Genomic DNA, 68266 nt, shown 5'->3' with positions numbered 1-68266 from the left:
TTAGGCCGCCCACCTGCCGCCGGGGGGGGGGGGGAGCTAGGGTGCCCTGTGGCCGGGTTCGTTAGGGTTCGGCCGCCCACCTGCCGCCACGGGGGAGTCTAGGGTGCCCTGTGGCCGGCCTCGTTAGGGTTATGCCACCCACCTGCCACCACGGGGGTGGGGCTAGAGTGCCCTGTGTGCGGCCTCGTTAGGGTTAGGCCGCCCACGTGCCGCCTCGTTAGGGTTAGGCCGCCCACGTGCCGCCCCGGGGGGGGGGGGGGGGCTAGGGTGCCCTGCGGCCGGCGTCGTTAGGGTTAGGCCGCCCACCTGCCGCCACGGGGGTGAGCTAGGGTGCCCGGTGGACGGCCTCGTTAGGGTTAGGCCGCCCACCTGCCGCCACGGGGGGGGCTTAGGGTACCCTGTGGCCTGTCTCGTTAGGGTTAGGCCGCCCACCTTCCGCCACGAGGGAGTGCTAGGGTGCCCTGTGGCTGGCCTCGTTAGGGTTCGGCCGCCAACCTGTCGCCACGGGGGGGCAGAGGGGGGAGGGGGCTAGGGTGCCCTGCGGCCGGCCTCGTTAAGGCTAGGCTGCCCACAAGCCGCCACGGGGGTGTTAGGGTGCGCTGTGGCCGGCCTCGTTAGGGTTAGGCCGCCCACCTGCCACCACGGGAGGGGGGGGGGGGGGCTAGGGTGCCCTGTGGCCGGCCTCGTTAGGGATCGGCCGCCCACCGCCCGCCACGGGGGGGGGCTAGGGTGCGCTGTGGCCGGCCTCGTTAGGGTTAGGCCGCGCACCTGCCGCTACGGGGGGGGGCTAGGATGCTCTGTGGCCTGCCTCGTTAGGGTTAGGCCGCCAACCTGCCGCCACGGGGGGGGGCTAGGGTTCCCTGCGGCAGGCCTCGTTAGGGCTAGGCCGCCCACCTGCCGCCACGGGGCGGGGTCTAGTGTGCCCTGTGGCCGGCCTCATTATGGTTAGGCCGCCCAACTTCCGCCACGGGGGGGGGGCTAGGGTGGCCTGTGGCCGGCCTTGTTAGGGTTAGGCCGCCCACCTGCCGCCTCGTTAGGGTTCGGCCGCCCACCTGCCTCAACGAGGGGGCCTAGGGTGCCTTGTGGCCGGCCTCGTTAGGGTTAGGCCGCCCACCTGCCGCCACGGGGGGGGGGGTAGGGTGCCCTGTGGCCAGCCTCGTTAGGATTCGGCCGCACACCAGCCGCCACGGGGGGGGGGGGGGGTGGCGAGGGTGCCCTGTGTCCGGACTCGTTAGTGTTAGGCCGTCCACCAGCCGCCACGGGGGGGGGCTAGGGTGCCCTGTGTCCTGCCTCGTTAGGGTTCGGCCGCCCAACTGCCGCCACGGGGGGGGGCTAGGGTGGCCTGTGGCCGGCCTTGTTAGGGTTAAGCCGCCCACCTGCCGCCTAATTAGGGTTCGGTCGCCCACCTGCCGCCGGGGGGGGGGGGCCAGGGTATCCTGTGGCCGGCCTTGTTAGGATTCGGCCGCCTACCTGCCTCAACGAGGGGGCCTAGGGTGCCTTGTGGCCGGCCTCGTTAGGGTTAGGCCGCCCACCTGCCGCCGGGGGGGTGGGCTAGAGTGCACTGTGGCCGGCCTCGTTAGGGTTAGACCGCCCACCTGCCGCCACGGGGGGGGGCTAGGGTGCCCTGTGGCCGGCCTCGTTAGGGTTAGGCCGCCCACCTGCCGCCACGGGGGGGGCCTAGGGTGCCCTGTGGCCGGTCTAGTTAGGGTTAGGCCGCCCACCTGCCGCCACGGGGGGGGGCTAGGGTGCCCTATGGCTGGCCTCGTTAGGGTTAGGCCACCCACCTGCCGCCTCGTTAGGGTTAGGCCGCCCACGTGCCGCCACGGAGGGGCGGTGGGGCTAGGGTGCCCTGTGGCCGGCCTCGTTAGGGTTAGGCCGCCCACCTGCCGCCTCGTTAGGGTTAGGCTGCCCACCTGCCGCCCCGGGGGGGGGGGGGGGGCGTGGGTGCCCTGTGGCCGGCCTCCTTAGGGTTAGGCCGCCCACCTGCCGCCACGGGGGGGGGGCTAGGGTGCCCTGTGCCCGACCTCGTTAGTGTTAGGCAGTCCACCAGCCGCCGGGGGGGGGGGGGGGTTGGGTTCCCTGTGGCCGGCCTCGCCAGGGTTAGGCCGCCCACCTGCCGACACGGGGGGGGGCTAGGGTGCCCTGTGGCCGGCCTCGTTAGGGTTCGGCCGCCCAACTGCCGCCACGGGGGGGGGGGCTAGGGTGGCCTGTGGCCGGCCTTGTTAGGGTTAGGCCGCCCACCTGCCGCCTCATTAGGGTTCGGTCGCCCACATGCCACCGGGGGGGGGGGGCCAGGGTATCCTGTGGCCGGCCTTGTTAGGATTCGGCTGCCCACCTGCCTCAACGAGGGGGCCTAGGGTGCCTTGTGGCCGGCCTCGTTACGGTTAGGCCGCCCACCTGCTGCCGGGGGGGGGGGGGGAGCTAGGGTGCCCTGTGGCCGGCCTCATTATTGTTAGGCCGCCCACCTGCCGCCACGGGGGTGGGCTAGGGTGCCCTGTGGCCGGCCTCGTTAGGGTTAGACCGCCCACCTGCCGCCACGGGGGTGGGCTAGGGTGCCCTGTGGCCGGCCTCGTTAGGGTTAGGCCGCCCACCTGCCGCCACTGGGGGGGCCTAGGGTGCCCTGTGGCCGGTCTCGTTAGGGTTAGGCCGCCCACCTGCCGCCACGGGAGTGGGCTAGGGTGCCCTGTGGCCGGCCTCGTTAGGGTTAGGCCGCCCACCTGCCGCCTCGTTAGGGTTAGGCTGCCCACCTGCCGCCACGGGGGGGGGGGGGGTGGCGAGGGTGCCCTGTGGCGGGCCTCCTTAGGGTTAGGCCGCCCACCTGCCGCCACGGGGGGGGCCTAGGGTGCCCTATGGCCGGCCTCGTTAGGGTTAGGCCGCCCACCTGCCGCCACGTGGGGCGGCTAGGGTGTCCTGTGGCCAGCCTCGTTAGGATTCAGCCGCCCACCTGCCGCCACGGGGGGGGGCTAGGGTGCCCTGTGCCCGACCTCGTTAGGGTTAGGCCGCCCACCTGCCGCCACGGGGGGGGGCTAGGGTGCCCTGCGGCCGGCCTCGTTAAGGCTAGGCTGCCCACCTGCCGCCACGGGGGGTGTTAGGGTGCGCTGTGGCCGGCCTCGTTATGGTTAGGCCGCCCACCTGCCGCCACGGGGGGGGGGGGGGGGGCAGGGTTGGGGCTAGGGTGCCCTGTGGCCGGCCTCGTTAGGGTTAGGCCGCCCACCTTCCTCCACGGGGGTGGGCTAGGGTGCCCTGTGGCCGGTCTCGTTAGGGTTCGATCGCCCATCTGCCGCCACGGGGGGGGGCTAGGGTGTCCTGTGGCCTGCCTCGTTAGGATTCGGCCGCCCACCTTCCGCCACGGGGGGTGGCTAGGGTTTCCTGTACCCGACCTCGTTAGGGTTAGGCCGCCCACCTGCCGCCCCGGGGGGGTGGGTGGCTAGGGTGCCCTGTGGCCGGCCTCGTTAGTGTTAGGCCGCCCACCTGCCGCCTCGTCAGGGTTAGGCCGCCCACCTGCTGCCATGGGGGGGGGGGGGGCTAGTGTGCCCTGTGGCCGGCCTCGTTAGGGTTCGGCCGCCCATCTGTTGCCACGGGGGGGGGCTAGGGTGCCCTGTGGCAGGCCTCGTTAGGGTTAGGCCGACCACCTGCCGCCACGGGTGGGGGGGGGGGGGGGGGGGGCTAGGCTGCCCTGCGGCCGCCCCGTTAGTGTTACGCCGCCCACCTGCCGCCACGGGGGGGGGGGGGGGCTTGGGTGCCCTGTGGCCGGCCTCGTTAGGGTTAGGCCGCCCACCTGCCGCCACGGGGGGGGGCTAGGATGCCCTGTGGCCGGCTTCGTTAGGGTTCGGCCGCCCACCTGCCGCCACGGGGGGGGGGGGGGGGGGGGGGGGGGGCTAGGGAGCCCTGGGGCCGTCCTCATTAGGGCTAGGCCGCCCACCTGCAGCCACAGGGGGGGGGCTAGGGTGCGCTGTGGCCAGCCTTATTAGGGTTAGGCCGCCCACCTGCTGCCACATGGTGGGGCTAGGTTGTCCTGTGGCCTCCCTCGTTAGGATTCGGCCGCCCACCTTCCGCCACGGGGGGTGGCTAGGGTTTCCTGTACCCGACCTCGTTAGGGTTAGGCCGCCCACCTGCCGCCACGGGGGGGTGGGTGGCTAGGGTGCCCTGTGGCCGGCCTCGTTAGGGTTAGGCCGCCCACCTGCCGCCTCGTTACGGTTAGGCCGCCCACCTGCTGCCACGGGGGGGGGGGGGCTAGGGTGCTCTGTGCCCGGCCTCTTTAGGGTTCGGCCGCCCATCTGCCGCCACGGGGGGGGCTAGGGTGTCCTGTGGCCGGCCTCGTTAGGGTTCGGCCGCCCACCTGCCGCCACGGGGGGGGCTAGGGTGCCCTGTGGCCGGCCTCGTTAGGTTTATGCCACCCACCTGCCGCCACGGGGGGGGGCTAGGGTGCCCTGTGGCCGGCCTCGTTAGGGTTAGGCCGCCCACCTGCCGCCTCGTTAGTTTTAGGCCGCCCACCTGCCGCCACGGGGGGGGGGGGGGGGGCTAGGGTGCCCTGTGGCCGGCCTCGTTAGGGTTAGGCCGACCACCTGCCGCCACGGGGGGTGGGGGGGCGGGGGGGGGGCTAAGGTACCCTGTGACCGCCCCGTTAGTGTTAGGCCGCCCACCTGCCGCCACGGGGGGGGAGGGGCTTGGGTGCCCTGTGGCCCGCCTCGTTAGGGGTAGGCCGCCCACCTGCCGCCACGGGGGGGGGCTAGGATGCCGTGTGTCCGGCCTCGTTAGGGTTAGGCCGCCCACCTGCCGCCACGGGGGGGGGAGGGGGGGGGTGGGCGCTATGGTGCCCTGCGGCCGTCCTCGTTAGGGCTAGGCCGCCCACCTGCAGCCGCGGGGGGGGGCTATGGTGCGCTGTGGCCAGCCTCGTTAGGGTTAGGCCGCCCACCTGCCGCCACGGGGTGGGGCTAGGGTGCCCTGTGGCCGGCCTCGTTAGTGTTAGGCCGCCCACCTGCCGCCACGGTGGGGGGGGGGGGGGCTAGGGAGAGCTGTGACCGGCCTCGTTAGGGTTATGCCGCCCACCTGCCGCCACGGGGGGGGGGGGGGTCTAGGGTGCCCTGTGTCCGGCCTCATTAGGCTTAGGCCGCCAACCTGCCGCCACGGGTGGAGGGGGGCCGGGGGGGCGGCTAGGGTGCCCTGTGGCCAGTCTCGTTAGGGTTATGCCGCCCACCTGCCGCCACGGGGGTGGGCTAGGGTGTCATGTGGCCGGCCTCGTTAGGGTTAGGCCACCCACCTGCCGCCACGGGGGGGGGGGGGGGGGGGCTAGGGTGCTCTGTGGCCGGCCTCGTTAGTGTTAGCCCGCCCACCTGGCGCCGGGGGGGGGGGGGGTCTAGGGTTCCCTGTGGCCGGCCTCGCTAGGCATAGGCCGCCCACCTGCCGCCACGGGGGGGGGCTAGGGTACCCTGTGGCCAGCCTCGTTAGGGTTCGGCCGCCCACCTGCCGCCACGGGGGGGGGGGGGGGGAGGCTAGGGTGCCCTGTGGCCGGCCTCGTTAGGGTTCGGCCGCCCACCTGCGGCCACGGGGGGGCGGAAAGGGGGGGGTGGGGCTAGGGTGCCCTGCGGCCGGCCTCGTTAAGGCTAGGCTGCCCACCTGCCGCCACGGGGGGGGGGTAGGGTGCGCTGTGGCCGGCCTCGTTAGGGTTAGGCCGCCCACCTGCCGCCGGGGGGCGGGGGGCTAGGGTGCCCTGTGGCCGGCCTCGTTAGGGTTAGGCCGCCCACCTGCCACCACGGGGGGGGGGGGGTGGCTAGGGTGCCCTGTGGCCGGCCTCCTTAGGGTTAGGCCGCCCACCTGCCGCCACGGGGGGGGGGGGGGCGGGGGGGGGGCTAGGGTGCCCTGTGGCCGCCTCATTAGGGTTAGGCCGCCCACCTGCCGCCACGGGGAGGGGCTAGGCGGCCCTGTGGCTGGCCTCGTTAGGGTTAGTCCTCCCACCTGCCGCCGGGGGGGGGGGGAGCTAGGGTGCCCTGTGGCCGGCTTCGTTAGGGTTAGGCCGCCCTCCTGCCGCCGGGGGGGGGGGGGTGTCTAGGGTGCCCTGTGGCCGGCACCGTTAGGGTTAGGCCGCCCTCCTGCCGCCGGGGGGGGGGGGGGGGGTAGGGTGCCCTGTGGCTGGCCTCTTTAGGGTTAGGCCGCCCACCTCCCGCCTCATTAGGGTTCGGTCGCCCACCTGCCGCCGGGGGGGGGGGCCAGGGTATCCTGTGGCCGGCCTTGTTAGGATTCGGCCGCCCACCTGCCTCCACGAGGGGGCCTAGGGTGCCCTGTGGCCGGTCTCGTTAGGGTTCGGCCGCCCACCTGCCGCCACGGGGAGGGGTAGGGTGCCCTGTGGCCGGCCTCGTTAGGTTTAGGCCGCCCACCTGCCGCCACGGGGGGGGGGTAGGGTGCCCTGTGGCCGGCCTCTTTAGGGTTAGGCCGCCCACCTGCCGCCGGGGGGGGGGGGGAGCTAGGGTGCCCTGTGGCCGGCCTCGTTAGGGTTAGGCCGCCCACCTGCCGCCACGGGGGTAGGCTAGGCTGCCCTGTGGCCGGCCTCGTTAGGGTTAGGCCGCGCACCTGCCGCCTCCTTAGGGTTAGGCCGCCCACCTGCCACCACGGAGGGGGGGGGGGGGCGGGGGGGGGGCTAGGGTGCCCTGTGGCCGGCCTCGTTAGGGTTAGGCCGCCCCCCTGCCGCCGGGGGGGGGGGGTGCTAGGGTGCCCTGTGGCCGGCGTCGTTAGGGTTAGGCTGCCCACCTGCCGCCACGGGGCGGGCCTAAGGTGCCCTGTTTACGGTCTCGTTAGGGTTAGGCCGCCCACCTGCTGCCACGGGGGGGGGCTAGGGTGCCCTGTGGCCGGCCTCGTTAAAGTTAGACCGCCCACCTGCCGCCACGGGGGGGGGCTAGTGTGCCCTGTGGAAGGCCTCGTTAGGGTTAGGCTGCCCACCTGCCGCCACGGGGGGGGCCTAGGGTGCCCTGTGGCCGGTCTCGTTAGGGTTAGGTCGCCCACCTGCCGCCACGGGGGGGGGCTAGGGTGCCCTATGGCCGGCCTCGTTAGGGTTAGGCCGCCCACCTGCCGCCTCGTTATGCTTAGGCCGCCCACGTGCCGCCACGGGGGGGGGGGTGGGGCTAGGGTGCCCTGTGGCCGGCCTCGTTAGGGTTAGGCCGCCCACCTGCCGCCACGGGGGTGGGCGAGGGTGCCCTGCGGACGGCCTCGTTCGGGCTAGGCCGCCCACCTGCCGCCGGGGGGGGGGGGGCTAGGGTGCCCTATGGCCGGCCTCGTTAGGGTTAGGCCGCCCACCTGCCGCCACGGGGGTGGGCTAGGGTGCCCTGTGGACGGCCTCGTTAGGGTTAGGCCGCCCACCTGCCGCCACGGGGGGGGGGGGGGGGAGGCTAGAATGCCCTGTGGCCGGCCTCGTTAGGGTTCGGCCGCCCACCTGCCGCCACGGGGGGGGGGGGCGGGGGGGGGGGGGGGCTAGGGTGCCCTGCGGCCGTCCTCGTTAGGGCTAGGCCGCCCACCTGCAGCCACGGGGGGGGCTAGGGTGCGCTGTGGCCAGCCTCGTTAGGGTTAGGCCGCCCACCTGCCGCCACGGGGTGGGGCTAGGGTGCCCTATGGCCGGCCTCGTTAGTCTTAGGCCGCCCACCTGCCGCCAAGGGGGGGGGGGGGTGTAGAGAGAGCTGTGGCCGGCCTCGTTAGAGTTAGGCCGCCCACCTGCCGCCACGGGGGGGGGGGCTAGCGTGCCCTGTGGCTGGCCTCATTAGGGTTAGGCCGCCAACCTGCCGCCACAGGTGGGGGGGGGGGGGGGGCGGCTAGGGTGCCCTGTGGCCGGCCTCGTTAGGGTTCGGCCACCCACCTGCCGCTGGGGGGGGGGCTAGGGTGCCCTGTGGCCGGCCTCGTTAGCGTTAGGCCGCCCACCTGCCGCCACGGGGGTGGGCTAGGGTGCCACGTGGCCGGCCTCGTTAGGGTTAGGCCGCCCACCTGCCGCCCCGGGGGAGGGGGGGGGGGCTAGGGTGCCCTGTGGCCGGCCTCGTTAGTGTTAGGCCGCCCACCTGAAGCCGCGGGGGGGGGGGGGAAGGCTAGGGTGCCCTGTGGCCGGCCTCGTTAGGGTTCGGCCGCCCACCTGCGGCCACGGGGGGGCGGAAAGGGGGGGGGTGGGGCTAGGGTGCCCAGCGGCCGGCGTCGTTAAGGCTAGGCTGCCCACCTGCCGCCACGGGGGGGGGCTAGGGTGCGCTGTGGCAGGCCTCGTTAGGGTTAGGCCGCCCACCTTCCGCCGGGGGGGGGGGGGGCTAGGGTGCCCTGTGGCCGGCCTCGTTAGGGTTAGGCCGCCCACCTGCCGCCACGGGGGGGGGGGGGGGGGGCGTGGGGGGGGCTAGGGTGCCCTGTGGCCGGCCTCGTTATGGTTAGGCCGCCCACCTGCCTCCAGGGGGGGGGCTAGGGTGCCCTGTGGCTGTCCTCGTTAGGGTTCAATCGCCCACCTGCCGCCACGGGGGGGGGCTAGGGTGTCCTGTGGCCGGCCTCGTTAGGATTCGGCCGCCCACCTGCCGCCACGGGGGGGGGCTAGGGTGCCCTGTGCCAGACCTCGTTAGTGTTAGGCCGCCCACCTGCCGCCACGGGGGGGGGGGGTGGCTAGGGTGCCCTGTGGCCGGCCTCCTTAGGGTTAGGCCGCCCACCTGCCTCCACGGGGGGGGGGGGGGCGGGGGGGGGGGCTAGGGTGGCCTGTGGCCGGCCCCATTAGGGTTAGTCCGCCCATCTGCCGTTGGGGGGGGGGGGGGGGAGCTAGGTGCCCTGTGGCCGTCCTCGTTAGGGTTAGGCCGCCCTCCTGCCGCCGGGGGGAGGGGGGGTTAGGGTGCCCTGTGGCCGGCCTCGTTAGGGTTAGGCCGCCCACGTGCCGCCTCATTAGGGTTAGGCCGCCCACCTGCTGCCACGGGGTGGGGGGGGGGCTAGGGTGCCCTGTGACCGGCCTCGTTAGGGTTAGGCTGCCCACCTGCCGCCACAGGGGGGGGGGGGGGGGGGGGCTAGGGTGCCCTGTGGCCGGCCTCGTTAGGTTTAGGCCGCCCAACTGCCGCCACGGGGGGGGGCTACGGTGCCCTGTGGCCGGCCCTGTTAGGGTTAGGCCGCCCACCTGCCGCCGGGGGGGGGGGGGGAGCTAGGGTGCCCTGTGGCCGGCCTCGTTAGCTTTAGGCCGCCCACGTGCCGCCATGGGGGGGGGCTAGGGTGCCCTGTGGCCGGCCTCGTTAGGGTTAGGCCGCCCACCTGCCTCACGGGGGGGGGGGGGGGGCTAGGGAGAGCTGTGGCCGGCCTCGGTAGGGTTAGGCCGCCCACCTGCCGCCACAGGGGGGGGCTAGGTTACCCTGTGGCTGGCCTCGTTAGGGTTAGGCTGCCCACCTGCCGCCACGGGGAGGGGGGGGGGGGCTAGGATGCCCTGTGGCCGGCCTCGTTAGCGTTAGGCCGCCCACCTGCCACCACGGGGGGGGGCTAGGGTGCCCTGTAGCCGGCCTCGTTAGGGTTAGGCCGCCCACCTGCCGCCACAGGGGTGGGGGGGGGGGCTAGGGTGCCCTGTGGCCGGCCTTGTTAGGGTGAGGCCGCCCACCTGCCGCCACGGGGGGGGGGCTTGCGTGCGCTGTGGCCGTCCTTGTGAGGGTTAGGTCGCCCACCTCCCGCCACGGGGGGGGGCTAGGTTGCCCTGTGGCCGGCCTCGTTAGGTTTAGGCCGCTCACCAGCCGCCACGGGGGGGGGGGGGGGCTAGGGTGCCCTGTGGCCGGCCTCGTTAGGGTTAGGCCGCCCACCTGCCGCCACGGGGGGGGGGTGGGTAAAGTGCCCTGTGGCCGGCTTCGTTAGAGTTAGGCCGCCCACCTGCCACCACGGGGGGGGGCTAGGGTGCCCTGTAGCCGGCCTCGTTAGGGTTAGGCCGCCCACCTGCCGCCACGGGGGGGGCGGGGGGGGCTAGGGTGCCCTGTGGCCGGCCTCTTTTGCGTTAGGCCGCCCACCTACCGCCACGGAGGGGGGCTAGGGTGCCCTCTGGCCGGCCTCTTTAGTGTTAGGCCGCCCACCTGCCGCCACGGGGGGGGGGGGGGGGGTCTAGGGTGCCCTGTGGTCGCCCTCGTTAGGGTTAGGCCGCCCACCTGCCGCCACGGGGGGGGGGCTAGGGTGCGCTGTGGCCGTACTTGTTAGGGTTAGGTCGCCCACCTCCCGCCACGGGGGGGGGGGAGGGGGTCTAGGGTGCCCTGAGGGCGGCCTCGTTAGGGTTAGGACGCCCACCTGCCGCCATGGGGGGAGGGGGGCTATGGTGCCCTGTGGCTGGCCTCGTTAGGGTTAGGCCGCCCTCCTGCCGCCACGGGGGGGGGGCTAGGTTGCCCTGTGGATGGCCTCGTTAGGGTTAGGCCTCCCACCTGCCGCCTCGTTAGGGTTAGGCCGCCCACCTGCCGCCACGGGGGGGGGGGGGGGGGGGGCTAGGGTGCCCTGTGGCCGCCCTCGTTAGGGTTAGGCTGCCCACCTGCCGCCACGGGGAGGGGGGGGGGGGCTAGGGTGCCCTGTGGCCGGCCTCGTTAGGGTTAGGCCGCCCACCTGCCGCCACGGGGGGGGGGCTAGGGTGCGCTGTGGACGGCCTTGTTAGGGTTAGTCCGCCCACCTCCCGCCACGGGGGGGGGCTAGGGTGCCCTGTGGCCGCCCTCGTTAGGGTTAGGTCGCCCACCTGCCTCACGGGGGGGGGGGGGGCTAGGGAGAGCTGCGGCCGGCCTCGTTAGGGTTAGGTCGGCCCACCTGCCGCCACGGGGGGGGGCTAGGTTACACTGTGGCCGGCCTCGCTAGGGTTAGGCGGCCCACCTGCCGCCCCGGGGGGGGGGGGGGGCGCTCGGGGGCCCTGTGGCCGGCCTTGTTAGGGTTAGGCCGCCCACCGGCCGCCACGGGGGGGGGGGCTAGGGTGCGCTGTGGCCGTCCTTGTTAGGGTTAGGTCGCCCACCTCCCGCCACGGGGGTGGGCTAGGTTGCCCTGTGGCCGGCCTCGTTAGGTTTAGGCCGCCCACCAGCCGCCACGGGGGGAGGGGGGGCTAGGGTGCCCTGTTGCCGGCCTCGTTAGGGTTAGGCCTCCCACCTGCCGCCTCGTTAGGGTTAGGCCGCCCACCTGCCGCCACGGGGGGGGGGGGGGGGGGCTAGGGTGCCCTGTGGCCTCCCTCGTTAGGGTTAGGCCACCCACCTGCCGCCACGGGGGGGGGCTAGGGTGCCCTGTGGCCGGCCTCGTTAGGGTTCGGCCGCCCACCTGCCGCCACGGTGGGGGGTCTAGGGTGCCCTGTGGCCGGCCTCGTTAGGGTTAGGCCGCCCACCTGCCGTCACGGGGGGGGGCTAGGATGCCCTCTGGCCGGCCTCCTTAGGGTTAGGCCGCCCACCTGCCGCCACGGGGGGGGGCTAGGGTGCCCTGTAGCCGGCCTCGTTAGGGTTAGGCCGCCCACCTGCCGCTACGGGGGGGGGGGGGGGGCTAGGGTGCCCTGTGGCCGGCCTCGTTAGCGATAGGCCGCCCACCAGCCACACGGGGGGGGGGGGGGCTAGGGAGAGCTGTGGCCGGCCTCGTTAGGGTTAGGCTGCCCACCTGCTGCCACAGGGGGGGGGGGGGTGCTAGGGTGCCCTGTGGCCGGCCTTGTTAGGGTTAGGCTGCCCACCTGCCGCCACGGGGGGGGGGGCTAGGGTGCGCTGTGGCCGTCCTTGTTAGGGTTAGGTCGCCCACCTCCCGCCACGGGGGGGGGCTAGGTTGCCCTGTGGCCGGCCTCGTTAGGTTTAGGCCGCCCACCTGCCGCCACGGGGGGGGGGGGGGGCTAGGGTGCCCTGTGGCCGGCCTCGTTATTGTTAGGCCGCCCACCTGCCTCACGGGGGGGGGGGGGGGCTAGGGAGGTCTGCGGCCGGCCTCGGTAGGGTTAGGTCGGCCCCCCTGCCGCCACGGGGGGGGGCTAGGTTACACTGTGGCCGGCCTCGCTAGGGTTAGGCTGCCCACCTGCCGCCACGGGGGGGGGGGGGGGGGGGCTAGGGTGCCCTGTGGCCGGCCTTGTTAGGGTTAGGCCGCCCACCTCCCGCCACGGGGGGGGGCTACGTTGCCCTGTGGCCGGCCTTGTTAGGTTTAGGCCGCCCACCAGCCGCCACGGGGGGGGGGGGGGTCTAGGGTGCCCTGTGGCCGGCCTCGTTAGGGTTAGGCCGCCCACCTGCCGCCACGGGGGGGGGGGGGGTAAAGTGCCCTGTGGCCGGCTTCGTTAGAGTTAGGCCGCCCACCTGCCGCCACGGGGGGGGGCTAGGGTGCCCTGTAGCCGGCCTCGTTAGGGTTAGGCCGCCCACCTGCCGCCACGAGGGGGGGGGGGGGGGCTAGGGTGCCCTGTAGCCGGCCTCGTTAGCGTTAGGCCGCCCACCTACCGCCACGGGGGGGGCTAGGGTGCCCTCTGGCCGGCCTTGTTAGGCTTAGGCCGCCCACCTGCCGCCACGGGGGGGGGGGGGGGGGGGGCTGGGGTGCCCTGTGGTCGGCCTCGTTAGGGTTAGGCCGCCCCCCTGCCGCCCGGGGGGGGGGGGGGCTATGGTGCCCTGTGGCCGGCCTCGTTAGGGTTAGGCCGCCCTCCTGCCACCACGGGGGGGAGGGGCTAGGTTGCCCTGTTGATGGCCTCGTTAGGGTTAGGCCTCCCACCTGCCGCCTCGTTAGGGTTAGGCCGCCGACCTGCCGCCACGGGGGGGGGGGGGGGGGGCGAGGGTGCCCTGTGGCCGCCCTCGTTAGGGTTAGGCGGCCCACCTGCCGCCACGGGGAGGGGAGGGGGGCTAGGGTGCCCTGTGGCCGGCCTCGTTAGGGTTAGGCCGCCCACCTCCCGCCACGGGGGGGGGGCTAAGTTGCCCTGTGGCCGGCCTCGTTAGGTTTAGGCCGCCCACCAGCCGCCACGGGGGGAGGGGGGGCTAGGGTGCCCTGTGGCCGGCCTCGTTAGGGTTAGGCCGCCCTCCTGCCGCGACGGGGGGGGGCTAGGTTGCCCTGTGGATGGCCTCGTTAGGGTTAGGCCTCCCACCTGCCGCCTCGTTAGGGTTAGGCCGCCCACCTGCCGCCACGGGGGGGGGGGGGGGGGGGGCGAGGGTGCCCTGTGGCCGCCCTCGTTAGGGTTAGGCTGCCCACCTGCCGCCACGGGGAGGGGGGGGGGGCTAGGGTGCCCTGTGGCCGGCCTCGTTAGGGTTAGGCCGCCCACCTGCCGCCACGGGGGGGGGGCTAGGGTGCGCTGTGGACGGCCTTGTTAGGGTTAGGCCGCCCACCTCCCGCCACGGGGGGGGGCTAGGGTGCCCTGTGGCCGGCCTCGTTAGGGTTAGGCCGCCCACCTGCCGCCACGAGGGGGGGGGGGGGGGCTAGGGTGCCCTGTAGCCGGCCTCGTTAGCGTTAGGCCGCCCACCTACCGCCACGGGGGGGGCTAGGGTGCCCTCTGGCCGGCCTTGTTAGGCTTAGGCCGCCCACCTGCCGCCACGGGGAGGGGGGGGGGGGGTCTAGGGTGCCCTGTGGTCGGCCTCGTTAGGGTTAGGCCGCCCACCTGCCGTCACGGGGGGGGGGGGGCTATGGTGCCCTGTGGCTGGCCTCGTTAGGGTTAGGCCGCCCTCCTGCCACCACGGGGGGGAGGGGCTAGGTTGCCCTGTTGATGGCCTCGTTAGGGTTATGCCTCCCACCTGCCGCCTCGTTAGGGTTAGGCCGCCGACCTGCCGCCACGGGGGGGGGGGGGGGGGCGAGGGTGCCCTGGGGCCGCCCTCGTTAGGGTTAGGCTGCCCACCTGCCGCCACGGGGAGGGGAGGGGGGCTAGGGTGCCCTGTGGCCGGCCTCGTTAGGGTTAGGCCGCCCACCTGCCGCCACGGGGGGGGGCTAAGGTGCCCTGTGGCCGGCCTCGTTAGGTTTAGGCCGCCGACCTGCCGCCACGGGGGGAGGGGGGGCTAGGGTGCCCTGTGGCCGGCCTCGTTAGGGTTAGGCCGCCCTCCTGCCGCGACGGGGGGGGGCTAGGTTGCCCTGTGGATGGCCTCGTTAGGGTTAGGCCTCCCACCTGCCGCCTCGTGAGGGTTAGGCCGCCCACCTGCCGCCACGGGGGGGGGGGGGGGGGGGCGAGGGTGCCCTGTGGCCGCCCTCGTTAGGGTTAGGCTGCCCACCTGCCGCCACGGGGAGGGGGGGGGGGCTAGGGTGCCCTGTGGCCGGCCTCGTTAGGGTTAGGCCGCCCACCTGCCGCCACGGGGGGGGGGCTAGGGTGCGCTGTGGACGGCCTTGTTAGGGTTAGGCCGCCCACCTCCCGCCACGGGGGGGGGCTAGGGTGCCCTGTGGCCGGCCTCGTTAGGGTTAGGCCGCACACCTGCCGCCACGGGGGGGGGGGGGGGCTAGGGTGCCCTGTGGCCGGCCTCGTTAGCGTTAGGCCGCCCACCTGCCTCACGGGGGGGGGGGGGGCTAGGGAGAGCTGTGGCCGGCCTCGGTAGGGTTAGGTCGGCCCACCTGCCACCACGGGGGGGGTCTAGGTTACACTGTGGCCGGCCTCGCTAGGGTTAGGCTGCCCACCTGCCGCCACGGGGGGGGGGGGGGGGGGCCTAAGGTGCCCTGTGGCCGGCCTTGTTAGGGTTAGGCCGCCCACCTGCCGCCACGGGGGGGGGGCTAGGGTGCGCTGTGGCCGTCCTCGTTAGGGTTCGGCCGCCCACCTTCCGCCACGGGGGGGGCTAGGGTGCCCTGTGGCCGGCCTCGTTAGGTTTATGCCACCCACCTGCCGCCACGGGGGGGGGCTAGGGTGCCCTGTGGCCGGCCTCGTTAGGGTTAGGCCGCCCACCTGCCGCCTCGTTAGTTTTAGGCCGCCCACCTGCCGCCACGGGGGGGGGGGGGGGGGCTAGGGTGCCCTGTGGCCGGCCTCGTTAGGGTTAGGCCGACCACCTGCCGCCACGGGGGGTGGGGGGGCGGGGGGGGGGCTAAGGTACCCTGTGACCGCCCCGTTAGTGTTAGGCCGCCCACCTGCCGCCACGGGGGGGGAGGGGCTTGGGTGCCCTGTGGCCCGCCTCGTTAGGGTTAGGCCGCCCACCTGCCGCCACGGGGGGGGGCTAGGATGCCGTGTGTCCGGCCTCGTTAGGGTTAGGCCGCCCACCTGCCGCCACGGGGGGGGGGGGGGGGGGGGTGGGGGCTATGGTGCCCTGCGGCCGTCCTCGTTAGGGCTAGGCCGCCCACCTGCAGCCGCGGGGGGGGGCTATGGTGCGCTGTGGCCAGCCTCGTTAGGGTTAGGCCGCCCACCTGCCGCCACGGGGTGGGGCTAGGGTGCCCCGTGGCCGGCCTCGTTAGTGTTAGGCCGCCCACCTGCCGCCACGGTGGGGGGGGGGGGGCTAGGGAGAGCTGTGACCGGCCTCGTTAGGGTTATGCCGCCCACCTGCCGCCACGGGGGGGGGGGGGGTCTAGGGTGCCCTGTGTCCGGCCTCATTAGGCTTAGGCCGCCAACCTGCCGCCACGGGTGGAGGGGGGCCGGGGGGGGCGGCTAGGGTGCCCTGTGGCCAGTCTCGTTAGGGTTATGCCGCCCACCTGCCGCCACGGGGGTGGGCTAGGGTGTCATGTGGCCGGCCTCGTTAGGGTTAGGCCACCCACCTGCCGCCACGGGGGGGGGGGGGGGGGCTAGGGTGCTCTGTGGCCGGCCTCGTTAGTGTTAGCCCGCCCACCTGGCGCCGGGGGGGGGGGGGGGGTCTAGGGTTCCCTGTGGCCGGCCTCGCTAGGGATAGGCCGCCCATCTGCCGCCACGGGGGGGGGGGGGGGGGAGGCTAGGGTGCCCTGTGGCCGGCCTCGTTAGGGTTCGGCCGCCCACCTGCGGCCACGGGGGGGCGGAAAGGGGGGGGTGGGGCTAGGGTGCCCTGCGGCCGGCCTCGTTAAGGCTAGGCTGCCCACCTGCCGCCACGGGGGGGGGCTAGGGTGCCCGGTGGCCGGCCTCGTTAGGGTTAGGCCGCCCACCTGCCGCCGGGGGGGGGGGGGCTAGGGTGCCCTGTGGCCGGCCTCGTTAGGGTTAGGCCGCCCACCTGCCGCCACGGCGGGGGGTGGGTGGCTAGGGTGCCCTGTGGCCGGCCTCCTTAGGGTTAGGCCGCCCACCTGCCGCCACGGGGGGGGGGGGGGGGGGGGGGGGGGCTAGGGTGCCCTGTGGCCGCCTCATTAGGGTTAGGCCGCCCACCTGCCGCCACGGGGAGGGGCTAGGCGGCCCTGTGGCTGGCCTCGTTAGGGTTAGGCCACCCACCTGCAGCCACTGGGGGGGGGGGGGGGCGGGGGGAAGTCTAGGGTGCCCTGTGGCTGGCCCCGTTAGGGTTAGTCCGCCCACCTGCCGCCGGGGGGGGGGGAGCTAGGGTGCCCTGTGGCCGGCTTCGTTAGAGTTAGGCCGCCCTCCTGCCGCCGGGGGGGGGGGTGTCTAGGGTGCCCTGTGGCCGGCACCGTTAGGGTTAGGCCGCCCTCCTGCCGCCGGGGGGGGGGGGGGGGGGTAGGGTGCCCTGTGGCTGGCCTCTTTAGGGTTAGGCCGCTCACCTCCCGCCTAATTAGGGTTCGGTCGCCCACCTGCCGCCGGGGGGGGGGGCCAGGGTATCCTGTGGCCGGCCTTGTTAGGATTCGGCCGCCCACCTGCCTCCACGAGGGGGCCTAGGGTGCCCTGTGGCCGGTCTCGTTAGGGTTCGGCCGCCCACCTGCCGCCACGGGGGGGGGTAGGGTGCCCTGTGGCCGGCCTCGTTAGGTTTAGGCCGCCCACCTGCCGCCACATGGGGGGGGTAGGGTGCCCTGTGGCCCGCCTCGTTAGGGTTAGGCCGCCCACCTGCCGCCACGGGGGTAGGCTAGGCTGCCCTGTGGCCGGCCTCGTTAGGGTTAGGCCGCGCACCTGCCGCCTCCTTAGGGTTAGGCCGCCCACCTGCCACCACGGAGGGGGGGGGGGGGCGGGGGGGGGGGCTAGGGTGCCCTGTGGCCGGCCTCGTTAGGGTTAGGCCGCCCACCTGCCGCCGGGGGGGGGGGGTGCTAGGGTGCCCTGTGGCCGGCGTCGTTAGGGTTAGGCTGCCCACCTGCCGCCACGGGGCGGGCCTAAGGTGCCCTGTTGCCGGTCTCGTTAGGGTTAGGCCGCCCACCTGCTGCCACGGGGGGGGGCTAGGGTGCCCTGTGGCCGGCCTCGTTAGGGTTAGGCCGCCCAGCTGCCGCCGTGGGGGGTGGGGAGCTAGGGTGCCCTGTGGCCGGCCTCATTAGGGATAGGCCGCCCACCTGCCGCCACAGGGGTTGGCTAGGGTGCCCTGTGGCCGGCCTCGTTAAAGTTAGACCGCCCACCTGCCGCCACGGGGGGGGGCTAGTGTGCCCTGTGGAAGGCCTCGTTAGGGTTAGGCTGCCCACCTGCCGCCACGGGGGGGGCCTAGGGTGCCCTGTGGCCGGTCTCGTTAGGGGTAGGTCGCCCACCTGCCGCCACGGGGGGGGGCTAGGGTGCCCTATGGCCGGCCTCGTTAGGGTTAGGCCGCCCACCTGCCGCCTCGTTAGGGTTAGGCCGCCCACGTGCCGCCACGGGGGGGGGGGTGGGGCTAGGGTGCCCTGTGGCCGGCCTCGTTAGGGTTAGGCCGCCCACCTGCCGCCACGGGGGGGGGCTAGGGTGCCCTGCGGCCGGCCTCGTTCGGGCTAGGCCGCCCACCTGCCGCCGGGGGGGGGGGGGGCTAGGGTGCCCTGTGGCCGGCCTCGTTAGGGTTAGGCCGCCCACCTGCCGCCACGGGGGTGGGCTAGGGTGCCCTGTGGACGGCCTCGTTAGGGTTAGGCCTCCCACCTGCCGCCACGGGGGGGGGGGGGGGAGGCTAGGATGCCCTGTGGCCGGCCTCGTTAGGGTTCGGCCGCCCACCTGCCGCCACGGGGGGGGGGGGGGGGGGGGGGGTGGGGGCTAGGGTGCCCTGCGGCCGTCCTCGTTAGGGCTAGGCCGCCCACCTGCAGCCACGGGGGGGGCTAGGGTGCGCTGTGGCCAGCCTCGTTAGGGTTAGGCCGCCCACCTGCCGCCACGGGGCGGGCCTAAGGTGCCCTGTGGACGGTCTCGTTAGGGTTAGGCCGCCCACCTGCCGCCACGGGGGGGGGGGGGTGTAGAGAGAGCTGTGGCCGGCCTCGTTAGAGTTAGGCCGCCCACCTGCCGCCACGGGGGGGGGGGGCTAGCGTGCCCTGTGGCTGGCCTCATTAGGGTTAGGCCGCCAACCTGCCGCCACAGGTGGGGGGGGGGGGGGGGCGGCTAGGGTGCCCTGTGGCCGGCCTCGTTAGGGTTCGGCCACCCACCTGCCGCTGGGGGGGGGGCTAGGGTGCCCTGTGGCCGGCCTCGTTAGCGTTAGGCCGCCCACCTGCCGCCACGGGGGTGGGCTAGGGTGCCACGTGGCCGGCCTCGTTAGGGTTAGGCCGCCCACCTGCCGCCCCGGGGGGGGGCGGGGGGGCTAGGGTGCCCTGTGGCCGGCCTCGTTAGTGTTAGGCCGCCCACCTGAAGCCGCGGGGGGGGGGGGGAAGGCTAGGGTGCCCTGTGGCCGGCCTCGTTAGGGTTCGGCCGCACACCTGCGGCCACGGGGGGGCGGAAAGGGGGGGGTGGGGCTAGGGTGCCCAGCGGCCGGCGTCGTTAAGGCTCGGCTGCCCACCTGCCGCCACGGGGGGGGGCTAGGGTGCGCTGTGGCAGGCCTCGTTAGGGTTAGGCCGCCCACCTTCCGCCGGGGGGGGGGGGGGCTAGGGTGCCCTGTGGCCGGCCTCGTTAGGGTTAGGCCGCCCACCTGCCGCCACGGGGGGGGGGGGGGGGGGCGTGGGGGGGGCTAGGGTGCCCTGCGGCCGGCCTCGTTAGGGTTAGGCCGCCCACCTGCCCCCATTGCGGGCGGCTAGGGTGCCCTGTGGCCGGCCTCGTTAGGGTTCGATCGCCCACCTGCCGCCACGGGGGGGGGCTAGGGTGTCCTGTGGCCGGCCTCGTTAGGATTCGGCCGCCCACCTGCCGCCACGGGGGGGGGCTAGGGTGCCCTGTGCCCGACCTCGTTAGGGTTAGGCCGCCCACCTGCCGCCACGGGGGGGGGGGGGTGGCTAGGGTGCCCTGTGGCCGGCCTCCTTAGGGTTAGGCCGCCCACCTGCCTCCACGGGGGAGGGGGGGGCGGGGGGGGGGGCTAGGGTGGCCTGTGGCCGGCCCCATTAGGGTTAGTCCGCCCATCTGCCGCCGGGGGGGGGGGGGGGGAGCTAGGTGCCCTGTGGCCGTCCTCGTTAGGGTTAGGCCGCCCTCCTGCCGCCGGGGGGTGGGGGGGTTAGGGTGCCCTGTGGCCGGCCTCGTTAGGGTTAGGCCGCCCACGTGCCGCCTCATTAGGGTTAGGCCGCCCACCTGCTGCCACGGGGTGGGGGGGGGGCTAGGGTGCCCTGTGACCGGCCTCGTTAGGGTTAGGCTGCCCACCTGCCGCCACAGGGGGGGGGGGGGGGGGGGGCTAGGGTGCCCTGTGGCCGGCCTCGTTAGGGTTAGGCCGCCCACCTGCCGCCACGGGGGGGGGCTACGGTGCCCTGTGGCCGGCCCTGTTAGGGTTAGGCCGCCCACCTGACGCCGGGGGGGGGGGGGGAGCTAGGGTGCCCTGTGGCCGGCCTCGTTAGCTTTAGGCCGCCCACGTGCCGCCATGGGGGGGGGCTAGGGTGCCCTGTGGCCGGCCTCGTTAGGGTTAGGCCGCCCACCTGCCTCACGGGGGGGGGGGGGGGCTAGGGAGAGCTGTGGCCGGCCTCGGTAGGGTTAGGCCGCCCACCTGCCGCCACGGGGGGGGGCTAGGTTACCCTGTGGCTGGCCTCGTTAGGGTTAGGCTGCCCACCTGCCGCCACGGGGAGGGGGGGGGGGGCTAGGATGCCCTGTGGCCGGCCTCGTTAGCGTTAGGCCGCCCACCTGCCACCACGGGGGGGGGCTAGGGTGCCCTGTGGCCGGCCTCGTTAGGGTTAGGCCGCCCACCTGCCGCCACAGGGGTGGGGGGGGGGCTAGGGTGCCCTGTGGCCGGCCTCGTTAGGGTTAGGCCGCCCACCTGCCGCCACGGGGGGGGGGCTAGCGTGCGCTGTGGCCGTCCTTGTGAGGGTTAGGTCGCCCACCTCCCGCCACGGGGGGGGGCTAGGTTGCCCTGTGGCCGGCCTCGTTAGGTTTAGGCCGCTCACCAGCCGCCACGGGGGGGGGGGGGGGCTAGGGTGCCCTGTGGCCGGCCTCGTTAGGGTTAGGCCGCCCACCTGCCGCCACGGGGGGGGGGTGGGTAAAGTGCCCTGTGGCCGGCTTCGTTAGAGTTAGGCCGCCCACCTGCCACCACGGGGGGGGGCTAGGGTGCCCTGTAGCCGGCCTCGTTAGGGTTCGGCCGCCCACCTGCCGCCACGGGGGGGGCGGGGGGGGCTAGGGTGCCCTGTGGCCGGCCTCTTTTGCGTTAGGCCGCCCACCTACCGCCACGGAGGGGGGCTAGGGTGCCCTCTGGCCGGCCTCTTTAGTGTTAGGCCGCCCACCTGCCGCCACGGGGGGGGGGGGGGGGGGTCTAGGGTGCCCTGTGGTCGACCTCGTTAGGGTTAGGCCGCCCACCTGCCGCCACGGGGGGGGGGCTAGGGTGCGCTGTGGCCGTCCTTGTTAGGGTTAGGTCGCCCACCTCCCGCCACGGGGGGGGGGGGAGGGGGTCTAGGGTGCCCTGAGGTCGGCCTCGTTAGGGTTAGGACGCCCACCTGCCGCCATGGGGGGAGGGGGGCTATGGTGCCCTGTGGCCGGCCTCGTTAGGGTTAGGCCGCCCTCCTGCCGCCACGGGGGGGGGCTAGGTTGCCCTGTGGAGGGCCTCGTTAGGGTTAGGCCTCCCACCTGCCGCCTCGTTAGGGTTAGGCCGCCCACCTCCCGCCACGGGGGGGGGCTAGGGTGCCCTGTGGCCGCCCTCGTTAGGGTTAGGCCGCCCACCTGCCGCCACGGGGAGGGGGGGGGGGCTAGGGTGCCCTGTGGCCGGCCTCGTTAGGGTTAGGCCGCCCACCTGCCGCCACGGGGGGGGGGCTAGGGTGCGCTGTGGACGGCCTTGTTAGGGTTAGTCCGCCCACCTCCCGCCACGGGGGGGGGCTAGGGTGCCCTGTGGCCGCCCTCGTTAGGGTTAGGCCGCCCACCTGCCTCACGGGGGGGGGGGGGGGCTAGGGAGAGCTGCGGCCGGCCTCGTTAGGGTTAGGTCGGCCCACCTGCCGCCACGGGGGGGGGCTAGGTTACACTGTGGCCGGCCTCGCTAGGGTTAGGCTGCCCACCTGCCGCCCCGGGGGGGGGGGGGGGGCGCTAGGGTGCCCTGTGGCCGGCCTTGTTAGGGTTAGGCCGCCCACCTGCCGCCACGGGGGGGGGGCTAGGGTGCGCTGTGGCCGTCCTTGTTAGGGTTAGGTCGCCCACCTCCCGCCACGGGGGTGGGCTAGGTTGCCCTGTGGCCGGCCTCGTTAGGTTTAGGCCGCCCACCAGCCGCCACGGGGGGCGGGGGGGCTAGGGTGCCCTGTTGCCGGCCTCGTTAGGGTTAGGCCTCCCACCTGCCGCCTCGTTAGGGTTAGGCCGCCCACCTGCCGCCACAGGGGGGGGGGGGGGGGGCTAGGGTGCCCTGTGGCCTCCCTCGTTAGGGTTAGGCCACCCACCTGCCGCCACGGGGGGGGGCTAGGGTGCCCTGTGGCCGGTCTCGTTAGGGTTCGGCCGCCCACCTGCCGCCACGGTGGGGGGTCTAGGGTGCGCTGTGGCCGGCCTCGTTAGGGTTAGTCCGCCCACCTGCCGTCACGGGGGGGGGCTAGGATGCCCTCTGGCCGGCCTCGTTAGGGTTAGGCCGCCCACCTGCCGCCACGGGGGGGGGCTAGGGTGCCCTGTGGCCGGCCTCGTTAGTGTTAGGCCGCCCACCTGCCGCCGGGGGGGGGGGGGGGCTAGGGTGCCCTGTGGCCGGCCTCGTTAGCGTTAGGCCGCCCACCTGCCACACGGGGGGGGGGGGGGCTAGGGAGAGCTGTGGCCGGCCTCGGTAGGGTTAGGCCGCCCACCTGCTGCCACAGGGGGGGGGGGGGGTGCTAGGGTGCCCGGTGGCCGGCCTTGTTAGGGTTAGGCTGCCCACCTGCCGCCACGGGGGGGGGGCTAGGGTGCGCTGTGGCCGTCCTTGTTAGGGTTAGGTCGCCCACCTCCCGCCACGGGGGGGGGCTAGGTTGCCCTGTGGCCGGCCTCGTTAGGGTTAGGCCGCCCACCTGCCGCCACGGGGGGGGGGGGGGGGCTAGGGTGCCCTGTGGCCGGCCCTCGTTATTGTTAGGCCGCCCACCTGCCTCACGGGGGGGGGGGGGGCTAGGGAGGTCTGCGGCCGGCCTCGGTAGGGTTAGGTCGGCCCACCTGCCGCCACGGGGGGGGGCTAGGTTACACTGTGGCCGGCCTCGCTAGGGTTAGGCTGCCCACCTGCCGCCACGGGGGGGGGGGGGGGGGGGCTAGGGTGCCCTGTGGCCGGCCTTGTTAGGGTTAGGCCGCCCACCTCCCGCCACGGGGGGGGGCTACGTTGCCCTGTGGCCGGCCTTGTTAGGTTTAGGCCGCCCACCAGCCGCCACGGGGGGGGGGGGTCTAGGGTGCCCTGTGGCCGGCCTCGTTAGGGTTAGGCCGCCCACCTGCCGCCACGGGGGGGGGGGGGGTAAAGTGCCCTGGGGCCGGCTTCGTTAGAGTTAGGCCGCCCACCTGCCGCCACGGGGGGGGGCTAGGGTGCCCTGTAGCCGGCCTCGTTAGGGTTAGGTCGCCCACCTCCCGCCACGGGGGGGGGGGCTAGGGTGCCCTGTAGCCGGCCTCGTTAGCGTTAGGCCGCCCACCTACCGCCACGGGGGGGGCTAGGGTGCCCTCTGGCCGGGCTTGTTAGGCTTAGGCCGCCCACCTGCCGCCACGGGGGGGGGGGGGGGGGGGTCTAGGGTGCCCTGTGGTCGGCCTCGTTAGGGTTAGGCCGCCCACCTGCCGCCATGGGGGGGGGGGGGCTATGGTGCCCTGTGGCTGGCCTCGTTAGGGTTAGGCCGCCCTCCTGCCACCACGGGGGGGAGGGGCTAGGTTGCCCTGTTGATGGCCTCGTTAGGGTTAGGCCTCCCACCTGCCGCCTCGTTAGGGTTAGGCCGCCGACCTGCCGCCACGGGGGGGGGGGGGGGGGGGGCGAGGGTGCCCTGTGGCCGCCCTCGTTAGGGTTAGGCTGCCCACCTGCCGCCACGGGGAGGGGAGGGGGGCTAGGGTGCCCTGTGGCCGGCCTCGTTAGGGTTAGGCCGCCCACCTCCCGCCACGGGGGGGGGCTAAGTTGCCCTGTGGCCGGCCTCGTTAGGTTTAGGCCGCCCACCAGCCGCCACGGGGGGTGGGGGGGCTAGGGTGCCCTGTGGCCGGCCTCGTTAGGGTTAGGCCGCCTTCCTGCCGCGACGGGGGGGGGCTAGGTTGCCCTGTGGATGGCCTCGTTAGGGTTAGGCCTCCCACCTGCCGCCTCGTTAGGGTTAGGCCGCCCACCTGCCGCCACGGGGGGGGGGGGGGGGGGGGGCGAGGGTGCCCTGTGGCCGGCCTCGTTAGGGTTAGGCCGCCCACCTGCCGCCACGGGGGGGTCTAGGGTGCCCTGTGGCCGGCCTCGTTAGGGTTAGGCCGCCCACCTGCCGCCACGGGGGGGGGGCTAGGGTGCCCTGTGGCCGGCCTCGTTAGGGTTAGGCCGCCCACCTGCCGCCACGGGGGGGGGCTAGGGTGCCCTGTGGCCGGCCTCGTTAGGGTTCGGCCGCCCACCTGCCGCCACGGGGGGCGGGGGGTGGCGAGAGTGCCCTGTGGCCGGCCTCGTTAGCGTTAGGCCGCCCACCTGCCTCACGGGGGGGGGGGGGTCTAGGGAGAGCTGTGGCCGGCCTCGGTAGGGTTAGGTCGGCCCACCTGCCACCACGGGGGGGGTCTAGGTTACACTGTGGCCGGCCTCGCTAGGGTTAGGCTGCCCACCTGCCGCCACGGGGGGGGGGGGGGGGGCCTAAGGTGCCCTGTGGCCGGCCTTGTTAGGGTTAGGCCGCCCACCTGCCGCCACGGGGGGGGGGGCTAGGGTGCGCTGTGGCCGTCCTCGTTAGGGTTCGGCCGCCCACCTTCCGCCACGGGGGGGGCTAGGGTGCCCTGTGGCCGGCCTCGTTAGGGTTAGGCCGCCCACCTGCCGCCACGGGGGGGGGGCTAGGGTGCCCTGTGGCCGGCCTCGTTAGGGTTAGGCCGCCCACCTGCCGCCTCGTTAGTTTTAGGCCGCCCACCTGCCGCCACGGGGTGGGGGGGGGGGGGCTAGGGTGCCCTGTGGCCGGCCTCGTTAGGGTTAGGCCGACCACCTGCCGCCACGGGGGGGGGGGGGGCGGGGGGGGGGCTAAGGTACCCTGTGACCGCCCCGTTAGTGTTAGGCCGCCCACCTGCCGCCACGGGGGGGGCGGGGCTTGGGTGCCCTGTGGCCCGCCTCGTTAGGGTTAGGCCGCCCACCTGCCGCCACGGGGGGGGGGCTAGGATGCCGTGTGTCCGGCCTCGTTAGGGTTAGGCCGCCCACCTGCCGCCACGGGGGGGGGGGGGGGGGGGGGGGGGGCTATGGTGCCCTGCGGCCGTCCTCGTTAGGGCTAGGCCGCCCACCTGCCGCCGCGGGGGGGGGCTATGGTGCGCTGTGGCCAGCCTCGTTAGGGTTAGGCCGCCCACCTGCCGCCACGGGGTGGGGCTAGGGTGCCCTGTGGCCGGCCTCGTTAGTGTTAGGCCGCCCACCTGCCGCCACGGTGGGGGGGGGGGGGCTAGGGAGAGCTGTGACCGGCCTCGTTAGGGTTAGGCCGCCCACCTGCCGCCACGGGGGGGGGGGGGTCTAGGGTGCCCTGTGTCCGGCCTCATTAGGCTTAGGCCGCCAACCTGCCGCCACGGGTGGAGGGGGGCCGGGGGGGCGGCTAGGGTGCCCTGTGGCCAGTCTCGTTAGGGTTATGCCGCCCACCTGCCGCCACGGGGGTGGGCTAGGGTGTCATGTGGCCGGCCTCGTTAGGGTTAGGCCACCCACCTGCCGCCACGGGGGGGGGGGGGGGGCTAGGGTGCTCTGTGGCCGGCCTCGATAGTGTTAGCCCGCCCACCTGGCGCCGGGGGGGGGGGGGGGGTCTAGGGTTCCCTGTGGCCGGCCTCGCTAGGGATAGGCCGCCCACCTGCCGCCACGGGGGGGGGCTAGGGTACCCTGTGGCCAGCCTCGTTAGGGTTCGGCCGCCCATCTGCCGCCACGGGGGGGGGGGGGGGGGAGGCTAGGGTGCCCTGTGGCCGGCCTCGTTAGGGTTCGGCCGCCCACCTGACGCCACGGGGGGGCGGAAAGGGGGGGGGGGGGCTAGGGTGCCCTGCGGCCGGTCTCGTTAAGGCTCGGCTGCCCACCTGCCGCCACGGGGGGGGGCTAGGGTGCGCTGTGGCCGGCCTCGTTAGGGTTAGGCCGCCCACCTGCCGCCGGGGGGCGGGGGGCTCGGGGGCCCTGTGGCCGGCCTCGTTAGGGTTCGGCCGCCCACCGGCCGCCACGGGGGGGGGGGGTGGCTAGGGTGCCCTGTGGCCGGCCTCCTTAGGGTTAGGCCGCCCACCTGCCGCCACGGGGGGGGGGGGGGCGGGGGGGGGGGCTAGGGTGCCCTGTGGCCGCCTCATTAGGGTTAGGCCGCCCACCTGCCGCCACGGGGAGGGGCTAGGCGGCCCTGTGGCTGGCCTCGTTAGGGTTAGGCCACCCACCTGCAGCCACTGGGGGGGGGGGGGGGGGGGGGGAAGGCTAGGGTGCCCTGTGGCTGGCCCCGTTAGGGTTAGTCCGCCCACCTGCCGCCGGGGGGGGGGGAGCTAGGGTGCCCTGTGGCCGGCTTCGTTAGAGTTAGGCCGCCCTCCTGCCGCCGGGGGGGGGGGTGTCTAGGGTGCCCTGTGGCCGGCACCGTTAGGGTTAGGCCGCCCTCCTGCCGCCGGGGGGGGGGGGGGGGTAGGGTGCCCTGTGGCTGGCCTCTTTAGGGTTAGGCCGCCCACCTCCCGCCTAATTAGGGTTCGGTCGCCCACCTGCCGCCGGGGGGGGGGGCCAGGGTATCCTGTGGCCGGCCTTGTTAGGATTCGGCCGCCCACCTGCCTCCACGAGGGGGCCTAGGGTGCCCTGTGGCCGGTCTCGTTAGGGTTCGGCCGCCCACCTGCCGCCACGGGGGGGGGTAGGGTGCCCTGTGGCCGGCCTCGTTAGGTTTAGGCCGCCCACCTGCCGCCACATGGGGGGGGTAGGGTGCCCTGTGGCCCGCCTCGTTAGGGTTAGGCCGCCCACCTGCCGCCACGGGGGTAGGCTAGGCTGCCCTGTGGCCGGCCTCGTTAGGGTTAGGCCGCGCACCTGCCGCCTCCTTAGGGTTAGGCCGCCCACCTGCCACCACGGAGGGGGGGGGGGGGCGGGGGGGGGGCTAGGGTGCCCTGTGGCCGGCCTCGTTAGGGTTAGGCCGCCCACCTGCCGCCGGGGGGGGGGGGGTGCTAGGGTGCCCTGTGGCCGGCGTCGTTAGGGTTAGGCTGCCCACCTGCCGCCACGGGGCGGGCCTAAGGTGCCCTGTTTACGGTCTCGTTAGGGTTAGGCCGCCCACCTGCTGCCACGGGGGGGGGCTAGGGTGCCCTGTGGCCGGCCTCGTTAGGGTTAGGCCGCCCAGCTGCCGCCGTGGGGGGTGGGGAGCTAGGGTGCCCTGTGGCCGGCCTCATTAGGGATAGGCCGCCCACCTGCCGCCACAGGGGTTGGCTAGGGTGCCCTGTGGCCGGCCTCGTTAAAGTTAGACCGCCCACCTGCCGCCACGGGGGGGGGCTAGTGTGCCCTGTGGAAGGCCTCGTTAGGGTTAGGCCGCCCACCTGCCGCCACGGGGGGGGCCTAGGGTGCCCTGTGGCCGGTCTCGTTAGGGTTAGGTCGCCCACCTGCCGCCACGGGGGGGGGCTAGGGTGCCCTATGGCCGGCCTCGTTAGGGTTAGGCCGCCCACCTGCCGCCTCGTTATGCTTAGGCCGCCCACGTGCCGCCACGGGGGGGGGGGGGGGGCTAGGGTGCCCTGTGGCCGGCCTCGTTAGGGTTAGGCCGCCCACCTGCCGCCACGGGGGTGGGCTAGGGTGCCCTGCGGCCGGCCTCGTTAGGGTTGGGCCGCCCACCTGCCGCCGGGGGGGGGGGGGGGCTAGGGTGCCCTATGGCCGGCCTCGTTAGGGTTAGGCCGCCCACCTGCCGCCACGGGGGTGGGCTAGGGTGCCCTGTGGACGGCCTCGTTAGGGTTAGGCCTCCCACCTGCCGCCACGGGGGGGGGGGGGGGAGGCTAGAATGCCCTGTGGCCGGCCTCGTTAGGGTTCGGCCGCCCACCTGCCGCCACGGGGGGGGGGGAGGGGGGGGGTGGGGGCTAGGGTGCCCTGCGGCCGTCCTCGTTAGGGCTAGGCCGCCCACCTGCAGCCACGGGGGGGGGCTAGGGTGCGCTGTGGCCAGCCTCGTTAGGGTTAGGCCGCCCACCTGCCGCCACGGGGTGGGGCTAGGGTGCCCTATGGCCGGCCTCGTTAGTCTTAGGCCGCCCACCTGCCGCCAAGGGGGGGGGGGGGTGTAGAGAGAGCTGTGGCCGGCCTCGTTAGAGTTAGGCCGCCCACCTGCCGCCACGGGGGGGGGGGGCTGCGTGCCCTGTGGCTGGCCTCGTTAGGGTTAGACCGCCCACGTGCCGCCACGGGGGGGGGGGGGCTAGGGTGCCCTGTGTCCGGCCTCATTAGGGTTAGGCCGCCAACCTGCCGCCACAGGTGGGGGGGGGGGGGGGCGGCTAGGGTGCCCTTTGGCCGGCCTCGTTAGGGTTCGGCCACCCACCTGCCGCCGGGGGGGGGGCTAGGGTGCCCTGTGGCCGGCCTCGTTAGTGTTAGGCCGCCCACCTGCCGCCACGGGGGTGGGCTAGGGTGTCACGTGGCCGGCCTCGTTAGGGTTAGGCCGCCCACCTGCCGCCCCGGGGGGGGGGGGGGGGGCTAGGGTGCCCTGTGGCCGGCCTCGTTAGTGTTAGGCCGCCCACCTGAAGCCGCGGGGGGGGGGGGAAGGCTAGGGTGCCCTGTGGCCGGCCTCGTTAGGGTTCGGCCGCCCACCTGCGGCCACGGGGGGGCGGAAAGGGGGGGGTGGGGCTAGGGTGCCCAGCGGCCGGCGTCGTTAAGGCTAGGCTGCCCACCTGCCGCCACGGGGGGGGGCTAGGGTGCGCTGTGGCAGGCCTCGTTAGGGTTAGGCCGCCCACCTTCCGCCGGGGGGGGGGGGGGCTAGGGTGCCCTGTGGCCGGCCTCGTTAGGGTTAGGCCGCCCACCTGCCGCCACGGGGGGGGGGGGGGGGCGGGGGGGGGGCTAGGGTGCCCTGTGGCCGGCCTCGTTATGGTTAGGCCGCCCACCTGCCTCCAGGGGGGGGGGCTAGGGTGTCCTGTGGCTGTCCTCGTTAGGGTTCGATCGCCCACCTGCCGCCACGGGGGGGGGCTAGGGTGTCCTGTGGCCGTCCTTGTTAGGGTTAGGTCGCCCACCTCCCGCCACGGGGGGGGGGGGGGGGGGTCTAGGGTGCCCTGAGGTCGGCCTCGTTAGGGTTAGGACGCCCACCTGCCGCCATGGGGGGAGGGGGGCTATGGTGCCCTGTGGCTGGCCTCGTTAGGGTTAGGCCGCCCTCCTGCCGCCACGGGGGGGGGCTAGGTTGCCCTGTGGATGGCCTCGTTAGGGTTAGGCCTCCCACCTGCCGCCTCGTTAGGGTTAGGCCGCCCACCTGCCGCCACGGGGGGGGGGCTAGGGTGCGCTGTGGACGGCCTTGTTAGGGTTAGTCCGCCCACCTCCCGCCACGGGGGGGGGCTAGGGTGCCCTGTGGCCGGCCTCGTTAGGGTTAGTCCGCCCACCTCCCGCCACGGGGGGGGGCTAGGGTGCCCTGTGGCCGGCCTCGTTAGGGTTAGGTCGGCCCACCTGCCGCCACGGGGGGGGGCTAGGTTACACTGTGGCCGGCCTCGCTAGGGTTAGGCTGCCCACCTGCCGCCCCGGGGGGGGGGGGGGGCGCTAGGGTGCCCTGTGGCCGGCCTTGTTAGGGTTAGGCCGCCCACCTGCCGCCACGGGGGGGGGGCTAGGGTGCGCTGTGGCCGTCCTTGTTAGGGTTAGGTCGCCCACCTCCCGCCCCGGGGGTGGGCTAGGTTGCCCTGTGGCCGGCCTCGTTAGGTTTAGGCCGCCCACCAGCCGCCACGGGGGGAGGGGGGGCTAGGGTGCCCTGTTGCCGGCCTCGTTAGGGTTAGGCCTCCCACCTGCCGCCTCGTTAGGGTTAGGCCGCCCACCTTCCGCCACGGGGGGGGGGGGGGGGGGGCTAGGGTGCCCTGTGGCCTCCCTCGTTAGGGTTAGGCCACCCACCTGCCGCCACGGGGGGGGGCTAGGGTGCCCTGTGGCCGGTCTCGTTAGGGTTCGGCCGCCCACCTGCCGCCACGGTGGGGGGTCTAGGGTGCGCTGTGGCCGGCCTCGTTAGGGTTAGTCCGCCCACCTGCCGTCACGGGGGGGGGCTAGGATGCCCTGTGGCCGGCCTCGTTAGGGTTAGGCCGCCCACCTGCCGCCACGGGGGGGGGCTAGGGTGCCCTGTAGCCGGCCTCGTTAGGGTTAGGCCGCCCACCTGCCGCTACGGGGGGGGGGGGGGCTAGGGTGCCCTGTGGCCGGCCTCGTTAGCGTTAGGCCGCCCACCTGCCACACGGGGGGGGGGGGGCTAGGGAGAGCTGTGGCCGGCCTCGTTAGGGTTAGGCTGCCCACCTGCTGCCACAGGGGGGGGGGGGGTGCTAGGGTGCCCTGTGGCCGGCCTTGTTAGGGTTAGGCCGCCCACCTGCCGCCACGGGGGGGGGGCTAGGGTGCGCTGTGGCCGTCCTTGTTAGGGTTAGGTCGCCCACCTCCCGCCACGGGGGGGGGCTAGGTTGCCCTGTGGCCGGCCTCGTTAGGTTTAGGCCGCCCACCTGCCGCCACGGGGGGGGGGCTAGGGTGCCCTGTGGCCGGCCTCGTTAGCGTTAGGCCGCCCACCTGCCTCACGGGGGGGGGGGGGGCTAGGGAGGTCTGCGGCCGGCCTCGGTAGGGTTAGGCCGCCCACCTGCCGCCACGGGGGGGGGCTAGGTTACACTGTGGCCGGCCTCGTTAGGGTTAGGCTGCCCACCTGCCGCCACGGGGGGGGGGGGGGGGGGGCTAGGGTGCCCTGTGGCCGGCCTTGTTAGGGTTAGGTCGCCCACCTCCCGCCACGGGGGGGGGCTACGTTGCCCTGTGGCCGGCCTTGTTAGGTTTAGGCCGCCCACCAGCCGCCACGGGGGGGGGGGGGGTCTAGGGTGCCCTGTGGCCGGCCTCGTTAGGGTTAGGCCGCCCACCTGCCGCCACGGGGGGGGGGGGGTAAAGTGCCCTGTGGCCGGCTTCGTTAGAGTTAGGCCGCCCACCTGCCGCCACGGGGGGGGGGCTAGGGTGCCCTGTAGCCGGCCCTCGTTAGGGTTAGGCCGCCCACCTGCCGCCACGAGGGGGGGGGGGGGGCTAGGGTGCCCTGTAGGCGGCCTCGTTAGCGTTAGGCCGCCCACCTACCGCCACGGGGGGGGGGCTAGGGTGCCCTCTGGCCGGCCTTGTTAGGCTTAGGCCGCCCACCTGCCGCCACGGGGGGGGGGGGGGGGGGTCTAGGGTGCCCTGTGGTCGGCCTCGTTAGGGTTAGGCCGCCCACCTGCCGCCAGGGGGGGGGGGGGGCTAGGGTGCCCTGTGGCTGGCCTCGTTAGGGTTAGGCCGCCCTCCTGCCGCCACGGGGGGGGGCTAGGTTGCCCTGTTGATGGCCTCGTTAGGGTTAGGCCTCCCACCTGCCGCCTCGTTAGGGTTAGGCCGCCGACCTGCCGCCACGGGGGGGGGGGGGGGGGGGCGAGGGTGCCCTGTGGCCGCCCTCGTTAGGGTTAGGCTGCCCACCTGCCGCCACGGGGAGGGGAGGGGGGCTAGGGTGCCCTGTGGCCGGCCTCGTTAGGGTTAGGCCGCCCACCTCCCGCCACGGGGGGGGGCTAAGTTGCCCTGTGGCCGGCCTCGTTAGGTTTAGGCCGCCCACCAGCCGCCACGGGGGGAGGGGGGGCTAGGGTGCCCTGTGGCCGGCCTCGTTAGGGTTAGGCCGCCCTCCTGCCGCGACGGGGGGGGGCTAGGTTGCCCTGTGGATGGCCTCATTAGGGTTAGGCCTCCCACCTGCCGCCTCGTTAGGGTTAGGCCGCCCACCTGCCGCCACGGGGGGGGGGGGGGGGGGGGGGGCGAGGGTGCCCTGTGGCCGCCCTCGTTAGGGTTAGGCTGCCCACCTGCCACCACGGGGAGGGGGGGGGGGCTAGGGTGCCCTGTGGCCGGCCTCGTTAGGGTTAGGCCGCCCACCTGCCGCCACGGGGGGGGGGGCTAGGGTGCGCTGTGGACGGCCTTGTTAGGGTTAGGCCGCCCACCTCCCGCCACGGGGGGGGGCTAGGGTGCCCTGTGGCCGGCCTCGTTAGGGTTAGGCCGCACACCTGCCGCCACGGGGGGGGGGGGGGGCTAGGGTGCCCTGTGGCCGGCCTCGTTAGCGTTAGGCCGCCCACCTGCCTCACGGGGGGGGGGGGGGCTAGGGAGAGCTGTGGCCGGCCTCGGTAGGGTTAGGTCGGCCCACCTGCCACCACGGGGGGGGTCTAGGTTACACTGTGGCCGGCCTCGCTAGGGTTAGGCTGCCCACCTGCCGCCACGGGGGGGGGGGGGGGGGGCCTAGGGTGCCCTGTGGCCTCCCTCGTTAGGGTTAGGCCACCCACCTGCCGCCACGGGGGGGGGCTAGGGTGCCCTGTGGCCGGCCTCGTTAGTCTTAGGCCGCCCACCTGCCGCCACGGGGGGGGGGGGGGGCTAGAGAGAGCTGTGGCCGGCCTCGTTAGAGTTAGGACGCCCACCTGCCGCCATGGGGGGGGGGGGGGGCTAGGGTGCCCTGTGGCCGGCCTCCTTAGGGTTAGACCGCCCACGTGCTGCCACGGGGGGGGGGGGGGGCTAGGGTGCCCTGTCTCCGGCCTCATTAGGGTTAGGCCGCCAACCTGCCGCCACAGGTGGAGGGGGGGCGGGGGGGCGGCTAGGGTGCCCTGTGGCCGGCCTCGTTAGGGTTCGGCCACCCACCTGCCGCCACGGGGGGGGGCTAGGGTGCCCTGTGGCCGGCCTCGTTAGGGTTCGGCTGCCCACCTGCCGCCGAGGGGGGGGGGGAGGGGGGGGGGGGGGCTAGGGTGCCCTGCGGCCGGCCTCGTTAGGGTTAGGCCGCCCACCTGCCGCCACGGGGGGGGCTAGGGAGCCCTGTGTCCGGCCTCGTTAGGGTTAGGCCGCCCACCTGCCGCCACGGGGGGGGCTAGGGTGCCCTGTGGCTGGCCTCGTTAGCGTTCGGCCGCTCACCTGCCGCCACAGGGGGGGGCTAGGGTGCCCTGTGGCCGGCCTCGTTAGGGTTCGGCCGCCCAGCTGCCGCCACGGGGGGGGGGGGGGGGCTAGGGTGCCCTGTCGCCGGCCTCGTGAACAGCTGCATGCGGCGCTTCGGGGAGAAGTCACCTCCACTTTGCAGGTGTCTCCTCTGCCCTTCAGCTTTAGATCCTTGCTGGGCTTCAAGCACAGAACCTACCCAAAGAAATGAGTGGAGACTCTTTCATCTGGCAAGTGAGCTGTGGAGCCTCCCTCACCACACTTAGGGAAGAGGCTTCCAATTCCTCTTCTGTCCCCACCAGCACTGCCCCAGTCCCACTCATTCCCTCCTAGGCATTCCTAGGGAATAGCAAAGGTGTTTTCTACCATATGTCCACCTGGTCACGGCGAGATCAACTCTGTCTTCTAAAGCTTTCACGTAAGTTCCAACAGAGCTGCAACTCTCCCTTTCCAGATCTAAAACACATGGCTGCATCCTGATGGATGTGTCTAAAACAGGCTAGAGGAATTGTGCCGCCTTCTCACTTCCGGCTCTCGGGGAGTCCTGGCACCCAGCTCAGCTGAAGCATTCGCACTGCAGGCATCTGCTGCAAGAGCAGTGCCAGCAGGGAGGACAGGGCAGGCACAGGCAGCCAGGGCAGCCCACACCTGAGTCATTACCTACTAGCTCCCACCCACAGCAGCTCAGCGCTCCCTGCAGGCACAACAAAGTGCTCTGCAGAGAAGGAACGGGCCTTACCCCAGCTTCCTGCAACTCTGGCACAGTGGATGTGACGCTCAGCTTAAAGGTGAGAGGGGCTGCACTCTTGTTGGCTACGGTGACCATCTTCTTCACCATCTGTCCAATGCAGACGTTTCCCAGCTTCACCACCTTTCCTGGTGGATCCACAACGTCAACCTGAGGCGGTAGGGTTTGATATCAAGCCAAAGGAAAGAAGGAGAAAAGGCTTTCTGCCACTCTAGTGGCAGAAACCCAAACCATGGGAGGCTGGGGAAGACAGGAGGAAATGAGAAAACCATGCAGGTTGCCACCTGGAGTTTTAGCCTTTAGATTTCATCTCACCTTCATTTTTATGCCCCTTCCTTGGGCCTCACCAGTCAGCTTCTCTCCCAGGGCACACGGAGGCAGCAACAAGCTGTTGGGGCTGTTGTCATCTTTTGGTGTTCGCAGGAGCTGTGCACAGAGGGAAGAGAAACCATAGACAGGATGAGTTTCTTGACCTTCACCATGTGAGCAGGCTCCCCAGCCGAGCCATCCCCTCCCACATTCCTTCCCCCCAGTGGCAGGGATTATCCAAGTCCCTCTGCAGCCTGCCAGCAGAGCTGGCTAACCCTGGAAGGCCACCAGGATCTGCCCTGCGCACTGCCCCTGTCTCCCTGGCACAAGCCTGGCCATGCTGGAGCGCTGGGAATCTACAGGAGTGTGCACAGACCTTCCCCCTCACCTGCTCCTCAGCAAGGTGCTGCTGCTCAAACTGCACTGAGTAAACCTCACAGGGCTTCTTCACCACCACTGTCCCCTCTTCCCCATGGCTCTGGGGCAGCAGTGGTCCCAGCTCCAGCTCTGCGGGGATGGACTCCAGCCGTGGCTCCAGACCACGTCCCAAGACCGGCACCTGCAGGCGTTGGCTATTCTGGCAAATCTGGATCTGCAGCTCGCCCCGGTAGCACTTCTGCAAAGAAGCAGCACAGAAAGCTCCTCCGTGAAGCCCCAGCTGACAGCACCTCCAAGTCAACAATCGCCCAGGGTCAGGGGTCTTGTCAGCACCTCCAAGCTGAACCCAAAACAGGTATTTACATAGAGCAGGGGCTACAGCATCTGCGTGGCTCTCAGGAACTGCAGCGAGTCCTGCTGTGGAGCATAACTGGACAGTTGGCTACCAGGTGAATCTAAAATGGGCTATCAGAGGTTTTCACCTAGGCATGGGGGAGTGCAACGCTCATGAGAAAGGTCTGCTTTCTCAGACACAGTCCTGGCACTGCAGCACCAGGCAAACATCAGCTGTGTGCAAGAGGCACCTGAGCTCTCACTGGACACAAATAAGGATCATCTTCTCTGCTCAGTGCTTGCCTCTGGTCAAAGCCAGACACGAGACGCTGAAATCTCCACAAGCAATTGAGATCCCTGGGACTGTCCCCCGGCATGGAAGCACTTGTGTCCATCCTGTCACACGCTACCAGTTTCCAAGTCACAGTGGCCACATGCAAACTGCCTTTGGGAATGCTCCATCATTTAAGCTGACTCCCGAACTGCGTGGGAATGTGCAGGGGAAACTGAGGCGCAGAAAGCTCCACGTGGAGGCAGAGCTCATCCCCCACTCCCTGGGCTGGCCTCCCCTTACCACACTGCCCTGCCAGACCTCCTGGCGTGACACCCACCAATCTCACCTCTTCCATGGGTGAAAAACGGACTTGGACATGGCACTGCTGTCCTGGAGCGAGGCTTCCAGCCGAGGGCAGCACCTCAAAGCCACAGGGCACAGACTTCATCTCCTCCAGCAGCTTCTGATGCTCGCTCCCTGGCAGATGTTTGTCCACCTGCGCACAGAAACCAGTGGCGTGAGGTCTCCTTGGTCTGTGAGGACAGACCCTCGGTTCCTGCAGTGCTCCAAGATGCTGGCACGGTGCAGGAAGCACCTTCATCCCACCCAGACGTGGCCACCACTGCCTAGAACTGGAGGGCAAACATGCTGGCAGGGCAGGCAGATGGGGAGGCAGTGTCCTCAGAGAAGGAGGAATGGGTGAAGACAGCAGAGAAGTGAAGCATCAGCTAGTGAACAGGCCCAGGTGAACCAGCCTTGCTCTGTACCCTCAAAAGCTTCCTCAAGCGAGCTGCAGCCCAAGTGCTCAGGCAGCCAGAGGGGCACAAAAGGGAAGAAAGGCAAAGAGAACCCAATTGAGAAGTCGTGTGTTACACGTTGTCTGTGCTTTACCTCCTGAACAGGATCAGTCATGCTGATGGACCATTTACAGGGGACCTGGAATGTGTTGTGGAGCTGGATGGCTTCTTCCTGGCACTGCCCACACTGGACAGCGTAGAACTCCAGCCTGTCCCTGGACAGGCAGAGGGACGGCTCAGCCACCATGGCACGGAGGCGGACCTGGAATGTGGGGCCTCCTCTGACCTACAGAAGGACAGAGCATCCAGTTGAGAGCCCACCCAATACTCGCTGCTGTGCCCAACCTGCTGCCTGCCCCAGAAGCTGGAGTACCTTGATGGGCAGGAGCACATCCACTTTTCCCAGGGGCACGCTGGCACTCTGTGGGTCGAAGCACACTTCAAATGTCTTGCTCTCACAGGAGGGCAGGCACTTCACACGCTCCAGGCACACGCTGAAGCCTGAACACAGCAAAATAAGCAGCTGAGATACACAAGCAACAGGAAATGGCTCAGAAGCACGGTAAGGCCACAGGGATGTCCTGGCTGGCAGCTCTCTGAAACACCCCTTTGCATCTCCAGAGAAGCTGCTCTTCTCCCTCTGGCATTGCCCAAAGCAAAAGGACTTTCACAGCCAGAATCCAGGGGTTGCATAGTAAAAAGGAATCACATTGCTTAAGGAACTCCAGCAATTCCTTCATCAGGTATCTGAGGGAAGGATGCATAGACCTCTCCAAAGGAGAATTGCCACCTAAGATACTAAATGCTGGGGTGTTCCCTGGACAGCGGCTTAGAAGAGACGACTGGCCACCCCGCAGAGACAGCAGTCACCATGTGGTGGAGCTGCAGCCTTACCTCAAGGCCTCTTTGGGAAGCCTGTTTCCATAGAGCAGAGGATCCCACAGGCCGGTCAATAAAGGCTGAGCAGAAGTGCTCTGGCACTATGAACTCTAAACAAAGCACTTCCGAACCACAGAGGGTCCATCTTTTTGCAACATAAACCCTCAGAGTGCACAAAGAAACTCGGATGCGGCTCACGGGAGCCAAGAGCAGAAGATGCTGAGAGGCGATCAAGGGTATCAGCCCTTCTGGCCCCTGCAATCAGATTTTAGGGCAGCCACAGGCAGAGCAGGTCTCTGGGCACTGCTCGCCAGAAGTCAGGCTCTTGAACAGGGCACCCAGCACGGGGGTACTAAGGAGGAAAATGCTGTCCAAGGAAGTACTCAAATCTCCCCGTGTCCAATGGCTTCAGCTGATGTGTCAGAGATAGCTACTTCAAGCCCCCGTGAAGCCTCTCCACCACGGGTTACCTGTGTTATACAGGACATATCCATCGACATGGAAAGATGCAGGGAAGTGCCCGGTGTTGGTGATCTTCACCGTGTGTGTGTGGATGTCACCGGGAACGACATAGCCAAGGTCCAGGATGTATTCGGGCAGCTCAGCTCTGAAAGGAGGAGTAAGGACACTCTGTAAACCCCAGCATGGCGTGGGCTGGAGAAGCAAATGGAGTGGATAATTCTGTATTCACTGCTCTGAAAGCTCAAGCCAAGCCCAGGAAACCCAAGGCCTGAGCACCCAGTAATAACACTTGGCTAAGTCATGGGGAGTGCAGGGCCTAGGATTTATCAGCCACCAATGGGATCTTCGAGTGACTTTAAAGTGGGTACTGAACACAGTTCCTATGCTGCAAAAAGCCATTGCAGAGAAGTCCACTGCATCTCCACTGATCTCAATCAAACTGCTAAGCTGGTGTCCAGCCCAAGCCTGAAACTGCTTCAGGACCTTGTCATAGCATTTCCTTGCAGAGGCCTTTGGCAGGCAATCCCACTTGGAAAAGTGCATAAGGGATCTGGACCATTCCCTGCTCTTCTTGCATAGTGGGGTCTGTTTCTTGGCACAAAGACGCCAGCTTTGAGATGCCCCTTTCAGAGCTGGTCAGCAGGGGTGGTGCCTGTGCTGTCTGGAAGGGCTTGCTCGTCTGCACCCCTCAGCTCTGAGAACAGAACCCAGCAACTGTGGGGAGGGGAGCACCTCCAGAGCTCAGGGGAGCACTGTGCAAGCAAGGACACCGAGCTGCCCACAGGGAGCACATCATAGCTCTCAGCATCAGGCCCCTTCTGAAGTCCGCAGCTGTTCCCAGCTCTGAGACACAAGGAGCTCTCAGGAGCAGGCCTGCACTGCTGGCTGTTACCCTCGGGGCCCCTGCACACAGGCTACAGGACTCCCTACTAACTTGAGAAGCCTCCAATGGACACGCTGGTGAAAGGCAGTGTCCTCTGGGGGACGGGAGCTGAGAGCTTTCTGCTGCTCCACGGCATGTTCCTCCATCAGCATCTCCTCCATCTGCATCTGCAGCTGAGCATCCCACTGAGGAAAGTAAAGACAGGGGCTGCTTAGCAAAGGTCCTTCCCAAGGCACAAGCTTGTCTCAGGTGGAGGATCCCACCCTGCTCTTGTTGAGAGAGGCGATGGAGTCATTCTGTCTCACTGCTCAGTGTCTGGGACACTTCCTGCTCTCTCAGGCAGGATCATAGCTCCAAAGAAATGAACTCCAGTGTCTCTGCCTGCCCAGTTATCAAAGCTGATCTGGACAGATGGACAGACAAGCCAGAAACCTTCCAAAGCTCCAAGTATGTCCCTGCCCCCAGTTAGGGACGAAGCAGCTTGGGCAAAAGCTCTCCTGGAAAGGGAATCATGAGAGAGCTGGAGCCTCTCGGAGATCCACAACACAGCACAGCCTCAGGGTGCATTCAGGCTGCTGCTTTACACTCTGTAAAGCTGGCAGGGCTTGGCCGGTGAGCGACAAAACCGCCAGCACCGACCTGAATGTCCTTCAGAGCACCATAAACCCAACTGCTTGAGCACAGCCTTTAGCATTTCCCTGGGGTAGTCAGGAGCTGGTGCATCTCCAGGAGGGACAACTCCCAGAGGTGGGCAGCCCATGGGGCACGCTGAGCTGACACAGTCCGTGGCCAGGGCTGTGCAGGGAGGCATCCAGTGCCAGCAGAGCCCTGGGCACAGGGCCGTGGGGCGCAGGGGTTCCAGTGACACGCAGGAGGGTGGCACGTGTGGGACAGGGCAGCAGCTCTACTCACCACGGTGCCTGAGTCGTCCATGCGGGGCTCGGCTGCCACAGCCTCCCCCAGAGCAATGGCCTCGTCTCTCTGGCTGCCTTTGTGCAGCTTTTCTTGGGCCTTTTGGAGGATCTTCTCATATTTGGCGTTGCCTGAAAGCACAGAACACCACCAATAGCTCTGGGGCAGCACAAATCCCATGGAAGACGGGAAGCCCCATTCCCCCAACACGCAGACACAAACTGCTCCAGCAATGGAGGGAAAAGCAGTCCTGCTGCTTCTCACCCCCAGCCGTCTTTCTCACCACACAGGAACATCTCAGCCCCACAACGTGATGCAAACCCAACCCTGTCAAAATCCCTGCCAGCCTCTCTTGCAGCTTCCCTGTGCTTTTCTGCCCAGCCCTCATCTTACCAGACCTCTGCCATACGCTGGCAAGCTGTGCAGGATGGTTCCTGCGGCAAAACCACACGGGCTCGTCTGCCAGAGACCAAGGAAGCAACCAGAGGGCTGAGTTTGCCTGACAGCCCTGAAAACTCCAGGCCTGGCGGAGGTTCCCGTGAGCTGCCCTATGAGCATATGGCATGGGGGAAAGCCAGGTGACCTTCCTGGCGAGCAGACAGGCAGTGCTCACCTTTGATGTTCCTGGGCAGGTCCAAGTGGATCCTGGGAAAGGTGCCTTCTCCTTTCAGGCAGATTTTTTCTGGTTCCAGGTGACCCACTTGGATCTGGAAAGCCCTGCAGAAGACTCCAGGCACTCCTGGCAGGTAATAGACTTTCAGCACTTGCTGCTTGCCAGGTTCAACGTAACCCTGCGGGGCACAGAAGACGGAGGGAGGTAGTGTACCAAAGAGGACTCAGTGGAGGGATGGCTCACACGACAGACACACTGAGGACACAAGACAGCTTCTCATACATAAGGAAACATCAGACATCACCACCTCCAGCTTTCTTGTACCCAAACGCCCGAGTCTCCTACACCAAGATGCAGTCTATCCTTCAGAGGCCTCGCAAGGCTGCACAGCTCTTCTGCTGACAGGGTTTACCCTCTGCTAGCCAGAGCCAGGCACAACAAACCAAAGCTCTTTCACAAGCTGCTCTGGAAGAGCACCGAAGGGCCCGTGCTTCCAGCAGGGCCAGCAGCTCCTGGCAGCAGCTTGCAGGAGAGGACATCAGCATGTCATCCCTCAGGCAGACAAGCACTGAGGAAGGTGGAAGCCACTCGGCCCTTTGCTTCCTCTTCCCATTGCAAAAGGGCACCAAGGCAGGAACACTGCTCTAGCTCTAAGACATCCACGCAGGATGACAACTGGGATGGAGTGATGCTCCAGTGATGGCACAACCAGAGAGCTCAGCACTCAGCTCCAAAGAGCTCCCGCAGCACTCGTGCCTCCCACTGGTGGTTGCTGTAGGACAGCAGAGCCAGCGGCGGCCAAGGCCAGTCAGGGGCTCCATTAGGATTGTGCTCGATGCACCTCCTCTGCCTCTGCAGCAATCGCTCACAGCCCCGTCTCTCCTGCCTGGTTTTGGACGGGGGTTGTGTGCTCATTCTCCCTATTTTCCCCCAAAACTCTCTCCTGGACAGCCTGACACAGGCCGGGTGAAGCCCTTGTGCTACTCACCGTGCTGGGCACAACCAGGGGCACGCCAGGCAGAGGGCTGGCTGCAGTGCCTGTGCCGGGGCTCAGCACCACAAAGGCAAATCCCAGCTTCCCGCTGTTCTGCAGGGTCACTGCTGCTTCCGTGACTTTGTTAAACACCTGAGGAGAGGACAGAAGAGCAGGAAGTTACAGGCACACATCTGCTGCTCACAATTTCATTCCTCTTCCATTGGGTTGAAAGCAAAGGAACACAGCCCAGAAGCAGGGAGCGCACAGGAGAGATGGGCACTGGGGTCTCTGGGTTAACCCGGACAACCCGCGACTGCAGGGTACCTCTGAGCCCTACACAGCAACAGGTATTTGTGGCAGAGGTGCAATTACAACCATGGAAAGATCAGGAAGAAACCAAGTAGGGGACACAAGCCCCTCTGCACTTGAAGGTGTCACCCAACAGCGAGCTGAAACACAGGAGGAGGCACTGAGGCATTTCAGGAGAAAAGGCTCCTGCACACAAGTATTTGTGGGCAAAATACAAGCCAAAAGGGAGACAGACAGGGCAACACACACACGGCCAACAGCTGGAAACAGCTGTGGGGTTGTAACTGGAAAGAAGTACAGTGAGGGTTATTCTGGGACATTCCATCCAGCTACAGTGACTGGAAGCCCAAGTCAGCTGCCTCCTTGGCCGATGAATCAGGAGCATTAAAAGAGAGCACCTCCTTGCACCTCTGGCTTTAGGAGCCCATCAGCGGATGGACATCTGAGGGACACGTCCCTCTGGAGAGCACCACTGGGATCCTGCCTGTCCCAGGAGGCAGCGTTAGTTCCCTCCAAGAGGAGGGATTCCCAGCTTTGGGCTGGGCTGGAGATGGCCATTAAACAGCAGCTTGGAGCTATCACCCAAACACTGGACTCCCGAGCCACAGAGCCAGCAGAGCAGCTGGGAAGGGGGGAGAGCCCTCGAGCCGGGGGGGGCAGCAGCCCACCGGTCATGGCTGGAGACAAGGAGCTCTGACAAGAGCAGCGTGCGGTACCTGCAGCCCGCAGTTGATCTCGGTGGTGTCCAGGAGGTAGCTGATGCCTGAGGCCTCCCCACGCAGAGCCACCTCGTAGCTCGGGCCTCCCTCCACCCTGCACAGTGCCGTGCCCTGGGTGACGCGGTTGGCGTGGCCGAAGAAGGTGAAGGTGACGCGCTGGCTCTGGCCCGGCTGCAGCTCACCCTGCAGCGGCAGGAGAGCGAAAACCTGCAGGCAGGGGGGACAGATCCACACGTGGAGCACGGCAACTGGTGCAGAAGAGCACCCTCGGCTTGGCCCAAAGGACAGACGTGGCTGCAGGGGCCTCTTCCTCAAACACAGGCAACATCATCCTCGTCTCACCCCGCAGCCATTCCACTTACCAACAGAGACACCATGGGGAAAACCTTCTCCCACAGGCCCAATTAATGCAGTAGCTAATACACTACATTCATTTGTGGTGTCTCCTGGCAGCAAGAAATTCTCTCTGCTGCAGAACTTGCCCTCAAAAACACCTTTTCCTGCCCTCAGAAGAACACGAGACTGGGAGCTGAGACCCAGTGGAGCCGGGCGCAGGATCCAGCCCAGCTCCTTGCACTCCCGATGCTTTTCCCTGTCTCTGATTCACATCCTGCTCTCTCCAGATGCTGCAGCAAACGCTGCTGCAGGAATTTCCTACCCACCACTTAATGAGGACCAAGATGGGTAATGTCCTCCACACGTGCCGCACAAGGAGTGCTCTTGACGAGCCCTAGAACACCTCCCATGTGGCCTCTCCAATGACCAGCCATGTGCTTGTTAGGACATGAGGCCACTCTGGGAGCAGCACCCAGGACACCAGTGGGACTGGGAGGACGTAACTGCTTGCTACACTGGAAACGTGCAAGTGAGGCAGATTCCCACTTACCTCCTCCACACCCAAGGCCAGGGGCTCTGTCTCCATGAACCTGCAAAAAGAACAGAACTTTGCTCAGGGACCTTGCAGTGGCAGCCAGGGAAGTCTGCACAGCAGCTCCTCAACAGGATGGGGCCCCTGGGTGGGCATCAGTGCTGTGAGCTCAGTAATGAGCTCCAAAACTGGGATGGAGCAGGTCAACGCTGGGGGATGACACTGGTATAGCAGCGGTGCAGGCAGCCAGCAACTGCTTGCCTCCAGATCTGCTGTCTCCTGCTGCGTGATTCTCAAGATCCATTCCGTCACTGGAGAAAACACCTTGGTGCAAAGGCTCAGCTCAGCTTTGAGCTCCCAGAGGTCCAAGGGTGAGGGTTAGGGTTAGTCTGTCTCTAACCACCTAGGTCTACAACAGCAGTAACCGTGAGAGATTCGTGGCTCAGAAGTCAGAGAAGGGGCACACACTGGTGTACACTGGGTATGTCCAACCACACAGCAGCAGTTGGATTGTGTTGCTCATATGATCACTCTGCCCCAGGTAGCAGCACTGACCAAAGAGCAAGGAGGAAAGAATGGGCTGGACAATTAGAAGGAAAACAATGTAAGCAGCACACGAAGTCTTGTTGAGGCAGAGAAACAGCATTTTTCTCTCCTGACCAAAAGAAATGTGTGTGACTGATCCTGGGAGTCTCTGATGACCAGCTCCAGCAAGGTTAGAGGCAGGGAAAGTTCCAGTCTTTGATCTCACCTTCATGAGACCTGATGGTTGATTCCCTCCATGGCACACTGGGTTAGAACTGACAATTTAGAATACCAACAGTGCTTAGTGTGGACCAGAAATAACATCTGACACGCTGCCCTTCTGTAGGCTCCTAATGAGCACTTTGAGGTGGGAACACCTTGGAGACCATCTTCATTTCCAGCTCCGGCACAGAGCATCCCACAGTGTTTGCCGAGCGCCCCGGAGAGGGCACAACACTGCTTAATGGCCATGCAGAGCAGCAGAGGAGCTCTCGTCATGTCCACAGCACTAAGGAGCAGCCAGGGGGCCCTGCAAACCCTCTGGAGGGGTGGACGCCCCTGGGCAGGGGGCAGGACAGTGGCTGTGTCCTGACCAGGTGCTCAGGACCCTCCGCTGCCAACAATGCAGCGACTCAGCACCCACCACAGAATAAGCACCTGCAGGCTCAGGCCCAGCAAAGCCAATTCAAGCAGAGACAGGGCAATGAACAGCTGAAAACTGATTCACATTCACATGTCCAAACACCTAAACTGCTTCCAATCAAAACTAAGAGGAAAGAGAAACAGGCCGCTGGCTAACAAGTGGCCGCAGAGGAAAGCAAGTCCACACAGGCTTCGCTGTCATGTGCTTGTTTCTCTGCTATTAGAAAACACATGCATTGTTCTACCACATCGAAATCCATCTCTAGATTATCTATTACACTAGAAAGATTTCTAGCAAATCTATTAAATCAAAACTAGATTTTCCCTTTAGCTTGGAATTAAAGCCTGATCTAAGTTACAGGAGAGGACAAGGGGCTCCCAGCAGAGCTGACAGCCCTGCTCATCTCCAGCTGCTTTTTCAGACTTGCCTCTGCATTTGAGGGTCTGCTCTTGAAGGTGCTGTGCATCAAGAAGGGCCCCACTGAAGACTTGGTGTTACTTGGTAAGACACAGCTGACAATGGGACATCCCAGTGCCCTGCTCGTCTCTCCCGAGCCCTCCTAATAACCACAGCTCATCTCCAGTTCCGAAGAGGTCACCTCCTCCGACTCAGATCCCAATTCCCTTCACACCTGGATCAGCTTCTTGATCACTTCTCTTGTTTGTAATAGCAGCACTTCAGTGCCCCATGGTGAACTTGGCTGGGTTTCCTAGGGCATTACGGAAAACCACTTGCTACTCTCCTTCAAACTGCCCACGCCAGACTTTTGTACTATGTAGAGAAGCCACAGCAGGAGGAGCACTAGGAATGTGCTTCTAGATGTGCTTCAGCACCACTACAAGATTTCTCTTGGGCTTGGAAACCACAGACCACTGCTGGATGGTCCTCCTCCCCAGGGATGTCCATACAAGGGCTCCCTCCAGCATCTACAGCTGGACCTAAAGCCACAGCAGAACCTGCCATTCCTCTCTAAAACTCTAAACAGCTCTTCTGTGAATGTGACAGGCAGTTCAACAGATGAACACTCACTTCAAGGGAGTGTTTGCCTCAGGCCACGAAGGTCTGAGAAAGCAGCTTTCTCCATCAGCCTTTCTGCCCCCAGGAACCCATGCAGGGCTACAGCAAAGCAGAGCAAGGGACTGGGACAGCAGTGTGTCACTCTGGTGGCAGCGCCTGGGTAGGATCTCAGTATGAAATGACAACAGATGGGGTTAGCAGGGAAGGAGAAGAGGTCACTTTCTACATCTGCTTGTCCAAATGCCGAAGCATAGCTTTGTAGCTGCAGAGATAAAGCAGGACTCCAGCTTATGGCTATGTGAAAAGGGACAGCAGTATCCTACAGTCCCAGCTTGGATGGAGAATGCTGTCTCCTTCCCAGCATCAAACTGGCAGAGAGCACCTATTCCCTGAGCACCTTGGCTCAGCACATCTGAGAGAGGTGTGATTTCCTCAAGGGAAGGTTGAAAACAATTTGGCAGATCAGGCAAACGGCCTCGGGCTTTGCAAACTACAAACAGGACATCAGGAAGAAGAGCTTCCAGGAGAGGGAGAGGTGCACATACCTTACTGGGTTCACCTGGCTGTCCTTCAGGAATGACCAGTGGTACTGGACAACCAGTGGGCTGCAGTTGGTCATCTCCATGTAGCGTACATCTTTGGTGTCATTTAAGATGCAGCCAAAGTCCAGGGCCGTGGTCTGGATCTGAAGGTTCGGGAAGTAGACTTCTCCCCAAACGGTCACCTGCTCTTCATGAGGATGCTCCAGGAACTTGACCTTCAGAGCCTTCTCTGCTGCCCGGATAAGCAAATCCTCCTCATAAGCAGGGTTAAATCCGATGCAGAGTTGAAGTTCCTCCCCTGTCTTCAGCTTCATGGGCTGCAAGGAGATGCAGAGAAAATGTTCAATGTGTGACCCCAACATGGGCTTCTCGCTTCATCCTTCATTTTCTTCACAGTGTCTGATCAAGCCCCACACTTTTGTCTGAAGCTGTCTGAGGCTCACGGTTCTCTGCTCTGCACCAATACAAGACAAATCCACATTGGCCTCCTGAATTCTGGATCCGCAGAAGCCATGTGCTAAACACAACCAAAGCAGCACTATAGCATCCAGGTCTTCCCCTGACTCTGGAGGAACTCCTCTAGCCTGCAGCACAAGCGCAGTGGCTTTGCAGCCTCGCCCATGCAGGTGCTGATCACTGGCAGGGCACACAAACGGTGGCTGGACCTCTAACAACACGTGCCTCGCAGAGCCCATGCCCAACACCTTCTGCAAACACCAGGGAAGGAGCCAGACAGCAGCTGGAGAAGCCCACCTCAGCCTTCCCAAACGCAGGACTGCCCTCAAAGCCAGCAAGCCGTTCCCCAGCTTATCTGAGGATGGCTGATGATGCTTGCCCAGACCTAGTTACCTGCTCCCTCCTCCTCCTGTCTTCAAGCCAGGAGGTCTCTTCCCCATTCAGATGGCATTCTGTTTCCTTCAGCAGCTCATTTTACATCTGATTTACCTCGGGCCACTTTACTGCAGACTCTACAGAACACACTTCCCTGCTGGAGGACCTCCCAACAGAGACACGCCACCACATTCATCCCTCTTCAAAGCCCAGCAGCAAGAAGGTCCAGGGCTGCTCACCTGAACATCTGCAGGCAGAGGCTGCTGGTCCACAGTGCAGATGGAGAAGGGCTGCTCTAAGGTGAGGACCACGCTGAGGGGCAGGGAGCAGATGTTCTTTAAAGACAGAGGCTTGTACTGAAGAGTCAGGACATCACCGGGGTGCTACAGAAACAGGAGACAAGAGAAAATGAACCTGAAGTGGCCATGGACCTCCTCCCCTTCAGATGCGTTTCAAATTTTCCAACCCCAAAAGTGCATCCATCTCTATTGACTCTTTTGATTGGTTTCTACCCCTCTGGAAAGTTTGTCCTCCAACCCTATCAGAGGCTTTCACGTTTAGAACCCACAGCATCCCTCAGGGGACAGGGAAACAGTCTCGCATACAGAGGAGGGAGCAGGCCCCCAGAGGGGGCAGCTGCTTCAACAAGATCTAAACCAGAAAGTGAACCCAGTCTGGCTCCAGTTGTGTCTCCTCTCCTGGGCAGAGAGGACACACAGGCACAAGGCCATTTCCACTCACATACAGTAGTTCCTTACCACCTGATCAGCTCTGCCAGGCCCGTAAGGCAGTGATGCTGCTCAGAGGAGACAAGCAAGCAGGATATGGCCTGCAGCGGAGAGACTGCAGCAGCCTGAGGTCAGCTTTGAACATTCACGGGCACATGCAAACAGCTCCAAACCTCAACAGGCTGGCCCCAACCTGCTGCCCCTGCTCCAGTGACAAGATGGTGCAGTCTCAAAGCTAAGCTCAGCCTAATCCTTTTCCTCCTGTCCATGCATTGCTCCGGCCTTCCTGAACGGTTTATCTAAACTAGACAGTGTTTGGGAAATTAATTCTGATGTACTGACATCCAACTCCTGCACTGTCGTAGCACTCAATACACGGGAGCATGTGGCATCAAGCAGACCACAGGCAGACAGCAGTGGGAGCTGAAAACTTCTGATTAGATGTGAACTGCCTGCTCACAGCATTTGTGCCTCTCTGGAAGCCTGGGAACCGGAGGAGAGACCTGAAGCCACAGAAACTAAATCACAAACTATTGGCTCTTTTACAGACACCTCGCACAAGGGGGAAAGATGATGCAGGAGTCGGGATCCAGAGACTAAAGGGCACACACTTTGCACTGGTGCTCTCATCACTGCAGCTGAAGGGCACCTGTGGGTCCTTCAAAGAAGGTGAGGCTTGGGAAAGGCAAAGAGGCACCATCCATACTGACAGCAGGGAAGGCAAAGAGGCACAAGAGATTCCAGTTTTCCCTCATCAGCTTGAGGAGTTGACAGGAATCGCAGGTTTTCTCAGCTTCCCTACACCATCGCTGCTCAGACATCACCACGCCTCGGAAGATCCTCAAACCCCTGAGTACAGACACTGGTGTCTCTCTAGAAGGGGCCATGCTCCCCCTCGGCAGAGCAGCTGTAATCTCAGTTTTACCTGGCTCAAGTTAGAGAACAGCCTCATCTCTAGCAGCATTTTCACTCCTTTCACCACCACCTCAGAGAAGGTGAGGAGGGATGTACTCCCCACCTGCAGCCCTAGCACATGAGGTGGCTCTTACAAAGCCCACGCTGCTCTCACAGCTCCCACATCTTTAGCCCGTGCCCTTGGCTCAGCAGCTCAATTCTGTCTCCACATCAAGAAGGGCACAACAGAGCTGCGGAGACTGTCCTCAGCCCCACAGGGGGGAAATAATGATCTCGGCATTCATGACAAAAGCTTGGCCTGGTTCAAATCCAGAGCTAAAGCTCCGTGGATTTGGAGAAGCTCTTGAACTTCCTCCTTTGGACACAGGCACACCCCAGCCACACCAGTCAATGCCAGGATGCAAGCCAGAGACTCACCTTCTCCACCCGGAAAGTGATTTCTCTGGTGGATATTTGCAGAGCAGGAGCAATGAACTCGCACGTGACGTCCACCTGCATGATCAGATTCTTCACTCCCTCCTTGCCCACCATGGCATGACACAGCAGCTTCTCCTTCACCACCTGCATGCGAGTCACACGGCACACAGGGGTCTTATCAGGGAGTCCAGAAAACACACTGTGTTTGTGAGCCACCCACCCACAGAACCCATTCCTGCAGGAGGTTACAGCCATCGCTCTCCTCAGGAGCCCCCTCTTCTTTATATGCTGCATCCTCTTTGTTCTGCGCTCACACGTCCCTCATGTTACAACCCGGCCGCCACAAAAGGCCCTCAGGAGTCTTGTGCTGCCTGAAGCTGTCAGAACAATCCCTGCCCCAAATGATTATTGCTTTGCTTTGTCCCACTGCCAATCAAAATGCTTACCGAAAGCTGTAGGAACTCATTAAAAAAACCAAACCAGCCTGTATGAAGGGAAACAGCTGATAGAAAGATCAATGCCAGCAAATCCTCCCTTGCAAGTTTAGTGGAAAGGATCCGAGGGAAAACCCCAAACAGACAGCCTGCCTTCCTAGCATGTACTGTGTCCTCCTAGGGCTGGCTTTAAACCAAACCTCCTCAGGAAAGAGATGCCTTCCACTTGCATGGAAACCCTCTACTTAAGCTGGATGCTCTTACATCCAAGACTTCTCCTGATTCCTCATGGTTTCACTTCCCACATTCCTCCCTTTATTCCTCTCTTCCCTCTGATACACCACCACAACACAACTCCTCTGCAGAGCCTACAGACTTCAGAATCACCTGTGCTGCAAGTACAACGCAGGCTCTTCGGCTTCTAACCAACCTCAAGAGTATGAAGTTCTCAAGACCCAGGGAAGGTGGAAAACCCAATTCCCAGGGGCTTGGTTTGGACTGCAGGAGCCGGGTAGCCACAGCTGAGCTCACAGATGCCCATTTGGCTTTCCAGGCAAGACTCCCTCACCAGTAGCCTGATGATTTCCTTGACGGTACTTTCTTCCCTCTCCAGCAAAGCCTTATGGGCTCAGGACTGCACAGGGACAGTCCCATCAGAGGCAACCAGCTGAGAAATCAAGTCCTCCTCAAGCTACCACTGAGGCAATCCTTTAAAACACCTCTCAAACACTAGCAGCAGCAGCAGGAGCTCAATGCACATTTATTCCCCATTCACTTAAACACATGTGCCCAGTGCTCCTGGAGCCAGGGAAGCCACACCAGGGGCAGAGGGCAGCTCCTCTGCAGAGCTGCATTTCCCCTGGAAACAAGGGTCCAGGGAGGACAACTCAGTGACCCTGCTGAAATCTGCCCCTCTGAGCTGCCACCCAAGGCTGCTGCAAGACCTGCCTGCCCTCGGGACACTGGGGCTGGCTGAGGGACCGGGGCGAGCCGTGATGGAAATACTGACACAAGTCAAGCTGTCAATTCTACTGAGCCCTGGAACAGTTTCCCATGTGGAAGGGCATCATTCAGATCATTCCAGCTGGCACACTGGGTTCATTTCTCTCATCCCGCTCTCCGTGCCAGACAAGCTCCTGGCCCGTGTTTGCCTACAGAGGAAAATCAATGCTGCTCCCAGACACTGCTTACCTTCCTGGGTGCTTTGTTTCACTTGCTGCTTCCCCACAAACACAACTTGCCATTGCTCTAGTTACTTTCTGCCTGGGCTCCCAGTCTACCTGGAACTTTAAGGCCAGCTGAGAAAACTGGGGCTGTGCAGCCTGGAGAAGTGAAACTACGTGGAGACCTCGGAGCAGCCTTCCGCTATCTGAAGGGGGCCTACAAGGATGCTGGACATGGACTCTTCTGCAGGGACTGCAGCAACAGGGCAAGGGGTAATGGATTTAAACTCAAACAGGGGAAGTTCAGGTTGGAGACAAGGAAGAGGTTCTTTACTGTGAGGCACTGGCACAGGTTGCCAAAGCAGTGGTGAATGCTCCATCCCTGACAGTGTTCAAGGCCAGGCTGGACAGAGCTTGGGTGACAGTGCCTTCAGGCCATGTTTTGCTACCAGCAAGTTGCCTTTATGGTAGCCACAGAACTCAAAAAGCCTCAGCAACCGATGGTGGCGAGCACAGAAAGCAAGTGGTGCTGCCACGGTAACTTATGGCAGGAAACCAGGTTCTCAGAAGCACTTGCCCCTTTGCTCAGGCAAATGTCAAGAGACTGCAGAAATGCCCCAATGTGGTACTCACCTGGGGGGTGCTGCAGGAGCCTTCCAGCAGCATCTCTGCTGTCTGGCCAGGCATTAGCTCCGTCCTCAGCGGCTGCAGCTTAAACATGGGGCCGCAGGAGGAAACCTTGCCCTTGGTGTGAAGGAGATGCTCGTGCTGCTCAAGTGTGGTGCCACCTTCTGTGGTCCAATAGAGCAGATGGGCGCGTCGTCCTCTGTTTGTCATCTTGAAGCGGTAACAGCAGGGATCCACGCTAGAGGAGGAGCAGAGACACAAAATGGCAGGAAGCTGCTATTTGCCAGTGGTCACCCAGCTTCAGCACCCCGAGGGCACGACCTCACTGCACACTCGGCAACAAAACCACCTCCAAGAAGGCTGACTGAGCGCAAAGCTTCACCAAAAGCCAGACCTTGCCTGCCCCTGGGTTTGTCACCATCCAGCACCTGCTCTGCTTGCACCCAGCAAGGAGGAGCATCATAAAGAGCCTGCCCCAGATGCAAGCGGGTGGAGGAACAGCCTGGCTGCCATTCCACCTTCCCCTTGGGAGCTGCTGTTCATGCCTCTGAGGCATCTCTTAGGAAGCATCCAACCCTCATTGCCTTCAGCGTACCACCCTTTGGTGGCAGCTCTGCAGCCGACAGCAACGGCAACAGCTCCAAACTGAGCCCGCAGGCAAAGACATAAAGGGGGGCAGAAGACAACGACATGAACCCCATGGACACTGTCCCCTCCACTGTGCAGACAGCTTGTGGCTTGTGGCTGCACTGAGCACAGGAAACTCTGGACAAGCACCAACCTCCCTGCAATGTCCCTGCTTACGTGGATGGCTGGGTGTGTATTTTACCTCTCCAAATCTACCCCAAGTACTTAAGGGAGGATTAACCTGCTCTTTCTACCCCAAGAATACAGGTATCAGAGCAGCACAGCCCCTCTTGGCAGCCACAGAAAGGAAGAGGCACCCCAAGAAGACTGTTCTTCTTCTCTGAGGAGGTCTCCAATACAAGGCAAACAGCACTTTTTTCCTCCTGGCTTTAAGAACATGCCTGGTTTCAGACACACACGTTGGCACCACTGAATCCTCTCCTTCCAGCTCAGCAATTCCAATTAAGACTCTTAATTTATCCCACTCCACCTCAGCAGATCTCCACACTTCCTCCCCCTTCCAGAGCTGCTCCTGCATCCACCCTCGCTTGCCCGTGCCTCGGGAAGCAGGCAGGAGAAACCAGGAAAGAGCCACCACATCTAATAAAGAGCAACTGGGCACAGAGTGGGGCAGAGGAGCCAACTGGGGGGTGACACAGGGCAAAGAAATTCTGCTGCTCCTCCAGGGCTCCCGCACAGAGGGGAAATAAACCAGCACCATTCATTCACTCGAGAAGCACCTAACGAGCTGCTGCCCAGGCTTGCTGCTGCTCTCAGATGATACTCCAGAGGGAATGGAAAAGCAAGCCATATCACTGCAAAGAGATACATGGTTATACTTGGAAGGCAGCATTTCCCAGCTGCAGGCTTCCAGGACCTGCTCTTTTCCTCCAAACCTTTGTTTGATAAAGTGAGGAAATAAATGCATGATGACTAAAGACAATTCAGCAACAATTTAGCTGCTGCTCTCCAGCTTGGTGGCTTTTCAGAGTACCTGACGACTTTCAAATGGCCATAAAATGTTTCTAAAGGGATCCCTGTGGCTTCAGGGAAGCAGAGCCAGGACCTTGAGCACTGAAGAAGTTTGAGGGACTGCAGCAGAACTCCTCCTTGCTGAGCTCATGGGGAAGTGGGAGCCCAGATTCCCTACCTGAAGCAGGCTCCCAGGTTGAGCTCCGGCCCAAAGGGTTTGTCAATGACAATCGTGCTGCCAACGCCAACAGCCTGGAAGGGGATGACGCAGGCACGACTGTTCTCAATGAACAGCACCACCTCGTCCTTGAATTGCTCCGTGTCATCCAAGTTTGCAGTGACAGCCACAGACACCTCGGCCTTGGCAGGGATCACTCCTTGACTAGGTCCAATACTCCAGCGCGAGTTTTCAGCAGCCTGGAAGACAACCAAACACTCATTTAGGATGGAAACCACGGACCTGGCTGCCACCAGCCAAGGGCTGCCCACACATGTTCACACCAAGCCAGTGGGTGTGAAGATTCCACTGACATTCATGTACAACTTCTCTGGTTCATGCTGACACAGGGCAGCTCCCTTGGAAAGGAGCCCTCAGAGCTCTGCTCCGAAGGAGAGTCTGCCAGTCTGCTCCCTGACAAAGCTCATCTATCAAAGCTTGGCAACAACGTGGGCAGAAAATTGTACCCCAGAAACTAGTCATGAGGAATGAGGATGGGGTCTCGACGGAGCCAGACCTTCAACTCAGATGTGGTATACATCCAGGTCTTAGGAACGGAGAAGGACGAGGAGCAGGAAGGGAGGTTCTCAGCCATCACTTACCATGGGCACAATGGTGAAAATATCACTGCAGAAAGGCGTGGAGTCTCCCTGCACCTCTGTCCCCTGGTTCTGGGAGGTGGAGATGGGAAGGGAAGGGTGTTCTCTGAGAGGGGGGACCACCCCGTGCTCCTTAGGAACATCAACCAGCTTGTCCTCTTCCTGCCTCTGCAGCCTGTGCCATGGGAGAGACAAACCAAGGAGATCATTGAAGAAGCAGCAGATTTGCAGAGCCTGTCGTGTCCGTGCACGACCAGCAAAGCACTTGGTGAGGAAGAGCAGCAGCTCAGCACGGGGCTGACCCTGAGACACAGGCTCCCCCATGGATCCTATTATTCCCAGCACAGCAGGGAGTTTTACTCCTCACTGACAAGCTCATCAGAGGTTTCTTAAAGCTGGCAGCCCTCAAGAAAAAGCCTCCTGCACTGGGAGGGGAGAAGCAACTGGGTTTCAGCTTCACATTACCAGCAGCACACTTTTCCCCTTCCCTTTTGCACCCAACAGGGATGAGAAGACAGTATCTGCACTGCCTTGCACCAGAGGATCATGGTGCACTTCCAAAGCAAACCAATGGGTTTGGCATCCCACCACTTCAGTGACACAAATGGGTTTCTGTGCATGAAAACAGAGTTGCCAAGAGAGGAAGGGACTTTGCCCAGCATCACCCAGGAAAGAAGTCAGGACCAGCATCTCTGAATGCAAACCCTACGCTGAGACTTGAAGCACCTCATCTTTTCCCTCATTTTGGCCTCCTCTGCAGAGCTGCGATGCAGTTAACCTCTGCCTTTATTGCTGGTTGCAGCAGAAATCATTCTAGTGGTTAGAGATCACAAGCGGGAGATGAGAGGGGAGCAGTGCTGCAGTGGTTGCTCCTTACTGGGAGCCTGAAAAGTTGCACAAGGATTCCCCAAGTCACAGAAGCTTTTAAGTCTCATTTCCAGTTCATCCCCCCAGGCTGTCAGTGTTTCTCTGCTGCCTGAATTGGGAATTTCAAAGCTTCACCAGAGGCACCCTTGGAAGAACCTGCCCCACCTCTCACCACCAGGACACAGGTTGCTGAAGCCCAAAAGCACTTCCAAGTCCTGGCTGCCCTCCCTTCCCTGCACAGCCCTCCCCCTCCACATCTGCCCAGCCGAGGAGCAAGGGCAGAAACACCTCCTTGGGCCAGAAACCAGGACACTGGAAGGCAATTCCCCAGCCTACAGCAGGACGGCCTCCACCTTCTGGGCCAACCGAGCACTGTATCCTGCGTGTGGCTGGAAAAGGAGCCTGACACCTTATCAAAGAAACTGCTTGAGTATCATAAGAGTTGTGCCACCTGCAGCTCTTCAGTGCTACTGCTCAGTGCAGTCCCAGGTACCGAGTGCTGACACCTTCCTCAGCCTCATGGACCCTCCGCAGTGCACGCAGCTCTGAACTCAATAGTTTGTGGCTCCCAAACGTGAATTTGCCCTCTGAGGCAAGCCAGTGATTGCAATCAACCTTCTCTCCCCAAAACATCATCCTCAGCTGTAGCACAGGTGGGACTGGAATGGCAAGGGTTAAGCTCCACACTGTGCATGGCTTTGTCTGCCCTCATCCCTTCAAAAGCCCCAACAGCCCTCTGAGGCTGTGTGTTAGTTTTCCCCTGGGGCATCTATCTTGCTGGGAGGAATCTCTCAAACAAACCTCAGCTTCTGCCGCTCCTCCTCTTCCTCATCAACAAAACGCTTCCACTGGAAGTGGGCTGTGATGCCACTCTGATTGTGGATGACCAGGGATCTTTGCTTTGACAGCGTGAGGGAAGTCTTCTCAACTGTCAAGGAGCTCTTGTCAAGCCTGATGTTGGCATTTACAGCTGTTCCACAGAGGCTTTTGTGAACATCTTCACCTGGAACAAAGCAAAGGCAAAGTCTTGGCTCATCTCACTTGCTGATGGAAGTACAAGGAATGGGGCAATCTGGAGGCAACAGAAGAAAGAGCTGCAGTTTTGAGCTGCATCAGCAGTTCCCCAGATCAGGACATTTATCGTATCCTGACAGCTGCACATGATATGGCATGAGGATGTCCTGGCACCACCTTAGGCACCTTATTTGGGGGGTGTTCGTGGAGATTTATCCCCAAGGTGACAGCATTTACAGTGAGACTTTGCAGATGTGCCCGGGTGCCCTTTGGGCTGCCATCCCACTCAGGTCACAGGGAATTCTACATCCAAGTCACTCAGTGACGCTGAGGAGCCCCACCTCAGTCATGGCTTGCCCAGGCTCTCCTGCAGGCAGGAGATGCCCCCACTCTTGTGTCATCCTCATCTCCTGCTCCTCAAATATTGGCCATAGCTCTCATCTCAGAAACCAAGCGAGAGCATTTGAAATGGAATGGGCAAGGGCAGAAAGAACAATGGCAAGTACAGAGCAGCTTCTGTGCTGAGCTCTGCACTCAACAGGGTGCTATGGGGCCCTCGGATCCATCTGCCAACTCCTTCTTTTGCTCCTGCTGCTGTCACAGCCAAGTGCCTCACCACTGCCAGCACATTCTTCCTTGTCAAATGCACTGCTGTTACCACTTCACCACTGGAGAAGTGAGTCCCTTCACTAGGGTAAGTGTCTGCTGGAAAGCTGGAGACTTCCAGCATCAGAGCAACACGCACAGCAGCACAGCCATTCCCAAGGGTTTCTCCAAGGTGCTGTTCACCATCTACCTTCAGATACCATTACACCCTCACACTACTGACTCCAGCACTAGCAGCAGCTTCTTCCTAAACCTCACCATTAAATAACTGCTGCTCACAAGGGGGGTTCTACAGAATCACTCCCAGGCTACAGCAAAGCTCAGAGCACCCTAATGGCTACCGCTGCCACACTAACTGCTCCTCACAGTCACAAGTCCTCAGCATGGCCCAGCTCTCAGCAGAGCACCCACTGTACCCATGCATCACATCACAAGAAGAGGGTCTCTACCTCAAAGGCCTTGCCAGGAACACAACACATTGGGATGAAAAGCAATGACCAGTCAGGAGAGCTCTATGGGACAAGTTGCAGGCTCTTCAGACAGCTCTCTCGCACGTTAAAAGCCATCTCCTTTTCAATCAGGCTCCTTGCTATGCCTTCTTCCCCAACGGAGCACCCAGAATATTCCCCATCGCCCCCTGTGCACTGTGCTTAGGAAGATCTGCTGCCCTGTTACAGGCTGAAATATTCCAGCACAGCAATATCAGGCAGCCAGCATGGAAGCTTTACTCTACCCAGCGTGAAGAGTCTTGCAGAAGGGACTCAATAGGACAATGAAGCCATCAGACGATGATGGCAGACACTGCTCTTTTTGGAAGGACACACCGAGGGTGCACCAAGCACTTACCAGTGTCATAGTGAACAATCATGGGACTTGTATAAACACCGGTCTTTGGTGGGTGAAATTCCACCGTGACTTGCATTGCTTCTCCAACGCCAAGAGTCCCAATGGAGGGATCCACAGAGAAAGGGCTGCAACACAAAGAGAGAGATCTGGGCCCTCCGTTAACTTTGCAGTCTAGTTCACTTCAGCTCTCTTGTGCAAGCAAGGAGCAAGCAAACCACAGGCGGTACAAGAAAACCAGAGCATCCAGGATCAGAAACAGAGCAGGTGACTCTTCCTGCTGAAGAGAAGATCACGTGCAGAACAATCCCATACAGAAGAACCCTGCAGAGGATCCCGTGGTATAACATGACCTCAGCCCCCCATCCTCTGCACACAGTTCTCAGCTCTTCACCTCTGCCATCCAGGTACTCACAATTCTACGGTTTTTGTGTAGCTCACTTAAACTTTTGTAATGCTTCCCATTTCTTTATTGCAAATCGGGACTGAAATAGTTCATTGCTGAAGTTCGGGAACTCTTAAAACCCTTGTCAAGGAGCTCTCAACACATGCTCTGTCACCCAATAGAGTAGTTGGCAAGTGCATTGTAAATAGATGCTAGACTTCACTGGGTACTTATTGTGGTGGTGACAACTAGGCCTGGAAATCCCAAAAGGAAACTGTACAGTGATTTACAAGTTCCTGCCCATGGAGCTCCACAGGGAAAAGCAGCAGCCTGCTTAAAGAGCATCCTAGAAGCCTGCTTAAACAGCCTTGCCAGCCTTTGGCAGAAGCTCCTCTCAGACCCTCGTGTTTCACAGGAGACAAGTTGAAAGTCTTCTGAATCCCGTTTCCTGGAGAAGAAACTGAAGCAGCTCAGGTGCACCAACTGAGACGCAGCAGGTCTTTGGTGCGTTCTTAACCTCAGCTCCTGCACTGAGACCTCTGGGACCAAGCAACTCTCAACTCCCAGCCAACTGAACCACCTGCCTTGCGGATGCAGTGTCATAAACACATTCCCCTCTCCGGTGCAGCAAACTGGAAAACCAGTGACTGGCTTCTGAGACCAACAGGAACAGGACAGGCTGTCTGCAACACAGTTCACCTCAGGCATTTGATGACAGGACCACCAGACTACCATGAACTTGTGGCCTCCCAGAGACTGGGTGTATTTGGTTCCTAGTGGTATGGAACCATTTCAGAAGGTTATTTGTGACCACAAGGGTGCAAACCAGCTACTCAGCTACTTGAGCCCTCTCCAGGAAATGTGGGAGAGAGACAGCTCCAGGAGAAAAGGCCCCCAACCCTTTGCAAATGCACCAGGCACTTGGAGCATCTTTCACCTGCGCCCTCCTTAGCTTTCCGGTAGTCCACTTCTGAAGCCACCGCCTGCTCCTCTCCACTTCAGAGCTCATTCTGCTTAGGCATATTTGGTCCCAGGCACCAGACCAAGCCCACGGGAAAACAAAGGCCCTGGACCACACACTCTTATTGCCAGGGCCTCCATACCAATTGCTTTCATCTATGATCTCTGCTTGCTAATACAGACACAGCTGCTGATCAACTCCTCAGTGCCTCTCACCAGCTCATTGCTTGCCCATTTCTTGATGCTGCCTTTGGGCTCCGTGACCTGAGCCCCTTGAGCTGTCCTCTGCCACACAGCACCTTCTGCAGCACTCCAGCTGCCTTCCTACCTTGGCTCTTCCAATCCAACAGCATCAGATCTGCAAAGATGCTGCCTTGCAGACATCACTGCACTGTAAAACTTGCTTGCAGAGCTTTCTCAAAGCACCGTAAGCAATGGCAAACCCCACGTGTCCTGCCCATGTCCAGCACCTCAGATGCTCTGCCTCTTTTTTCTCACTGTTTACAACTCCATGAGCACACAACAGCATTTTGCACAAGAGATGAGCTCCTTTACCTCACAGTGGTGATGCTGTAGCAAGCCTCCCGCTTCCCCACGTTGCACACCAGCAGAGTTTTCTGGGTGCTGAACCTGACTGGACACTCGGAGAAGTTCAGCTGCTCAGGGAAGTCCAGGCTGGCTCGGGCACCTATGGCTCGGATAGGCACAAAGAACTTCTCCCTCTCTGTGATGATGATAAGCTCCTCAAAATAATCCTGCAGGGAAAGAAACAAGCTCAGCACAGTGCCTTTAGCACCATGCCCGTGCCAGAAGAACTGCTGCTGGTTTCTGTGACTCTCACAGTAGCATTCGATAATGTACTCGCACTTTTTACCTTCATGGCCTTTCATTACAGATTATTTCACAAGCAGGGGCAGCCAGGGACCATGGGGCAGATCCTCTGTTGTTTCCTAGAGGCATGCTGCTTGAGGATAGGACAGACTATTCAACTACATTTAAGCAGCAAACACAAGATGAGTAAAAGGCCATGAATAGGCAGCAGACTCTCAGCCCTCAAGCCAACAGACATTACATTAAATATTCCACCACTGAAGGACAAAAGAGCCTGAAACAGGCAAGAGCCTCCAGCCTATGGGAGCACAGCCTTCAGCACCAGCAAAGAGTCTCCCCCAGGTCTAGATCCAGTGCAATCCCACTGAACCCAGGACACTTCTTCAAAACCCACACAAGATGCCTGCTTTGGAATCCAGCCCTGCAGGTTCACCTTCCCCTCAAGGCTCCATCTCTCGGGACCTCCACTCTCACCTTGTTCTCATCAGGTCGGAAAAGGATGCGGTAGGTTGAAGACATGCCCGGGGCTACCTTATAGTCCTCATCACTCGGGCTGATCAACTCAAAGTAAGGAGAGTTCCCCAGGATGACGTTCAGCAGACGAGGAACCTGCACGAAAGACACACAACTATGATTTTGTCACTTGGGGAAACTTGAGAAGGGACCAGGACAAGCCACGTGACAGCCTTCCTTACCACCTTCCCAAAACACTTTTAACTCTGAAGGTACACACACAGAACACACAAGGCTGGACTTGAATCCCTTCTGCTCAGCTACAGAGCTGCAGGACAGAGGCAATAGGAACAACATGTCCTGCTGTGAAGGAAGCAGGAAGGAGATGCAGAACCTCAGGTCATCTGCATATTCAACAGGCCCAAAGAACACACTTGTTTCTGCCTGCACACATCCATGCGATCATGCCTCTGCAGGAGGAATGTATTATCTGAAGGCAAACCAGCGTGGGTTATACGGAGGGAAGAAAGTCACTTCTGACACACACACCAAGCTGGAGTGGGCTTTTCAAGCTGCAGTGCTAGTCATGGGGGTGGGCCGGCAAGAGAAGGAGATCACAGACACTCTGGCCTTCCTGAGAAGAAAAGCTTACCTCAAGAGCAAAAGGACGAGCACAGGAAGGCAAAAGAACAACCCCAGCAAGAAGCAGATGGCTAAGAGAATTTACAGGGGGCTGCAAAGCAGCAAGGGAGATCCATAAGACAAGGAAAGGCTGCTGCAGAGATGAGAACACCCAATGTGCCTGTATGATGGAAAGCCAGACAACCCCCCCAGCCTGTGCCTATCAATTATGGTCCTCAAAGGCACTTTCTGCTTTGAGATACGTGACCACCACTGCCTCACAGTGTCACTTCATTACTGAAAGCCACCCTGAGCTCTCTGGAGGCTCTTGCTGCCTGGTGACTGCAGCCAGGCCTCTGGCTGCTGCAGGAGAGCCCCATTTCTGGCTGTCCCTCCTCATAGCCAGGCCTTCCTGCAAGCATCCTGCTGCAAGTGTCTGTCCTCTGGGATACCACAGGCACAGAGACAGCAAACAGGCATTCTCTAGCACACAGGCAGCAACTCCCCAGCACCCAGTGTCAGCTCAGAAAGTAGAACAAGGAGAGTTTGAATGACAGGCAGCTCCACTGATGAACACACGAGGCCTGGAACAAATGGAGGCTCATTCTGCACCCCCTACCCAAGCCTGAGAACCCATGGCCAAGGCAGCCCTCAATGCTCTAAACACCCTTTGCTCCCAGCAATGCCCTGGGGCAGCAAGCTCCAGGAGCCCATTCTTCCCACAGCAGCCACACGTTCTGGTCACCAAGTCCCTTGGGACGTGAGCACAGGTGGCAAAGATCTTCAGCAAGAGCCACCCAGGACACCTCTGAGGGTGCTGAGGAGGAGCCTGAAGACAGGAAAGCAATTCGACAGCAAGTAGGCAAGAGCAGCAAGCACATAGTGAAGCACTTCCGTATCGGACTGCTTACAGAGCACCTACTGGGCTCCATTACACTTTGCCTCTCTTACACTTTGCTGCTAGCTGCACTTTTAGGAAGCAGACAACCTCAGCTATCATGCAGGATACATCAGTAGGATTCAGAGGGATCTGGGAAACTCATGAGACAGACCTGGCACAATGTTCCTTTTCTCCAGGACATGACCAAAACCCAGCAAAATTACAACATAAGAAACTCTCTTGGGATTATCAGCTCTATTTTTGTGCATTTCAATATGCCAAGGGTTTTCCTTAGAGCTGATCTTCCTTTTACACCAGGGCTGTCCAATGCCTGAGGTCGTACTAGCTTCACAACTAATTCATTTTGGGTAAAATCAACAGCACACACACTGCCTCCCCTTCACAGGGCATAGAAATCCCAAACTGCAGCTGTACCAGTCTATTACGTTTTATTGGGAATGGCACCAACATCAATGCAGATGTTGTTTTCCACTTGGGAAGAACAAATAGAGCAAATTCACTGTTTGCCTCTTCGCTGGTATTTGGCAAAGGCAAACATCTGAGGTGCTGCACGGCTGAGGGAGCAGCTGAAGCCAAAAGACACAGCGGGAATGAAGCAGAGCAGCAGGAAAAGAGAAACTGAGGCCCATTTTAATAAGCAAAGGGCACACTTACAGCAGAGATTGCCCAAAGTCACTGTGAACTACACCAGTCGTTTCGTTGGCCATAGGTACCCACACTGCAACTTCCCAGTATTGCCAAGCTACACCAGGAATGACACAGAACTCTCTGGCAGTACCTGAGGGACCACACCTTCATCCTTCCTTGCCAAAGGGTCTTCTATGCTCTACCATGCCCCTGTAAAACCTGTCATCTCAGGAGATACTTTGCCTTCTCTTGCTCTTCCTCTCCCTACATTAAGCCCTGACAGTGTCACTCCTTTTGTCCCATCCTTTCATTCTCCCAACAGGGAGATTTGAGGAGGGGGTTAATTCACCTGCACACTTCCACCTCCCCCCGTGCCCTCCTCTCACGCACACATCTTGCTCTTTCTTACGCAACAGGATCCGGAATTATGCCTGTTTCTGACTTTTCTCTGCTTCCAGCACACTTCCTGTTACGCAGCAAGAGAATCCCTGTGCGGAAGAAAGTGCTCCGGGACAGGATGCTGAACTCAGCCCCTTCCCTCCCTCCTGTCTTTTCCCACCGGCTTGCTCTTGGCACATGTCTCACTAGAGCAAATGTTTCCCCAACTGAAATTCAAAAGGTCTCCTTTTCCCCCTTTACAGCAGAGCAGAACAAAATTGCTGACATTGCTCAGCTTTTCCCTGCTCAATTTTCTCAGGAAATCTCAAAAGGATCACAATCTTTCCAGTTCAAGCTGGACACCTTCAGGAGCACATTACCCTGCCTGTGCTGGGATTCTCCAAAGGGAAAGCACAGCCACGCTGGCTTAGAAACACCTCAGCAGAACTGAACTGAGCTGAGCAGGAGCTTCAAGCGGCACCTCAAGTCCTCCCCTTTAACTGCTCCTGCTATGCCAGCCTGTTCCACTGCTCTTCCAAAACACCCAGCCTGCAATGCTAATGCCAGCAGTTACAACTTACTCCAGCACAAAGTGGAGAAGACTCAAGAGCTGTGCTTTGACAGGCACTTGCACACAGGTGGCTGAACAGGCTGAGAGAGGAAAACATGGCCTGCCAGAAACCAAGACTGACCAAAGAGCCACCAGGACACGGTGCACACTTGAGGTAAAGCATGACAGCAGGCAAGAACTGCACAGCCCTCGACAATCCCATCACTCCAGGGCTTTCAAGGGGAAGCATGCTGGCTCAAAGAGCTCCTTTGGGTAGATACCACCAGTGCATGGCCAAAACCAGAATCCCCAGCATGGGAACATTTCCCCCGTCTTGCAGAATAACGCTGGTGAGACATTTTATTCTGCATGCGCTGCCCTGCAGCAGGGAACTTGCTCTGCTGCACACCATGTGAATTCCACTGCTCTCCTCCCCCAGCCCAGTGCTCAACCTCCACAGCCCAGCACTTACCCTGTCTTTGTTCCTCAGAGCTAGCGATGCTATGTAGAACTGGTGGGGAACGTAGTTCTCAAACACCACCTTGGATGGGAAAGGCTGGAACGACCTCTGGTCCTGCTCAACAGCTGAGAACTGCAGATGCAAGACAGAGCAGAGAGAGCTTCAGCTGCTGGGAGAAAGATTAACGAAGGAAGATCCCACACTGATCTCCAGTAAATACAGTCTCTTGGTGACTACATCTGCCCAGCTCACACTAGGAGATGGCAGCTCACCCACCTCTGCTCTCAGCTCAGCAAAGGGTTCTGGACCATGTTGAGCAGCCGCAAGCTAAGAAGCTCTTTTGGAGGCTCTTTCTTCAGGTTGCCTTCTCCAAAAGGCAAAGCAGCGCTCACCTCCAGCAGAGCCCTCTGCTAAGCTGCTCGCTCAACTCCAGACACTTGCTGGAACAGCCACCAGCACTCGGGGAGCAAGCAAAACCCAGCAGTTTCCATGAGCCTCCACAGGAAACAAGTTGTGGGTGAACTTCCCTCTGGGACAGTGGCACTGAGTCCCACACATCCCAAGTATCTTTTTTTGATGGAGAGCCGAGAAACCAGGCGGAAGACACCAGTACCAGGGAGGAAAGGCCAACAAGAAAGTAACAGGCAGTTGGGAAACAGACAAATGAGGTGAATGCTGGATGGGGATGAAGTTCAGCTCTTTCCCCAGCGTTACTGGGCAACTTGAGCTAGGCTGCAATTTGTATCCCCTCTCCCCAGGAGCTTTAAAGTTGCTGCTTCACTGTATTCTATTACTGCTGGTTTATTTCACAGCACTGCAGAAGCAGCTCTGAAAAGTACACACAAAGAACAAATGCTGACCCAGCAGAGGCATTACTTGGAGATAATTCCTCCCTGCTTGGTCTCCCCTCTCCCAGCTGCACTGCTGCCACTCGAGACACACAGGCAGGTCTCCCGCTGCCCCACAAAAGCCACGGTCAGGCTGAGGCCAGAAGCTGTAGCACTGCCAGTTATTTGGGCGCCCGTCTTACGTGTTCCCACCTCGTGTGCTGTCTGGGGCAACCCTGAACTGATGTGCTACAGCTCACTTGCTGGCAACTTTCTGCTCAACAGCCTACCTCAGTCGTCCACCCACCTGGACTGGCTGTTACACTGAGCAGTCCTGCAAGAAAAGCAGCTTTAAACATCCATCTAAGAGAGCACTGATCCAGGGAAAGCGCATCCACTCTCCTCTGCCCAGGGCGATTCCCCGGCTATCCAGCAGCCTGAAAACTCAAACACCCTGGAAGGCTCCCACGCCTTCTTCCAACCCATTCATGCATTGACACAATTGGGTTTCTTACAGCTTAAGTACTTGTCACAGGCCCTCAGCCTTCAAAGGCCACTACTGTCACCATTGAGGGAGTCTGTGACCCCAAGCACGTGGCAGTTGACTACAACAAAGCCAGAGGTGGCTCTTTGAACAGCAGGGTGAGAAACAGCAGCTCCTGCCCTTGTGTCCTGCCCCAGCCCTACCCCCAGTAGCGTGCTTTAGCGACGGTAGCTCAACTCCAGCAAAACCCACCAACTGCAGCACAGGTTCCATTGGCTTCCTGCAGATCAGGACTTCAATGGCTCACTGCAAACACACGTTTTGCCTTTCCCCCAGCAGAAAGAACTCCACCACCACCAGTCGGAAATGACAACAGGACCTAATCACCAAGCTGCTTGGGTGAGCTGGAGGCAAGTCGGCCACAAACACGTGCCCTCTTCAAATAGCATGTCAAACAGCAAGGAAAAGGCCAGGGAAAGGATACCTTTTGATGGCAGGCTTCACCCATGTCCCGAAGCTGGGCAGTCCGGGGCCGCCTCATCTCCCGAGGCCTCGCCAGCCTTTGCTTGCTGCTGAGAGACTCTTCTGCCTCTCTGACCAGCTTGGGATTACGAGATGCTACCACTCTGCTCTGGAATCCATCCGCCCTTCTGGAGGACCTCATGGGCCGGGGGGTCTTGCCACTGGCCATGTCGTAGAGCTCACCTGGAAGAAGCAACAATTGGACAATCCACAACCCCAGAACCTTAAAACCCCGCACCCATGGAAGCCCGGAACCCCGCAACCTTAGGGAAGGGCCCTTAAAACTCACCCACTCCCAACCCCTGCCACGGCCACAGACACCTTCCACTAGAGCAGCTTGCTCCAAGGCCCATCCAACCTGGCCTTGAACACTGCCAGGGATGGGGCAGCCACAGCTTCTCTGGGCAATCTGTGCCAGGGCCTCGCCATTCCTGGCACACCCAAAGGACACAGCCGTGTCTCCAGCCTCTGGCATCCTTCCTAAGCGCAGAACGCAGGGCCTCCCCACCCTCACTCATCATTAGACCACATTTAGGCTCCATTCATAGACGTAAAACCCCACAATAGACAGCCCCTGAGCCAAAACAGCCTTTTGCTCTGGGTGCAGTCCCACCAGCCACGGAGACACACCAGGGGCTGCTGGCACTTCTCAACCTTTCTGCAAGGAGCCTGCTGATGTTTCTAACTAACTCAGCACAGAGCTCAAGACTCTGGTTAAGAACCAGAGTTTCTCAAGGCTACTTTGCCTGCTTGAAGTTACAAAGATTAGCTGGCAAAAACGGGTCCTTCCAGGCAGGAAACCACCCCCCTGCCCAAGAGCACTTCTCCATGCAGAAGGATGCCCTCATTTTCACTTGGTAACACCCAAACTCGAGGCTCCCTACAGGCATTCCAGGCTGCCACAGCAGGAAAGAAGTAGGAAACCATCAAAGGCACAGGAGCAATTACCTCAAATCTAAGGAAAATCCAGGAGGATATTCTCTCCTGCTTCCCGGTGTTCCACAGCACCTCTGTTGTGTGCACTTGCTCTACACAGCAAGACAGCATCTAGGCAAAGACGGCCATTCCCTGCCCCTTGACTCTCCCCCACACCCTGCACGCAAGGCAATCACTTCATGCCTTTACGCCCAAGACAGCTACAGCACGGCACAAATGGTGTTTGTGGTGCTGGGCCCTTGGCAGCTTCAGGAAACAAGGCTACTGTTTCCTTTTGTTCTTGCAACAAACACCAGAGCTCTGCACTGCCTCTGCTCAGGAGGACCTGCTGCAGCAAGAGCTGGCCTTTAAAGCTGGAAAGAATTGCTTGTCAGGGGAGAAACCTCATGGGGATGATCCAACATTCATCTGATTTCAGGGCTTTATTACCGGTAGGCTCTTAACTGCCTTATTCATCCCAATTCTCCAAACTGTGATTTCACTTCACTTGAAACGAATCCTGTCGTCACCCCCACAACACTTATTTCCAGAGGGCTTCCAACCTCCACAGCCCGGCCAGCCCAGCAGCTTCCTCTGAGCCCTGGAGCAAGGCTCTTCCACAGCCCCAGGGCCCGCAGGGACCAGCCTCCCAGAGGAGCAGGAAAGGAGCACAACGGAGCAATCGGGCACATCTCCCTGCAGGGGCAGGACAAACCAGCAACCAGGACACAGCACCCCTCCAGCTCACCACCCCGGGGCTCCCTGCTCCCCACCTCACACAGACAAGGCTCCCTTTGCTGCAGGACCTACATCCTAGCTCCAAGTCTCTACCATCGCTGCAAGCCGCACAGCAGTTCCACAGCCCCTTCAAGCCCTTCTACCTGCCCAGCCCTGCTCTTAGCCAAGGGATGTTTAAATCCTGCAGCTATCACACAACTGCCCCATCCCTGCTGCCAACGGAGCTGCCTCCTCCCTGCCCAGGGCCAGACGCTACCTCAGCACGGGTGATTCACGCTTCTCCTGGAGGATTCCTCCCTGCAGGGCCTTGGCTCCCGAATGCCCTCGCGGTGCTCGGCACCTGTGGGCAGCTGGAGGGACAGAAGCCGCCCAGGGCCGCCTCGGTGGGGATGCTGCCCACCAGCACAGCAGGGAACTGCTGCTGGGCTGCCAACAGCCAGGGGAACCTGGGCACCAAAGGACAGGGCTGGCAACTGGGCTGCCCAGCCCCTCTCGCCAACGCTCTGCCTTTGCCAGCTAGGGCAGGGTTTCACCAGCGCCTCCAGGAAGCAGAGCTCAGAGCCTGACAGTAGCTCAAGCCTGCTCCTGCCTCAGCGCCTCAGCAACTCCTGCTCTGACTGGGCCACGGCTGCTGCTCGCATTGAACAGCAGCAGCTCCCTCTATGTCACAATAGGAGAGGTCCACACGCCCCGGAAAGAACGTGCTCACCCTCCCGCACCACTTCCACACCAAGGCCACCACCACTTGTGGCTCTGGGATTTCTCCAGCTCCAGGCTGGAGTGGAGACCCTGCTGCTTCCTGCCTTGAGCTCTTTCGCTATCACTGTCGGCCGCCTTGTCTCTCCTCTGCTGGCTTCCACGGCCACTGCAGGGCCTTGCTAAAGTTACAGCCTTGCAGATCCCTGCAGCCCCCCTACGCCTTCAATGTCTCCCCCACACTAAAGGGCTGCAGCACCATTAAAATGCACCTTACAGCAGCAGTTGCTCACGCTCTGTGAGCGGCAGATAAATTGGTTTATACACTGCACATGAGCCAATCATCTCCCTGCTGCAGGAGTAAAGAAAAAAGCTTCCACACTGACTACAAAGCAACCATTTAATTCCTACTTCGCTGGCCCAGGAGGAGCCCACTCACACCAGGGCCATGGCCAGGCTGCCTTTGGGGTGACCCCTCTTGCTGTCCCTGCTGAGCACCCATCCATCAGTTTGTACCCATTCAGCCTGCGCACACGGGCACACTCACCAGCCAAGGCCACCCAGCTTCCTGGGGCATCTCAGCTGCCAGGAGCCTCACACGTTTTCAGCACAGCCTTTGCCAGAAACAAAACCTTCCCATGAGACTCTCGGCCACAGGCAAAGCAAATCCTCACGTCTGCTTGGTGGGGAACGTGGAGCCCTCACTTTGAAACCAACACTCAGCATCTGGGGGTTTACAAACCAGCCAGGGAGGAGATGAGCCCTGAGTGCTAACTGGCTCTCCAGGCAGCCAGCCTGTGGAAACACTCCAAAACATGTCCCGCATCATGTCCAGCCACGAATCCAGGTGAAAACTGGAGAGCTCAAGCAAAGGCTTTTCTCCTCCTTTCCTAAATCCAGACAGCATTTCAAATACCCCAGTTTGGAGACCCTGACGTCAGCTGTGCAGTCAAATCTGAACTGAGGAATTGTTTTCCCTCCATCACTTTTTAAAACAAAACAAAAGTAACTTGGGCCCAACAAGTGTAATGCCTCCTTGCTCTTCTTCTCCCTCCACACTGTGAAACCATTTAACCCAGCAGCTGCCTTGCTGCAAATTTCAGAACATTCAAGAAGTTGCTCACAGTTCAGGGGCAATCTCTGACACGAGCAGGGCAGCAACCAAGGCTGTGACTGCCAGGAGACAGGGCACAGAAAGATGGGCGCATCCTGGATGGAGGTTCGGGCCCAATTCAGAAAGTTACTGGCACCACGTCTCAGGTTAAACAGGAAAGGGGACAGATGTCAGGGGCACTGATAACTGTGCAGCACCTACAGAATGGTTCAACAGTTGTTCCTGGGGCTGACACTGCCTTAATCCTAACTGCCTTGGCCTCATGTCTCCACTGGCAGCTAAAAACCACCAAAGTCACCACGAGACTGAGGACAGAAACATCCTACAGTACCCCCACACTGCAGGACCAGGGCTTAGTCAAAGTCACACAGCCAGAGCAGGGCTCAGTCTCTCTTCCCTCACTCTTCTCTCCCTCCTGCCAGGGCCTTCTCCAGGCCACCCAGCACCAAGACACACCACAGCCTAGGGAGTACAGGCTCCTCCTCTCCTCCCCCAAGATACAGAGCTTCCTTCAGAGCCTGAGCACATGGCAGCTCTTTACTTCCTGACATCACACACATTTGAAACCGTGTTTACACCCAAGCACCCACAGCCCAGCAAGATCCTCCCATGGTCAGCTCCAAGGACCACACCAGGTGCCACAAGCGCTCCTTCCCTCCACCTTCTCCTGAGCAAGACAAAAACAGCCCTCACGTGCTTTACCTGCTCCACCACAGCTTGGTTGGCATCTGCAGCTTCAGACATCCCGTGGCAGCTCCATTTGCAGCAGGACTGGGCTCCTGGGCTCCTGCCTTTGCAGCAAGCTGGTCATCCACAGCAGGGCTACTACTTCTCCTGCGGGGCACCTTCAAACACCGGCACTCAAGGGAGAGAAAGATCAGACCAGGAGACACAGGGAGGGAACAAGCCCAGCCCATGACGTGCCTTTCAACCTGAGCCCACAGGAGCACCGGCCACAACCCCAGCACCTGCGAAGCCCCACAGGCTCTTCAGAAGCTGTGAAAGGAGCAGCTTGGGTGGGCTGGGGTGAAGGGGCCTTAAAGCTCCTCCAGCTCCAACCCCTGCCACAGGCAGGGACCCCTTCCACTGGAGCAGCTGCTCCAAGCCCCTGTGTCCAACCTGGCCCCGAACAGTGCCAGGGATGGGGCAGCCACAGCTGCTCTGGGCACCCTGTGCCAGCGCCTCAGCACCCTCCCAGGGAAGAGCTTCCTGAGATCTCATCTCAATCCACCTCTGTGGAAAGGGAAAAGGGGATAAAATAAGCAGTAAAATGAAGCCTCCTTTTGACTTCCCAAAGCCTCCGGGCTCACTTCTTTATTAAAGCCTCGTTCGCAGGGTCCCAAGGCTCAGGTTCAGTTTACAAAGGCTCGGCCGCGGGGATGCTGCGGCCGGGCGGGGGGTGCACGAGCCCGGCCGCGGGGCTGGGCAGGGCCCGCTCCGCCGTTCCACGGGCTCCT

General features: G+C 63.6%; 1 protein-coding gene across 1 annotated transcript; it reads right to left on the bottom strand.

Annotated features, from left to right (window-relative positions):
• Positions 1 to 36453: 36453 nt before the first annotated feature.
• Positions 36454 to 63488, bottom strand: LOC117435985 (hydrocephalus-inducing protein homolog). Its single transcript, XM_034061316.1, has 18 exons — positions 63309 to 63488; positions 61526 to 61645; positions 57998 to 58132; positions 57248 to 57447; positions 55351 to 55475; positions 53686 to 53887; positions 52021 to 52192; positions 51380 to 51618; positions 49609 to 49840; positions 47379 to 47522; positions 45558 to 45701; positions 44491 to 44804; positions 41779 to 41818; positions 40890 to 41099; positions 38889 to 39066; positions 38276 to 38406; positions 37669 to 37766; positions 36454 to 36625 (listed from the first exon to the last, which is right to left on the bottom strand). Exons 1-18 carry the CDS (start codon positions 63486 to 63488, stop codon positions 36454 to 36456), a joined length of 3036 nt encoding a protein of 1011 aa, XP_033917207.1.
• Positions 63489 to 68266: the final 4778 nt, after the last annotated feature.

This window comes from Melopsittacus undulatus, chromosome 4 (assembly GCF_012275295.1).
Source record: "Melopsittacus undulatus isolate bMelUnd1 chromosome 4, bMelUnd1.mat.Z, whole genome shotgun sequence".
NCBI classification, from domain to species: Eukaryota; Metazoa; Chordata; class Aves; order Psittaciformes; family Psittaculidae; genus Melopsittacus; species Melopsittacus undulatus.
This window is presented reverse-complemented; position numbering and strand designations above follow the sequence as displayed.

What these genes read in the sequence shown, in the direction of transcription:
- LOC117435985 (XM_034061316.1), bottom strand. Translation starts at nt 63,488, where the DNA reads ATGAGGTCCTCCAGAAGGGCGGATGGATTCCAGAGCAGAGTGGTAGCA. An exon ending in TTTTCACCATTGTGCCCATG is followed by an intron (nt 51,619 to 52,020) that starts GTAAGTGATGGC and finishes GTTGTCTTCCAG; the next exon opens with GCTGCTGAAAACTCGCGCTG. An exon ending in CCTGCCCAGGAACATCAAAG is followed by an intron (nt 38,407 to 38,888) that starts GTGAGCACTGCC and finishes CTGTGCTTTCAG; the next exon opens with GCAACGCCAAATATGAGAAG.